Here is a 72089-nt window from a genome sequence, read left to right as displayed (position 1 = left end):
GAACATGTACAGCAAGTCAAACTTAGATATTTGTCATAAGAGAGTATGTACAACAAGTGAAACTCAAGGAACCATCATAAGATAACATGAGAAGGAAGTAAAATACAAATAGAATCAATCAAAACCTTGCATGTTAAGAGTCCTATTCTATTGAAATTTAACGAACCAAAAAAATGAACTGATGTTGCTACTTGCGTTTTTAACAATTTAATGTTCAGATCAGACAATGATCCTCAAACCATGATAATTGTTTTATGTATGTTAAACCATAATCCAACTTTTTTTTTTTGAGAAATCAAAGAATATAAACCATAATAACCATACAAGGTCTATCCAAGTCCCATGAAAAAATATAAGTTCTGATGAGGCATAAAACACCCCACCTATCAGAGGTTGCCACATGGCCGACCTGACCTCAGTCCGAGAATCGAATTGAGCTGAGCAGGAAACCGAGCCAACCCCATCTCCGATAAGTCACCTGAGAGAGCCAGACTCGCACAAGCTAGCTGGTGGCTGAGGCCGAGCTCACACAGGTCAGCCATGAACCCCTGGCCGAGCTGACTGCCGAGACCAACCTCTCGGGCCGACCTCCTAGGCCGAGGTGACTGCCAAGGCCGACCGACTACGCCCACCTTCCAGGCCGAGCCCTCCTACACGGAAGCTACCATAGCGCCCCACCGGGGATCGTGGGGCCACATCAGCGCATCTCGAGAATCACGAGATAAGAATCGAGTCACGATCCCAATGTGATATGAAGTCACACTCTACATGGACTCTTACCTTAATAAGAGCCCGACCCCGAAAATAGCTCTCCACTCCGCTCTACGCAAGAGAGCCTTCCAAAAGAAGGACTCCTACCATACTAGGACTCTCCCAACCGCCTCATCTCATCCTCACTCTATAAATACACAGGTATGGAGCACCACTCCTCATCTTGCTTTTCACTACGCAGTTACGCTGTTGCATTGGTGATCTAACTTTAACATCGGAGAGTCCTAGGCCGGAGCCACACCGGCTCTCTTGTGCTCATCACTTGGTCCTTGCAGGCTCATCCGTGGGCGAACCAAGCATCGGAGATTTTCACACGCAACAGATTTGGCGCTGTCTGTGGGAACGACATCAGCAGGCCATCATCGTTTCTACCAACTTCAAGAGTAACAATAATGGTGCACACGAGATCAGGGCAGCATGGCTCGACTTCCTGTACGGATGAGCCACAGCCCGTTGGGCAGACGAGGCAATCACCACCCCCCGAAGCCTCGCGGCAGGGGATAAACAGAAGACCCCCTCGGGCAGGGGGTGCGCAACCCATCACGGGCACCATGATCAGTCCCATTCCCCCACCAGAGGGTGGGAATGGAGGAGGTGTGCTAGCCACAGCTGCGGCTGACCGGGTACAGGCCGAGCCAAACTTGGGCGGGCTGAGCCTACCAGCGCCGCCACCCTTACTGGAGAGTTTGGACCCTGAAGCCCCGGTAAATAATTGATAAGTTATGGGCTTGCAGTTGCAGATGCTCCACACGAACAAGATGCTGCGTACCTTCATGAACCAGATGGCCCGAGGCCGGCTGATGGGCCAACCACTGGTCGCGACCCCTCCAGCCCCGGTCCGCGCAGAGAGAAACTTATAGTAAAATGGTGGCCGGTGTAGGGCCGAGCCTAGCCGAGCCGCGTCCTCACACCCGTCTAGTCAGAAGACTCCTCCTTCGCGCCCTAGCAAACGCGCTCAACGGGATGAGCAAGAGCATTGCTGAAGCCCGGGAACAGGGCAGGAAATCGAACCAGCCAGCTCGGTAGCGAGGAGGTCGATATTTTCTGGATGGCTCGGAGAGGACGGACAGCCGAGGAGAGTCTGAGAACAAGGGAGAGAGCCGAATGAAAGGCGCGCTGCGAGACAAGGAGAAGGATCTCGTCATACCCCCCGGCGTTAAAGCTTGCCTCCCCGAGAAGAACAATAGGGGAGCCCCCGTGGGTCCAACTTCCAGGAGGAAAGAAGAACAAGGAAGGATGGTGCAGACCGAGCTGACCAGAATGGTAGACCACAACGGGATGACCGAGCCTACCGACCTCGGGTTGAGGAGCCAAATGGTCGACCTAGGCCGAGCGAGCAAAACAATTTGTACCGGGTGGATGAGCCGATTGGCCAAGCACCTGAAACTAAGCTGGAGAGGCGGCTACGAGACTTGGTGGAGCAAGTGGAGGGGTTGAAGAAACAAGCGACCCCGGACGCCTATTCGTTGGTTGGGCGTCACCTGTATCCTCCTGAGATTATGACCGAGCCGCTATCGATCGGGTTCAAACCTCCCCCGTTCGATCGATATGACAGGACGATCGACCCGACGGATCACATCAACTACTTTAATGCGATGATGACCATGTACGGGGGAACCAAGATCATTTTTTGTCGAGCCTTCCCTACATCCCTCAAGGGCGCAGCGACCTCATGGTTCTCCTGGTTGCCGCGGAACTCCATAACAAGCTTCGTTCAACTCTATCGAGCCTTCGTCACGCGCCTCCAGAGTAGCATGAAACACAAGAAGACAACGGTCAACCTCCTCAGCGTGAAGCAGAGGCCCGACGAGTCGATCCGAGCTTTCGTCTCCCGCTTCAACAAGGAATCATTAGACATCAAGGATTTGGACGAGGCCACAGCCCATACGGCTATGAGCAACGGGCTCGCCGACATGCACCTCATCAAGGACTTGGCCCAGAAGCCAACCGAAAACTTGGCTGAGCTCTTGGAGAGGTGTAATGAATTTATAAATATGGTCGAGGTCCTCCAGGCCCGGAAGGGAAACGAAAGTCGAGCCGATAAGAAAAGGCCGACAATCGATGATCGCAAGGAAGACAAACGACCCCAGACGGATCATCGAGCCGAGAGATCGGATCTAGCTCGGAGCCCCGATTACACCCCGCTGAATACCTCACGCAAGGAGATTTTGATGCAAATACAAGACGGTGGGTACATCTACCGGCCCCGACCTATGCAAGCGGGGTCATCTCAAAATCCTAACAAATATTGTCAATTCCACAAAGACACCGGCCACGACACCGAGGATTGTTATCAGCTAAAAAGAGAAATCGAAGAGTTGATAAAAGCGGGCCACTTGAAGCGATATGTCAAGGGAGGTCGTGAAGAGCGTGGGGGTCGATGACCTGAAGAGCGCGATCAAAGAAGAACCGAGCCAAGGCCCGAAAATAGGTGAATCGAGTGAGATGAAGATAAAGCCCGAGCTGAGAAGAAAGAGGATGGGTCCGGGCCTAGCAGTGACAAGGGAACTCCCATAAACACCATCCTCGGAGGGCCCGGACAAGAAACTACTCGAAAAGCTAAGGCAAACGCACGGTTTGTCAGAATCGCCCTGATGCCCACCAAGAAGCTCCAGCCAGCGGCGACGATTTCCTTTACTGAAGCCGACCTCGAAGGTATAAGTTTGCCTCATGACGATGCTTTAGTGGTGCAGGTAGAAATTACAAAGAGACCCGTCCATCGAGTATTGGTTGATACCAGCGCATCCGTGGACCTTATGTCGCTAGACACGTATCGGTAATTTAGCTTCGGCGTCGAAGCGCTCAAGCCGGAGGGCACCTCACTTCATGGGTTCTCGGGAGCTGCCGCGACCATTAAGGGTTCAATCGACCTGCTGGTCACGATCGGACAAGCTCTATGCCAAGCGACAATCCAGGTCAAATTTATGGTAGTACGATTGGTAGTGGCTTTCAACCCAATACTAGGCCGCCCTTCACTGACCGCTCTCCAAGCCATCATCTCCCCGATGCACATGAAGATGAAGTTAGAAGAAGAGAAGTTAGACTGGGCGACTTTGTTGAGGGTTTGAGTTAGGACTTAGGGTTTGGGTAAGGCATATTACCAAAATATCCTTATAAACTAATTTACAACCGGATATTAAATTAACCAGATATTATCCGATTCGAAATGGAAGTTTCTGAATCCGAATCCAATTATCTTTCGAACGGATTCGGAATTTATTCCGAAATCAAACTTCCGGATTTACAAACCCCTAAACGGATTTGAATACGAATCAGATACGAATTTTTTACCATCCATTTTCAACCCTACATAGAATATGGCAACTGTTCTATCAATCTCACTAACAGATGAAGAAAGAAACAAAATAGACTTTACCCAAATGTCTTATCAATCATCATACTCCTTTTCTGTTTCCACACCTTATAGGAAAAATATGCGAGAGAGATATATATATATATATATATTTTTTTGGTAAACAAGAGTTTATTGATATAAATCTGTATTACACAGGTAGGGCAAGTTAGGGTTTAAATTTTTCAATCCTGAGGGCTGGGCCAGGGTTGACGCCTCGGGCTAAGCCTAGCCCGGCCTGGCCCTACCCTATGTTAGGTTATGCTTTACAATTTTTGTATAGTATCTAATTATCTATTAGTTTTTCCAAAAGAAAAAAACTGGTTTTTGACAAATGCCCCTTGAAAATACTCATTTGTCCAAATGCCTCCTACAATGTTTTTAATTCGAAATTCTCCTCTACTTTCAAAACATTGTAGCACTTTGGTCTGTACTGTTAATTTGGGATGTTAGATGTTAGTTTTAAGGAATCTAATGATCAAAATGCCCTTCTGATAATAACCCACCAAAATTAAAGAATAAAATAACCAAAATACCCTCATCTTCTCCAAATCGATTAGGATTGAAACTGAAAATGTTTTCCCCCAATTGATTAGAGTTTGAACCCATCTGGAAAACAAGAGATCAGAATTGATAATGATAATTCATGGACTGTTTTTTAACCTATTAAATCTGATGATAATGATGATGATACTAAATATGAATTTTAATGTTTATCCGTTGCAAACAGACAAGAAACCAGAGTTACATAGATAGGAAATTGGAGTTGGTCATTCAAAAGGGATAGTAGGGTTATTGTCCTTTTCATTCTGGGCCCTCTTCCTCTTGTCAATCTATTGTCATGTCTACTCACGAAAACAATTATTGAACAGTCGGGACCTACTCTTTATCGTTTGCTGGATTGGCCCATATGAGAAGCAGTTGCCATGTTTACGGATTCAACAGGAAACTCTCTTCCTCAATAATTCGCTGTGAACAAGTGTGAAGCATCCCTTGGGCCATGTGCCCTGTCCTGGTACAACTGATGCAAGCACTAAAAGACGCACACACGTACATACAAGGTCAAGAAAAGAAGGACAGCAAGGAGGGGAGAGAGGGGAGAGAGGGGAGAGAGAGGAGAAAGCTTTTCTCTTTACGGAGTTCAAATGGGAGACTGAGTATGGTAGGGTATGGAAGATTGAAAGGCCTTTCTTTTTCCGTTGAACACTTCTTATTAACTATTAAAGGGTTTGCGCTGGGCTTTCTATAAGTTGTTCCATTCTGCGAGTCAAAAGAGCTTCTTAGAACAGGAAAAAGACCTCAGGCTCAGTAGGTCACTAGGTCCTCAATGGTTCTTTTTGAATCGTTATCGTCTACGGTTTCCTGATCGGTGCGGTTCCCTAGTGCCTCTTACAAGAGGGGGGTGGGACCCACCCGAGGCACCTGACCGAACACTCTGCCCGGGTGGGGTCCACCCTCCTCTTGTGAGAGGCACTAGGGAACCACACCGGTCAGGGAACCGCATACAATAAAAATTCCCCCCATGTGATTGATTCTAGGATTTTTCCAGATGAGTTCAAACCCTAATCAATTTAGGGAAAAATTTTCAGTTTCAACCCTAATCGATTTGGGGAAGATGAGGGTATTTTGGTCATTTTATTATTTAATTTTGGTGGGAGATAGGTATTTTGGTAATTAGGTTCCTTAAAACTAACATCTAACGTCCCAAATTAACGGCAAGGACCAAAGTGCTACAATGTTTTGAAAGTAGGGGGAGTTTGCAATTAGAAAAATTGTAGGGGCATTGGATAAATGGACATTTTCAAGGGGGGCATTTGTCAAAAAAGAAAAATTACACTGCCACCCCCTGATGTTTGTACTAAATATAGAGCAACCCCCTGTATTTCTAAATTATACAACTGCACCCCCTGAGTTTCAGGTACTTGTTACACTCAACCCCATCCGTTAGAGCATTTCCGTTAGTTGTTGATGCGTTGGCCATTGATGCCTTAAAATGATAAATATACCCCTAATGGGGTGTGAGCTTACCTTTTTGCCCTTAAGGAAGCCCAAACTTCACACCCCCTTCCCTTCCCCCTTCCCCTCCCCTGCTACTCGAACTTACCTGCGACAGAGAGGCCATAGCAAGAAGGCACAACGACTAAGGGGGTCGCATTTGGGCGCAATGGCGATAGGAGGCAGACCAGGGAGTCACGTTTGCGTGCAACGGCGGCAGGGAGTCATTGCAGTGAGATGAGGAGAAAAAAAAAAGAGAGGAAAATACAGAGGAAAAAAAGGGTTTCTCGTTTTCGGTTTTTGGGTTTAAGAGAAAAACAAGGGAGAGAGGAGGAGAAAAAGATAGACAGAGGGAAGGGAAAAGGGGATTTTCTTGATTCGATTTCTGCTGGTTCAGGGTATTTTCTCAAATCTCTTGGGTTCCAAGAGCAAAGATTCTTTGAGGCAGCATGGTCTCTTCATTCATCAGGGAAGTTGGGAAATAGATGAGTCAATTGAAGAAGCAGCCTTGCTAGAGACAATGGAGGAAGCCGGTGTAAAAGGCAAAGTTCAGGTCAGTGTAATTTTAATCCTTTGTAGTTAGTTGCCTTGATTTGTAGAGATATTAATATTTGAGTTACTTGGTGCAATCTGTAACTAATTTCTCTTACAGAGTAAAATTGGTGAATGGTGTTTCAGGAGCAAAAGGTATAAGAGCCTTGGTTTTGCCATCGCATTCTTGGATCGTATGAAGTTTATTTTTATGGTTATTGTTTGTTGTATAAGGGCGCTGCCCCTTCCATTATTGTTTCACCGTGAACATGGTTAACTACTGTGTACAGCAGCCATGGCCGACAGAATAGAAGGCCAATGAATGTTGCCTGGTTTGGAACAAGGAATACCACTGTGTTGGCATGAAGACAGTTAAAGAAATTTAAAAATAAAAAATAAAAAATTAAAGGCAGGCTCGTTAACATGGTGCAAAGTTTGGTGCCTTCTGGAAGTGGGGTTTTACCCTCTCCGTTGTATTAAAAAAGAGAAAAAACTAAGGCAGTCAAGTCCACCATCAATTGGCAGCCAAGGCTGCAATTATCATAAAGCACAAATTTAGGCCTATCATTATCGTAAAGCACTCACAAAGGCATGCAACCGATGGCAACAAAGGCCGCCTGTACTATGGCACTGAAAGGAACACATGTGGTTGCCAAGATGGGCTCCTTGTTAGATTAATTTGATCCAAATAAGAACAAACTCCCAAAAGTCAGGATCTCTTCATAGGGCATTCAAGAACACAATCAAATAAATAATAGAAAACAGGGATAGAACCACCAACCTTGTTTCGCATCCATAGTAAAGATGATCGTAGCGGAAAATAAAGACCAATTCAAAGATCTAGGTGTTTCCCCTCTATTCCCAAAGTAACTGGCTTGATGAGAATACCGAATGCACAGGGATGATGAACACTGAATATCTCCCTCTCTTTTTAGAATGCACTCCTCAATAGCAATTGAGAATAATTAGTTGTTATGGGTAGAGGAGGGACCTAGCTCTTTTTATATAGTAATTCCTATAGGGTCTGACTCATCACAGTCCCAATAGGAATTTATCTGCCCACACTAAAGCCAATCCACATAGGATTCCTAATATATAACCCAATGACCTCCTTAATTAGACCAATACTATAATTAGCCTGAGTTTTAGGTTATTTAATATTAGTCCATATTAGGGAATAATAATTCTATTCTAAATTGAATTCTAACACTTCTTCCTCCTTTGGTGATCTAATAATAAAAAATAAGAAAAAAAACACCGTCCACTCAGAGGTAACTTTGACTCCCCCGATCTTCTCTTCTTCGGATTTCCTCTTTTCGGACCTGCTCTGTTGATGTCCCATCCTAGCGTCGAGGGTTCCCACCGTGTTCATGTGCTCTTCAATCCGGGCTAACAATTCGGTGAGATTGCTGGGGTTGTTCTTGCAGAGTTCTCAGTTGAGGTCTTTGTCCGATATTCCTGCCAGCAACGCCGTGTATTCGACCAAGGGGTACAGATCTTCAATTTCTAATTTTACCCGGTTGAAGCGGTTCAAGTACTCCTTGACGGTCTCACCACTCTTTTGCTTCACCGTTGTCAGATTGATGGGGGTTTTCTTGTGGCTTCGGCTACTGGTAAAGGCGGCGGCGAAGGCGACACTGAGATCCTGGAATACTTTTATCGACTTTGGCTCTAAGCGTGTGAACCAAGTTCGGGCTGCTTCCCTTAGCGTGGTTGGGAAGGCTCGACACATTATGGGGTCAGGGGCCCCACAGTAGGCCATGAGCTAGTTGAATCCCCCGAGGTGTTGTAGAGGATCGATGCTGCCGTTGTAGTATTCAAGAACAAGCATCTTGAACTACTTAGGGAATGGATAGTTCGCAATCTCGTTAGACAGTGTCGTTTTACTGGAGAAAGCTAGTTTCTCGGCCTCAGTTTGCATCTGTGACATCTTTTGAATCTGCGCCTGGAGGTCTTTAACTACTCGACCTAGATCTCCATCCTTGGATCCTTCCTTGGGGGATTTTTCCTCCCAATGTTTGGAGTGCGCCTCGTCTAGACCTTCCTTCTCCTTTTGCTTCCGGTTTCGGGGATTACAGTCTGAGTCTGTGGAGGCGGCATTGCTCTGCTTTCTACCCCGGTTCTTTCGGACATCTCAGGGCAGGTCCTCCTGGCTTCGTCGTGCAGGAGGGGGGTTTTGGAGGTGAGTCTGGGTCAGCATCTCGAGCTGGTCCTGGAGTGTATGGAACTGTTCCTAGGTGACCAGAGCCTGTGGGTCGGCAGCCAACCCATGCTCCTTTTCATGCCTAGGGTTTGTCCGTTGTGTGCCCCGACTTGAGGGTCTCCGGCAGCGGCTATGTGCGACTGGAGCATGTGGTCGGTTTCCTACCTGGCCAAGGTTGTTCTAATCACGAGGTTGGGACACCTGTGTGCCTTCCTCATTATTAGGATTGCTTCGATTGAAGATGGATCTCCTAGTATTCCTAGTATTCACCATCTTCGTAGATGCTCACTTTCTCTCTGTGTTCCCATAGACGGCGCCAATCTGACGCGGTGGAAAACTCGCCCTAATGGTGTGGTGTCCTGCAAGAGGAAGAAACTTAAGAGACCACCCGGAGAAGACTCCGGGGAGGGAATCTTCGATGCTCAAATTAGTCCAAAGCAACAATCGAAGAGAAAGGGAACTGAGGGAAAGTGAGTTGATCGTACCTGGGTCCCCCACCAACTTTTATAGTGGGGGCGTTCTTCGAGGTGGCTGTACTTTCGTAGTTCATTGCTACTTGGAGTCTTCCAAAGACGTATCAGAGTGGAACAGTTATTCTCCCCTTCCCGAGCAATCTCCAATAGACATGGGTTATCCGTTAGTTGTGAAGCCCGCTAACGTAGGGGTTATAGGTTCCCCTAAATTGTACGACAAGTTAATAACGTTGTCGTCTTCATCAAGTTTATCGGTTGATAGGGTTTGGCTCCACGTGTCTTCATTCTATTGGTCAAGACGTTTTTACTCCTATCACACACCTTATAGGAAAAATGAGAGAGAGACTTATATCAATCATCATCCATCATATTCACCTTTTCTATTTCCACGCCTTATAGGAAAAATGAGAGATCAATCATCACGCCTTATAGGAAAAATGAGAGATCAATCATCATCCATCATATTCACCTTTTCTATTTCCACACCTTATAGGAAAAATGAGGGAGAGACTTATATCAATCATCATCCATCATATTCACCTCTTCTATTTCCACACCTTATTGGAAAAATGAGAGAGAGAGAGAGGCCCTCCCTCCCATCACCCATGCCTCCCTCTATAAAAGGAGTCTTAAAGCTCTTCCCACTACACTCAAGAACAACATAAACCAAAGTCTTCATTTTCTAAGCCTACCCTCTGACCCATGGCTTCCTCTGCTAAATCCCTTTCTTTCCTCTTCCTTCTCGTCCTCGTCTCTTCTCTCCAAATTCATGCTAGGGAGAGCCAATTCTTTAGCAAGGCCACTCGTGACAACAACAGCAGCAACAACAGCAATAATCCTGCTGCCAAAGAGACTGAAGTCATCCTTGAGAATGAAGAAGCTTCATATACCCAAGAGGAGAAGCAACAAGGCATGACCAATGAGAATGAGATGAAGCAAGAAGGCATGAGCGACAACAGGTTCTTGGAGAATGGCAAGTACTTCTATGGCAAGAACAACAAGAAGAAGAATCAAAATGGGTATGCCTCATACAGAGAAGTACTTGAGTCAACTATGGGCAGGGGAGGCTACAATGGTGTTAACAAGAACACTAATGAGTTCACCAATTCCAAGGGTAGGGGAGGCTACAATGGTGTCAACAAGAATGCTAATGAGTTCACCAATTCCAAGGGTAGGGGAGGCTACAATGGTGTTAATGAGAACACTAATGAGTTCTCCAATACCATGGGTAGGGGAGGCTACAATGGTGTTAATAAGAAGAAAGATGAGGAGTATGTCCCATAAACTGTGGTCCATGCATGAGCATGTACAGTACTACTGCAAAGGATAATTGGACAGATCTTTAGTGTGTTTTTTTCGTGTTTTTTTTAAAAATCTAATGTGGGTATTATCACTGTCCAATTATAAATTATGGTTTGTATTTGTCTTTTGAAATGTAAAAAGTATATTATGTGAATAGAAATGAACTATCTCTTTTTCTGTTGTAGTCATTGTGGTGGCAATGTTTTAAGCTTTTTGGAAATTAAAAGCAAAGAGGATCTATGAATTTGCATTTGCAGATGGAAAATGAGATTTAATAGTGTATTACAAACCCGGGTATCTTGAGCTTCAATTTTCTGATCACGGCAAGAGATTTTAAGAAACAAAATCGAAGTTAATTTCTTAAACCTTGCATATATAATTTCCATGATACCTCTTTATTATTATGTTATATATTGGAGACTAATTATATGGATCATGGGCTAAAGTAGACAGCAATCAAGATGTCACATCTTTGATGACAAATTTACCATCTCCAGCTCGATGTCATGGAATCTGATGTAGCCAAATTTCAGTCCAAATCACCAAAATTATATTATGGTTCTTGTAGAAAAAACTTAAACCTAAAACGATGTAGAAAAAAATGGAAACTGTAAACAACAATCACACATCGCACACAAGGATTTTTATGTTTCTTCAAGATTACTTTAGTCCAAGGTGAGATGAAATCTGCTTCATTATCAATGGAGAATAGGATTACAGTCCCCCATCCTTACAACTCGATTTGCTTCGCTTTGTCTAGCTAGATTCTGAGGGTCAGGATTAATTTTTCTTTTCTTATTTTTGTTCCTTTCTTTTTAATTTGTCTCTCATTCTGTAATTTTGATTTCGATTACGATTCTTTCCGTATCTGAATTTGGAAGAAAAAAAATTCAGTTTCAAATCCTAAAATTTGGGGAAGATGAGGACAATTTGGTCACTTTAATCTTTAATTTTGGTGGGTTTTTATCATAAAGGTATTTTGATCATTAGATTCCGTGAATATATTATCGTCTAATGTCCCTGACTAACGGAGTGGACTAGATTGTTACAAAGAATTAAAGTAAGAATGCATTAATTGAAATTAGTACAGTTTCAGGGGTGCCATGTAATTATCACTTGCGGAAAACTAAAACACTTTCTTTCTGAGGTTTTAAGTTGGGGAATTTGGGAAAATGGGGGGACCCAACGAGAGAGTGAGTCGCTGAGAAGACTTGTTCTATACGGACGGCTCTCCAAAGTCTCAACACCATGGACTCTTCTTTACGTCCATTTGCTTCATTGGTGGTGCATGTTTGCTTCAATAATACCCTGTTACTGTGTTTTAGTTAATGTTATAGTTCACTGTTTTTTCCTTGTGAATAATCATGAATTAATTGTCTAATAACAACACTTATCCTTGGATTTAGTGGCTTCTCGTCCATTAAGGTCTTACTCTTTGTTCTTGTATTCACATATGCAGCTTTATTTTGTCCTTTTAACTTGTACAGAGAGTGAAGGTGACAATTTGAGAATAGGTACAGCAGATTTATTTCATCTTCTTTCCCTTGTTTTGTAATCTCAACTTCTCGGAACTTAATTAGCATTTTATCACCCCCAACTTAAAACGCTATACTATTAAGGTTCTCAGATGACTCCGCAAGATTAATATAGTTTTGTAATAGGTTCCATGGGATAGGGATTAAGTTAGTTACTTGGGCTAAACATATCATATAGTCTTTTGTTGCAATACCATATTTCCTCTAGGGTGATATATCTTCTTTCCTAGTTTTCCTCGATCCTTGAACGATTCCAAAGAGCTCCGCTTCCATGTCATCATGAGTTGCCTTGCTACCTGCATTGACGTCGATTCGTATTTGATTTATTTGTTTGGTTCTTATAATTAGTTCCTAGTTCCAACGCTAATAAGACACAAATTGAAACCAAATCATTACTAATCAATGCCGATTTATTCATTAAAATCAGTTTCAAAGCTGCCTCGATCTGGATCCAAACCCAATGGTGCAGAAGGGCCACTGTCTTGAGTTATGTTTCCGAGGGTGTCAATGAATCTCTAGCTTAGAGATCCATTTCGACTTTAAATAGCTGTGCAACATGCTCGGCGAGGGAATGAACAGAAACTGTTGGATGAACAAGGACTCAAGTAGCCTATTAGGAAATCCTTAAGCATCTGGGGCTTCTGTTCGATGGGAAATGGCTTCCTTCATCTTGACTCGGTCCCTGGACTTGAATGGAAGAAAGCCATGGCTTTGGAAAACCAGAACAAACCACTAAAAGCTAACAAAACGTTATGATGTTTCTAGAACATGATAAAAGGCTGGGCACGCTGCTAGAGTGCCTAGCATCTGTCACCCTCTCCTCCCCCTTTGGAAAAGAACCCCCCTTGGCCTCCTATCTCCACCCTGTGATTGATTTATGCCACGAGCTTACTGAAAGTTTATGGTGGTATACCCATCCCTCTCTCAATTATTTAATACCTTCCAAGGTCTCAATAAGAAAATCCCTGAAGAAAAAATATATTGGTTATTAAAGAGAAGAGCATAAAGCATCGATTAATTCACTTCGGGGCTTCACCCAAAAACAAAAAATTCACTTCAAGAGATTCAGAAGCTCTTCTTCTGCAACAACAGAAAGCACATAGGAAGAGCAAACCCAAAGAGCTTCGAGAAATTAAGGTTGCAAGGTTTTTGAGGTGAGAGTGAGACGATGTAATGCAAAATGGAGTACTGGAAAGATGAAAAAGGCAGTAATTTGAAATGGAAGTGGTAACATGACAAGAGAAGGGTGGAGTTGATGGCTGCTTCGGTAAATTTGTTAAGAACACTAATAGGTTCAACACCATTTTTTCAAGCGGTGCACCATATTTTCCTTTCTGAATAATCTGCAACTTGTTTACTAATCAAAGGAGAGTTTATCTTCATTCTTCACCCACAGTGAAGAGAATCATAACCCTCCCTTCTATTCTAGAAGTCCAACATTTACCCCATTAGAGTCTCATCCATGGATTCAGATCCTCTACTGCCGAGCTTCCTAGCAGGACCCTACTGCCCAGACACAGCAAGGCAAGAAATGACCACCTTATCCCTGCCCGAGCGCCTTACCCGAGTGGGGGTAAGGCGGTCATTTACCACCTTGCTGTGTCTTGGCAGTATGGTCCTGCCGGGCAACTCGACAGTAGAGGATCCAAATTGCTCATGCATCTGCATTGAAGTGATGGAGAACTCAGTCCAATATATATATATCAAGTCGCTTGAATTATAAAAACTTGCAAACCATGATTTCTACCTCGACCATGAGAGACAATACATAGGTTACAAAGATATGTAATAAACACAGAAACCTAGAAACCTATGCACAGAAGATATCAATTTTCATGTTTCTCCTAGTTCAAGTTCTTATCTCAACTTGAAGACTCCAGTTCTGACACGAGACAACCATCAATCTTTTCTTTTGCTCAATTAAAGCTTGAATACACTCTTTGACGTATTCTTGTTTGATGTCTTCAAAGTAGTGTGAGATTGTAATAGCCTTTTCACAATAACACACCACTTCATCTAAGTTGGTTAAGCTATTTAAATTGCACCTGGATTGAAACTCTGGTTCAACCTGAGTTGCAACCCACCGATGTGACTCGATAAGTTTTAACTGAATCAAAGAAAAGAAGGCAGGTACTTTTAAGTTTTATGCGCCCCTGCCTACATGGCTAGAGTATCATCCGTTCACTCTGGTAAAATTAAGGACCAGGTCTGTCAATAATTCAATTAATCATTCCAACAGAAAGGCCTAAAATACGATAAGCCAGTATCTTCATGTTCTCATCTTCCCTGTCAACATTTGTATGCAACCACTTCTGGAGTAACAGGATAGCAGTAAGATCATAAGTTTGACAGCCAGGACGAAAGAGAAAAACCTGCCGATTCAAAGACGAGATAGCATGGAAAAATTCTTGCTTCCGACATCTGCTGACACTTTTGGGTGGGCTAGAAGACATGGATAGCATATAAATATTCTTGCTACATGAATTCAAATCCTTAACGCTCATGGGTCTTCACCAGGCAGCTGAGTCAACCAAGCAGTCTGGAAATAATTACACACAAACAAACTTCATTAACGTAAGCTAATGCCGTCTCTTTCGATCATCTTCGTCTTCATCGTCAGAATCACCACTTTCACGAAAACGGGGATTCTTCTCCTGTGGAATGAAACAAAGTAGGATTGCAAGAATGAAGGTAAGACTTAAGCTTTGTTATGCTGAAATGCAAGTACTAGCACTATGGTCTTTTTTCTCTTTTTTTTTGGGGTGGGCGCGGGGGTGGGGGGGTTGAAAGTTGTAATTTGATTCAAAAATAGAAGAAAACAAAGCTAGTACATAACAGGCATTCTTAGGTTGTCTAGCATTCTATCAGGTCTGATTCCTCGTTCAAGCAGGGCAGGCAAAAAATAAAGAGTTCTAAATGTACCATTGCTTGGGCTCCACCTTGCTAAGGTGTGCCGTGTGTGTCTGAGTTTATTTATCTACTCATATAATTAAACCTATATGCTTCAAAGGATGAAATAGTCTAGCACCATGGTCATTACCGGTCTGGACTCGTCATCAGTTCTCTGGGACTCATAGTCAGAGGTTCTCTTTGAGTTCTCTGGTGCACGGCGATCGTCTTCCCTGTGCCTCTTGCGATGGTAATCTGTTCATTATCGTTTGCTCGTCAATCACATAGACATATAATCTCCCACCAAAAGGACATATATGTGATTATGGGGAAATTCAGCAATACAATAACACCAAAATGAAGGATCAGATATTAGAGAAAATTTAGCATGCTAAGAGATCACAATAAGCATGTCAGGAAAGCTCGTTAAGCACACATACCTCGACTTTGTCTGTGAGAACCCCCATGCCCATAGCCTCCACCAATTCTACCATCTGCAGGAACCAGAAGTTAGTACTTGCTGAAACAGAAACTTTGGCATACCTCAGAAGATCCTTAGCCAATTTCTAGGCAGTGCCTGTTGTTCAGAAGGGCATCATAATACAATCTCTCATTATCATTAAAAATTAGTGAATAATCCAATATTGACTATGAGCAAGAAAATCCTTCAGGTAGGACTCATAAGACGGTGAGATTCTGACCCACTACTCTGCACCCAACCAAACACACAACTTAAAGAAAAAATGATAAGACATGTCTCTGAAACAGTAAACAAAGGAGGGAAGGGTACAGAGCAATCATATGAAAGAATAATAATTGTCCACACTAATCAACTCTAATATACCTACTGCTTGGTTACAACCTAAGTATGCAGTATGATAAAATTCTTTGAATGCCAACTAACTAGTCTTGAAGTGCCTGACTTCTGACATAAGCAGCCAGCATTAGTCTCCCCCTTGGAATACTGAGCTAAAGTACCAGCGGAAAAGGAGTGGCTGTGTCATGCCGTCATGGAACTAAGAAAATAAATTTGCTTCTACTAGAGTCTCACAAGAACAAATCTCCATGTTAGCCTCTCCATTGACATGAGAGACCCCTAAATATATTCTCAGGTAAAGAAGTCCATCCTATGTGAAAAGCTTCGACTCCACTGCCTTCAAAAGACAACGCAGCACACTACAACTCTATGTAATCAGCTTCTAAAATCCTTCCATGACACAGTACCTTCGTTAACATACTGCATGCAGGGTATGTAGAAAGATGACATAATTTGACAATACATGCATAGGTCAATTGGATTCTCAATTTCTCTATTAATATTTACTGCTTATTTTATGGCATTATCTAGCTGTGAAGCCACCTTTACATTTTTCTGAATAACGAAAGAGATATTGTATAGATTAACCAAAAAGAGAGCAACCTGAACACTCAGGAGCTATACAAGAAGCCTCACGAGCACATAAGCCCATTACAAAAATGCACCCCAAAAAATCTTTACAATATCAATAAGATCCAATCCATCTAGCACTATCCATTTATAAAATCAGACCACTTGTTCCGGATAGTGAAATTGTTAACCCCCTTAAATTCCGTGGCTACGAAAACCCAGTTCAAAGCCATCCATCTAGCTTTAGCTGCAATCTTCTCTGCTGATTGCTTCTTAGCCGCAAAAGTTCTGGCATTCCTCTCCTTCCATATACACCAGAAAATAGAAAATGGGAGCAGATGCCTTTGCTCTTTTCTGAGTATTTAGCAGCATCATAAAGTTTATAATATCTTGGTGGGATTAACCATATTGGTCAATTACAACTCGGAGATTTCGGTCAGTTTTGACCAAGATTTAGTTCCATGGTACCATTCTAATACTGCAATCCATGAATCATCTCACTTAGGCCTGTAAACGGATCGGATTCGGCTCGGATACAGATCGGATGTGATCGGATCCGGATATTCCCTGGCCAAATATGGATACCTCTAAACGGATTCGGATGCGGATCGAATTCGGATTTTTGACCATCTATTTACATCTTTGCCTTGTGTAACCCGGACCTTTCTCCACCTAGCGGATACAATTCACTCTCAATCCATATCTCTTAGATCATGATTCTCTTTTCCTCATATTCTAGAACCTGTTGAATCTTCAAAAACCCTCAAGATCATTATTTACTTAATTTTTTATTATTATGTATTCGGATTTTTTTCCAGACGGATTTTTATCGGATTATTCGGATTGTTTGCCGGATATCTCTAAACGAATATGGATATCCCTAAACGGATACGGATGCCGATCGAATTCTGATTTCGGTTATCCATTTACAGCCCTATTCTCACTTCACTCCTTCCCAAAATCAATTATTGCAAAGAAATAGCTCTCAATATGTTATTCCTTGTAGCTTTGTAGGATATAGAACTTCTGTGCAACTTGCACGTCCATAAGATAACACTGGTTCTCCCTAATGCTTCAAGGAATACCCCCTACTAGGCCCTGGTTTTACAATGAGCTTCCAAGAAACCTGTGCTTAGTAGAAATAGAAGCACAAATCAGTTATTTCTGGGTAACATCAGCTTAGCCATGTTGGCAACAACGTGGATATGGCTATGGGCATGGGTTCTGCGCTGGGCCTTCACATAAAAAACTCTGTATTCTTATTTTCTTATTTGTAAGCTTAGATTGCTGGAAATTTGTGTTGTAGGCTTAATTCAATCCAGCGCAGTTACAACTCTTCTGCAAACAGCAGCAGTTAAACAGTATTTTACCTACCTGACTACTTAGTTTGCCTTGTGACGGCATTACTTTCACTCTATGGAGGCTTCTAGTGATGTGGATTTAGTTCTACATGAAATCAGTCCAAGAGCTTTGTTGCATGGCCGTACATCATCATTGCACATACTCAAATTCATAGATTATTATTTGTCCTACAGCCATTTTATAAAATTTTCCCTTCAGTTTCATCAGTAGTCTCCTGACGCTCACACCATTCCTGAAAAAATATCTATACTTCGTACAACCAATTATAACTAGCAGGGCCTTAAGTATTGGTATTGAAACTGCAGCATCAACTTCTAAATTCTCTACCCCAATAATATAGTTAATATAAGCAGCAAGTAGTATTGCAGTGCCTGACTGCCTGATGCAGAATTCCAGCAAGAAGTGATGATGGACCTGTTGATTTGGGTTGGTTCATTTGTTTGGGTAAACTGAACCTATATTTCAAGTTTGGTTTAAGTTGGGCTTAATTAGGGTGCCTAATGAGTTATATGGGCCATTTGCTAACATTTTTGAGTTTACTATTGTAATGGGACAACTCTATAAGCCCAAATATTAGGGATTTAAGTCTTATACGGGATTAAGTAGCCCCCGGTCCTGATGGTTTCAGCATGGGTTTTTCCTTTCCTGCTGGGATATCATCGGCTCTGACCTCACCCATGCCATCTGCAGCTTCTTCTTTTCCCCCAACTAAATCCAAAGCATCAACCAAACATTCCTTTGCCTCATCCCCAAGAAAGAAGGAGCCTCTGCCATAGCTGATTTCCGCCTCATCTCCCTCTGCAATCTCTATAAGTTTGTTGCCAAAATCCTCGCCAACTGCCTCCAACTTGTTGTCGACTCCCTCGTCAGTTCAAACCAATCCGCCTTCATTGCTGGCTGCAGCATAGCGAACATCATCCCCTGCCAAGAGATTGTCCGTGGGTTCGACCACAAATCTCATTCCCATGCCATCCTTTTGAAAATCGACAAAGCTTTCGACTCCATCCGGTGGACCTTCATCTCCCAAACTCTCCTCAAAATGTTTTTCTCTCCCATCTTTGTCAACTGGATTCTTTCGTGCATCTCCTCTCCTCGCTTCTCTGTTATTGTAAATGGCAGCCCTGTTGGGTTTTTCTCCTATTCTATTGGCATCCGCCAAGGTTGCCCCCTTTCCTCCTCCCTTTTTAGCTTGGCCCTCAAAGTTTTCTCCCATAGTATCTAATCCAAAACTGACCAACATCTCATTTCTCCCATCCCCAAGTGTAAGGCCTCCAACCTAACCCACCTTGCTTTTGCCGACGACCTTATGATCTTCTCTAAGGCCGATCCCCAGTCCATCGTATGCATTATGTCTTCCCTTCATCTCTTCCAAGAGCTCTCGGGTCTGCACATCCACCTCCTTAAGTCCCACATCTTCCTTGTTGGGGTTCCTAAACCCGTCAAACCCCACCTCGTCCTTCTCACTGGCTTTTCCCCTTGTTCCCTCCTTGTTAAATACCTCGACCTCCCCCTCATCACAACCAGATTATCTGCCCACCACTGCACCCCCATCCTAGACCTTTTGCACAAAAGGCTCCATTTGTGGAAAGCAAAGCTCCTATCCTATACAGGTCACCTTGTGTTCACCAGATCAGTTCTGCAGTCATTATACATTTACTGGTGTGGTGTGTTTGGTCAGCTCAAAGCCACCATTAGAACAGCAGAGCAGCAGAGTTCATTATGTGCTCCTTTCTTTGGAAAGGAACTGACTCATCTAGATTTCTTCACCCCATCAAATGGTCCGCTATTCGCCTCCCTAAATCGGAAGGGGGGTTTAAGCTGAGAAGAATCTCTAACCTTGTTGGCACCTTAAAGCTCATTTGGAAATTAGCCTCAAAGAAGAATAGCATCTGGATTTCTGGTTTATGTGGGACCCTTTGCAGAGATAGTATTTGGTCTGTTACTACTTCCTCTGATGCTTCCTGGGTTTGGTGTAGGATCCTTCAGATCAGACACTTGGCTATTGAAGCCATCTCCTCCAGGATTGATGATGGTCCCTACCTCCCTCTGGCATGACAAGTGGCACCCTTATGGTGTCCTCTCCACTGTAGTGAGCTCCAGGCTCATTTACTCTTCTGGCCTTGGCAGAGATTCATTGGTTGCCTCCATCAATACCCAAGGATCATGGTCTTCCCCCCCCCCCCTTAACTAACTTATGGAGCTCTCTCCCTCCCATTCCCCCTGGTCACCGTAGTAGAGGCGATACAGTTCTTTGGCTCCCCTCTTCCTCAGGTCTTTTCAGCTCCCAGTTAGCTTGGTGATGCAGGTTCATCATAGATATTGGCTTATTTCTTTAGAAATAGGCCTAGGTTGGGTTATATACATGTTAGGCCTTTGTTCCCAAGGGTTTTCCATGTATTAGGCCACTTTAATGAGCCTAAACTAGGGGTACATAGGTTGCATACGGGATTAGCCCAATACTTAGTTTATTTTTATGTTTTCTAATTGAACCGGTTCAAATTGGTTGCATCCAATTGGTTCAATTTAAGTGATCATGTGACTTGGTTGAGTGGTCATGTGATGTAAGTTGGGCTAGACTAGGACTCTATAATTCCAACTATGTTTTGAATCTATTTCCTTTAGTATTTTAGTTTCCTAGTCAATTTAAATTACCTAATAGGTTAGGGATAGGATTAGGCCATTCCTTTTTAGTGTCTAAGTCTATTTTTGAGTCTTCTATATAAGTTTGTAAGGGAGGCCAGCATTGTACACGAATTTGATTAATAAAAATTAGCTTTATGCTTGCTGCCTTTGTTGCTGCCTTTGCTCCATCGTGAGTGTGCCTTATGAGTAATATCAAGGTTGCCTTATGAGTAATATCAAGGTTGAAGGGATTGGTGGATCTCCAATCGACTCCTCGCATTGTGAAGATCGGGAGGGCTGCTACTTATCTCCTTGCATCGTGAAGATCGGGAGACCCCATTGTTCATCTTCAAAGCTACTACCATTGAAGACCTGCAACAAGTAAGAAATTCTGCAACTATTCTTCTTCCTTCTAGGTCACATACAAGGTGATTTTCGTGAGAATTCTGCCCAGCCAAATCTAACCATTAGAATCTGCTAAAAATTTGATCAAGTCTTCCTCAAACCCTAAGAGAGACTCGATTCAAATTTCAGCACCATCCACCCAGCCGATTGTCTGAAATTATAGTTTTACCCCTCTCTCCTACTTCTACTAGGAAACCTCCATAACTTCGAATCTGTCCATCAGTTTCAAACCAAACTTTCAACATACATCCCTTACATCATTGTTGACACTCGATCCAAGTTTCAGCCCCAAACTCCCACTCTAACCCCTTCATCTCCTTGCTCCATTAAAACCCAAATCCAAACCCTAAAATTCAATTCTGCCCAAAATTGCAGAATTTCAAAACTCATCCAAACCCTAACCTTTTTATACCATATTGACCCCCTAGACCTGCCCATTAATACCCTATAAACCCCATTCCCAAATTCCCATCCTAAACCCTAATTTTCCCCCTAAAACAGCCCCTAATCAGCCCCAAACAGCAGGCTTGACCAGACCTTGCTTTTATCTGGCTCCTAGTAGGATTATCTCCTATTCTAGGACTACACTACTTGGGATTTGATCAGACTCAGAGGTCTGCTTTCCCCCTGGCACAAGATCGTCTGGTTCAAAGACCATATCCCCCGTCAAAGCTTCACAGCATGGAGAGCCCTCTCCAACGGCCTCCCCACTCAGTCCTTTCTCATCCACCGGCAGATCCAGGTTGCCCCCTCATGCTGTCTATGTTGAAATAGTTTTGAAGACGCAGACCACTTGTTCTTCTCTTGCCCATTCGCTGCTACCATTTGGAAGAGAGCTGTTCATAGCTGCTGGCTAACAAGAAGAGCTCTTCCCCTTCAGAGAGAGTGGATTTGGATTGTTATGACTTTTGGTGGAAACTCCATTTGTGACACAGTCGGTAAAGCTTGCTTTTTGTGCCTCCATCTCTCAAATTTGGATGGAACATAATATTAGAAGACGGACTTCCAACTCTCGCTCTTTGGATAAGATTTGGAATGCCATCTCCTTCGACGTCAAATCCAAGATTGTTTCCCTGCCCCATCTTCCAGTTAGGGATTCCCCAAGGAACAGGCTCATTGTTGCCTCATGGGGTCTCCCCCCCTCTTTATTGTTAGGGCTTGTATATTCTCTCCTTTTTTCTTCGCAATATAATGTTTATTCATAAAAAAAAAAAGTAGTTAGTTTATATTCTGTGAATTGATGTATTGTGGAATATGACCAATGGATGATGGTTGTTTTTAGTTATTGTGTTCTACATGTTGAATGGGGGAGTTGACCAAGGTTTGATGCTGTTCTGTTGCGTGTTGTGAAGATATAGTTTTGTTTCTAATTGTGAAACCTAGTTTCTAAATTGGTTCATCTGTTCATATCCATACCAACCATTGGATAAGAATCAAACTTTGAGGGATTGGAGTACTAGTGGAGACCTAGTTTTGGCAGTAATTTTGAGTTATCAAAGATCTTCTAAAGCTGGTTTGATTTCCAATGATTCTGCTTGTGGATGGGATTATTGTCAATTATAACGACAGTTGTCATAGTGCCAACACCAGGTGATGCAGTTGCCTTAGCTTGGCTGGACCAGAATGAACCTCTTTGGAGAGCTAAACCAAGACACACCCGGCCCAACCCATTTTTTTGGTCCAAAGGGGGCTGATAGTTGACATAAGATGTAATCTTTTAAGTTTATTTTATTTTATTTGGATGGGTAGATTATGTAGGAAATATTTGGCAGTTTCTTATTTTGGGTTAGTTTCCATTACTATGTTAAGCCTTTTCTTTATATTGACAATGTAATACGATAAAAGATAGATGGAATAAAAATACTTCGTTTACCTTGTGGATTCGTGTGTCTACTATCTGTGCTGTTGGTTTTCTTCTTCCTCGTTCTCCCAGTTGAATCTATCTCAAAACCTTCTCTCCAAGTGTGTTCTTTTCAATTCCTCTTCTTCCATTCTTCTCTTATATTTCATATCAATCCTTCTTTATTTTGCATATATTCTCTATCCTGTTGAGCCTTAAAGACGTCATCTGCTGCCCTCCCTGTTTCTGGGCAGTATTGGCAATCCAAAGACTTGAATCGAACACTGTTAGTTATTCTCATTCCTGCCTAAGATTCTGTGCACTGGTTCTACTCCTAGGGGTGACTTAATCAGCCCAACTTAGTTCCCTAAGAGTGCTGCAGTCCTGAGAACCAAACCCTTAACAGAACCGAGTTCAGTTCTACCGCCAATGGTAATTTCCGAGACCTCTATTCTGCTGTTTGATCCCCTATTTGGTATATTATCACTTGCATACAAGAGGATAGTTGGTTGCAACTCCCCTCCTGAAATTTCAGGTCTGTTGGTGTCTGATCAGAGTTCTCTTACCTAAACAGAAGTCATCTTACCGCTGGTTCTCCTGTACCTATCGTGGCTGGAAGGTTGAAGACAACCTTTAGGTAGTTTTGTTTTTTATTCATCATTAAACCCTTATTCCTAAAGTATGCTTTGGTTTCCTATTAAATCAGAGTCTGTCCCACACTTATAAATGGTTCCAACTCTATCCCCCTACAAAAAATATAAATGACTTTCGTGTCCTAACCCTTATATGCCACCCTCTATTGTAAATTTCAGTATAATTGCAGAACTGCCATTATTTCTTGCATTTGAGTTGCCTAGTACTTAGGTGGGCCCATAGCAAACCCAAATAGGGTTTCTAAACCCCGGGATTGCACCACCACCCAAGGCACATGCCACATTCCAGATGTGTTTCCTTCATCTTCTGAGCATGGCACCTTCAATTAAGGTGACAGGTTGCCATGGCCATCAAGGCCCGCCTTGTCACCAAGGGATCAAATTGAAAACTATGGTTATGATAGAGTGAATAACATTTTATTTAGTGAACAATAAAATAATGTGAACCTTCCATGGAATTACTCCAGGATTTTCATGTGTACCTGGCATATAGCACGATGTGAATTGTAGACTAAACCAAAAGATTGAATAGAAAAAACACCACAAAGGATTTTTCCCGGGAGAGTGGAGAGGAAGATGAGTTTTACGTGTCCTCCACAAAAGCAATAATGAGACATTCTGCTTCCATCAATAGCAATAAGTGAAAGGTAGGCTACTATCAAAGTACTTATAGCATTTAAAAGAAGGGTGCATCTTATTGTAACCAAAGTTATGAACTGAGAAGTTGTAACTTTCTTTTTATTGCCCCTCGCCTTATTCCAGAAAGTTCTTTACACCAAGAGTAAGAAAAGATTTTCAAAATAATTTGAAAGTAATTTACCATTATGTTATTCTCAGCAGACATCATTGTCTTGCATGCTTTTCTAGTATAGATGTGAAAGGATAGGATTTTACCCTCATTGAAGAAGTGTGTTATACTAAAAAGGTAAAAAAGTAAGGCTACAACTTCTTTTTCATCAACTTTGTTTACAACAAGTTTTCCCTTAGAAAAGAATAAGCCAATATGAATGCACAAAAAAAGCAATTTAAAGATTCTGTTGCTTCTGAACTTACAATGAGATGGCATAACTGGCGGAAAAGAGCCCAGAGACCCTGTACCATAATCTACTAGCTGCCTTTGTGCTTCCAGCTCTTTCTGAACCAATTTTCCATAACCACCTCTACGTGTAATTTGTCAAGGAACCAGAAGGAACAAAATCTATCATAATAACTAGTTGCTGAATTTAAAATTTAGTCATCTTCAGAAACACCATGATTAACTGATTCATGAAAACACAAGTCACCAAAGAAAGCTAGAAGAAAACCAGCCAATGTAGATGAAGAAAAGTAGGCAGGACAGGAGGAAACAGAAAAAGAAGTCCTTGACATTAAGACTTCAATTTCCACACCAAACAGCACGACTTATCACTTGCTCATAAACAAAACAGATACTTCATATGACATAATATTAATGATTGGAAAAATGAGCAAGGGTTCCCTTCAAGGCCCATGAAGCTAACCTTGTTTACACAAACCTAAATATCTGCTCCTTGGAAGCTCAATTTATGTTCAAATTTTGTGCCCATGCTGTTTGCCTCAGCATTTAGTCATTTGGTAACCCAAACATATCTGGCCATGTGGTGATATAAAGCTTTGGAAATAATTGAAAAATCAACACTAGAAAGTGTGGCTTAATGGATGCAAATACAAGGGGAATAACTTTATCAAAAAAAAAATTTGTAGGGGAATAATTCAATATGGTGGCCATATGATTGATGTGGGGATGCAGAGGAAGGCCTACTTATCCAGTAGTCCGATTGGAGAGATAAGCCCTTCGTGTGGCCTAATTGCCTAAACAGGTGGACTGTGACCAAAAGCTTGCCTTCATGGGGCTGTCTGATATATTCCTAATATACATAATCTTGATCAAATATAATTAGATAGGATCAATCAAACCCACGCAAGCCTAGCCAGACAAATAAATTTGCAACCGTAGTAGAAAAGAACATCCCTAAAGACCATTCTAGCTGTCCAACACTCCCCTAAGGAGGGAGGAGGAGGGCCAATGCGCCCCCGGGGGAGGGGGAGGGGGAGGGGAAAGAGGGAGAGGAAAGAGTCCAGATCCTACAACGCATGTTGCAGGGATAACAAGGCCATGTCCAATCAATCTTTTGCCACATCATGTGATTGAAGTGAGGGAAAATTGAGCCAATGACAAAGAAACTCCTGTTTCCCAACTCTCTATGCCCTTTTTCATGGAAATACCAAAAAAAAATTAGAAAAAAAATTAATAATCAAACAATGTTTAAAATGGAATGATCCAACTGCAGCATTTCATAAAGTTGGTGAGTTGCAGATGGCTGAGGGTGTTTACTTTGCTTGACCTCTGCTGGAGGATGAAAGAAACCTCAATAACCTAAACTTCTAACTTAACTGTGTCACAGTTGTTAGTGTGCAAAATCCTTCTGAAAATGAAAAGAACAGGGCCTTGCTGAAGCCCTGGCCCATTAATAAACCCATGGAAATAAGATGCCTCCATGTCCAGAATTGCTGGTCTAGTCAATGTGAGCAACAAGGCAATGGTTATCCAATCAATGAGCAGTACCAAAATGAATATCAGGACTGCAATTTAGCGAAGTATCTTTAGAATTTGAACTTGATTCTTCCTGGTTGGGTCTTTGGGAGATCAAAACAGTCTCTTTTGATAATCAAAAGTAAGCAGAAGTTGGATTTGTCTTGTTCAAGAACAACACAGACAATGTAGAGGCTACTGCTGTTAAAGCCTATCTTGCTGGGTCTTCAAACTTTCAAAGATTCATCTGTTTTAGAGGTTGAAGGGTCGTTGTTTATGTTCTCAACAATGAAATGAAGATTCTAGGTTGTCACTAGAGCTGCCTTTGGTGATGGAAGATATACTCATCTTCAAGGTAGGATTGAGGTTGCCAGGTTCATCTTCATTATAGCTCATCCAAAAGGGCTTCTTCCTTTTTTCCCTTGTTTAGTGTGCTTAGTTATTCTTGTTTTGATAATTTTTATCTCTGGTAATAAGAAAATGGGAATGGGATGTGGGAGCCTGTTATTGTGTTGGTTTCCCCTCACTTCAATTCGATAACATGGTGAACGATTATTGGACATGGAGGATTATCCCTGCATAACGCATTCAGATGATCCAGACTCGGAAAAATAGAGAGTGGACTCGAACCATGAATTTTATAAGCATAATCAATAATTCGTTACATATCTTCACCACTTGTATCTATAAGCTGAAAGACCTAATTCTGAAGTAAACTAAGATAATGACTCAAAACTATTCTCTAATATACGAAATCTGACACCAATAAAACTATCTCAATATAGTTCCTTAAACTGCCTAAAGCCAAACCCAAGCAATTCAAACATTGATGAAAGCAGCATAAATGAAACTTCCATTAGTAGTAGACTTACTATAAGAAGTAAAAATGTAAAATTAAGGACGTAGTAAAAATATTAGATCGTGAAAGGATTTAAAACATCTTAAGGGAAAAGGAATGCTGCTTGGTTGCGTGCCCCTATGCCAGGACACAGGGTTGGCAAAATGACCACCCCGGCCCCCACCATGTTGGATGTCTGGGCACATGCTCCCATTGGCCCCTGCACCATGTGACCAAGCAGCGTTTTCTCTCCCAAATCTTAAATAGTAAAAGATTTGTCAAAATAAAAAATTAAAAAAAAAAATCTGAAGGTAATAAGTTTTTTTTTTTGGTGAATAAGAATTTCATTACTAAAGAAAAAGAACAACAACCCTCAAATAGGAGGGAAAGAGGACAAACATAGATCAAGACCAAAAGACTCAAACAGGAGAGCCCGCGGCAAGGAGGGAGATAGAGGAGAGACCCCAGGAGACAACAATGAGCCTGTTCCTTGGGGTGTCCTTACAAGAGGAGGGGGCCACCGAACTGAGTTTGGAAGTAATTTCAAAGGAAATGGAGTTCCAAATCTGGCTAGTGGTGCGAGATTTGGTAGTCCATTTCCGAAGATTACGCTCCTTCCAAATATGATTGATCGTGGCACAAAAAGCCATCCTACCAACTGCATCACAGAGAGAAGAGCCTCCAAAAGTCATATCCACCCATAGCCATTCTCTATCGAAAGGAAGAATCCTACGGGGTCTTGGCCAGCATTTTGCAAGAATGCCTTTCCAAATAGCGCGGGAGAGGGGGCAATCAAAGAAGAGATGGTTTGAGTCTTCGACCCCATTCCAACAAAGGCTGCAAGAAGGAGAAACTGAAATGTGCCGATGCCGGAGAAAAGACTGCGTTAGAAGGCAGTTGGAGAAGACTCGCCAAACTGTAAAGCAGTGCCGGGGGATATGGTGTTTGAACCAGACAAGCTTTCTCCATGGGGCAAGAGGATGACGCGTCCGAATGAGATCCCAAGCAGCTTTGGAGCTGAAAGAACCTGAAGTGTTTGGTAACCACAAAACACAATCACCCCGCTGAGAGGGTCTTCTCTGAATGGAAGACAGGAGGTTCCAAATGGAGACAATCACAGGATTGAGGGAGGGAGGGGGGATCCAGCCATTTCCATCAATAATCTCAGCCACCAAAGCATTTCTAGATAACCCGAAGCCATAGATAGTTCTGGAGTTGACTTGGTGGAGGAGAATGCCCATGGGGTGCCAATCATCTACCACAAGGAAGTGTCATTTCCATCAGCAAGTTTGTCGATGCAAGTTTCAATTTCTCCTTTCTCTCGCACATCCACCTTTGCTATTGCAGGGCTTATTGGGCTGCATTGCAGTTGCAATGAAGATTGGTAACACCAATATGCACCTAGAACTACACCGTTGTTAGACCAATGAATTCCTTTTGTCCATCATAAATTGGAATGCTCTACAAGTCTTTATTTTTTCTTCTCTAACTGGAAGTCTACGTTTACCCCCTCCCCCCACCCCAAAAAAAAAAAAAAAAAAAATTCAATCACGTCTTAAATCTGGCAGATGAAGAAACCGCAGAAAGTACCAAGGATAACGGAATGCACAATGCAAATACAAGCGTACTTACCCATAGCTAAAATCAAGACCAAAAGACAAAAAAGGTCAAACTTCTTCCCATTTCTCACATTTCCCAAGGATAAACTTAGAGCTAACCAGAAATTTCACACCAAATAATTACTCAGGATGTTTAGATCATGGCAGTTTGAAGTATAATTTATAAATTTCAAAAGGATATCAGGATCATAGTCGGTACGATACTCATCCCGCACCTGTGCCAAAAGAGAAAATCCAAGTAAACATAAATAGTTTGCAGGAAATGGCAGCCAAAGCCAATAGCAACAAACCTGCCCACCACTTCGACCACGACCCCATTGCCTTCCTTCTTGGAACCCCCAATCGAAATCCACACGAATAAGGCGATCATCAAGAATTGTCCCACTTATGTACTTTACAGCATCCTCAGTATCATCTCTAGAGTAATATCTGATCGGCATACAGTTAGTTCAAACAATCAAACAAGGTATCACTTTTCAGGATTCATGAGTTTGCTCCAGTAAAAATTGTGGAAATGAAATCACAAACAGTCATTGCTCAACCAAATGGCCTTTTATGAAATGTCAAAAACCAAGTTTCAGTAACTAGAAAATTGTCAAAAAGAGAGAAAGCAAAACAACTACCTACTAGAGTCTAGAGTAGTAATGCATGATTCAAGAATTAAAAGCACAAAATTCAATATTTATTTTCCTATTACAAGCCTAAATATAAGCACAAAATTCACTATTTATTGTCCTATTACAAGCCTAAAATATAACAAAAATTTTGAAATTTGGTGAACACATAATATACACAAGCTCTTATATGTCAAACAAGCCAGCTCCAGTGTTCATGGTGTGCTAGCATATCAATCAAATTACAAGACCAAGCACTTCAACAGAGTTTATTGAGATAAAATTAACAAACTAGATCAATAAACTATTACCATGGGACTATAAGGACCAGAACACAAACTAACGTTACCTTGACCATATCAGCCTCCTCTTTTCTGCAGCTCCCTTAATGTAGAACTGAATTTGAGTAATCAAAACAGTACCAAAACAGGATCTTTTCTCAGAGAATAAAAATCCACATTAGGTGAATAATTAATAGAAGCAAATCAACATGGTCAGATGATCACCAAATTCCAATCGAGTTTAGTAAACAAGGTATAGATCAATTGCTGAAATTCTGAAACTGATCCAAGGGTTAGATCTGAGAATATGAGTCAGTCCTACTAACACTAGGACAAAGGTAAACCAGTAATTTCACAGATGAGATTGAAATTCTGATAACAGGAAATTCATGATCAACTGAGAATGATCAGATGAGATAAAAATTGACAATAACAGATCAGTAGAAACAATGGATCGAGCAGCAATTAGATAGGTAGTATTATATCTGAGAACACAAAAGCAAAACTGGAAATTTGTAATAAAACCTGCTCCACAGGTCAGATCTGATGGAGATTCTAATCGAGTCTTTCTAGAACAATAAAGAACAGATTCCCAAAATCTGAAGGTATTCTAATGGCTGGATTCTTCTATCTCAAATTCATTAAAAAAAAAAGACTTGTATATGAATTCCTATTTAGAGTAGGAAGTGCGAGAATTTCAGAAACAGTACTTTACTTGATAATGGAGAAGAAGGTTAAGGAAGAAGAAGATAGCAATAAGAAAACACCTGGGCTTCTTACCGCAAGGTGGTTGGAAGGATCAAACACCAACCAGCCTTGATCAAACACAAGGATCTTCACCAATGGAGAAGATGCGCAGCAAAGACAGAGCTTCTCATTAATCAAAATCCGTGTACAATGCTGGCCTCCCTTACAAACTTATATAGAAGACTAAAAATAGACTACTACACAAAAAAAGGAAAGGCCTAACCCAGTCCTTGGTAACCCTAACTAACTAGGAAACTGACTCAAAACAGTACAGGGCTTATAGAATCTTAATCCAGCCTAACTGAAACACTTAATAACAATTAAAATAAAGACTAAAGTCACTTAACCAACTAATCCCGTATGCCCGGCCTCTACCCATAGTATAGACCTATTAAAGTGGCCCATTACAGAGAAAACTCATTGGACTAAAGCATAGATTTAAAACTTGACGAAATTTCAGTAATTTCGAAGGCCCCGAGACAAAATAGCATACGAAACATGAGATTGTCATTGTTTTGACCAAAATTTTGCAGAAATTTCTTAAATAATTAATCAATATTATATTCCTTCATACATTGTTGCATAATTTACTTGTCAATTATGTCTTATAGTACTAAAACAATGTGTAGAATAGGCAATATTACATAAGGTAATCCTCTTCAATACTTTAGGAGCCCACTCAATCTACTCCTCTCGCATCCCTAAATTTGCCCCTCTTTCCTTTATCAGCTCCCATGGCTCGGGGTCCCCCACCACCCCCCTCCCTCGCCTCCCACTCGAACATGATCATTTCCCCTAGCACAAACTTGTTTGGTTTAAAGGTCATATACCCCACCATAGTTTCAATGTCTGGAGATCCCTTCACAATTGCCTCCCTACCCAACCCTTTCTCCTTCACCGCCACATCCCTGTCTCCCCTTCCTGTATCCTTTGTTGGGAATGTATAGAGGACGTCGACTACCTATTTTTCTCTTACCCTTCCACATCCATTATTTGGAAGAAAGCTCTAGATTTCATTTGGCCCCGTAGTAGAAGACCTTTACCCTTCGCCCGAGAGTGGGCTTAGGTTGGATATGACTCTTTCAAGCAACTCTGTTTGTGACTCCATTGGCAAGCTGGTGTTCGGGGCTGCTATCACGCACATCTGGATGGAGAGGAATCTTCGAAGACGGGCTTCCAATTCCCATTCTTTCGACCCAATTTGGAAAGCCATCTTCTCTGATGTCAGCTCCAGGCTACACTTGCTCCGCCATGGTTCTCTCTTAGATTCTCCCAGGAACAGGCATATTACTACTTCCTGGGGCTTAGATGTTTCTCTTTTTCAGCCTCTTAGCTTGCCCCTCTAGGGCTTGTAAAGCTGGAGGTTTTGTAGTTCTCCCCCCCCCCTCTTTCCCTGTGTATTCTCTCCCCCCCCCCCTCCTCTCTCTCTCTCTCTCTCTCTCTCTCTCTCTCTCTCTCCCCTTTTTTGGAGTTTTTTGGTAATGAATTATTTATTCACCAAAAAAAAAATATTGCATAAGGTATACAACAGGGTTCAACGTTTACTGCCAACCAAGGGTGCAAATCCAAAACATCACTTTGTGTGATTTTTTTTTTTTTTTTAGCAATTTGAAGATTTACATGTGTTTATTTAGCCTAAAACAAGGTTTCCCTAAAGTTTCGGAGCCTACTATGGCCATTTGCCCACTGAAACATCAAAATGAAATATGCTGAGAAAATGCAAGGTTTCGGCGAAATTTTGCCGAAATTTTGGTGTTTCGGTGGTTTCAACCTGACCTAAAAACCTCGAAACAAGACAAGTTTTAAAACCTTGGACTAAAGGTCCAACACATATATAACCCCATCCAAAGCTTATTTCTAGTAAATTAAGCATATTTAGGTGACTTAACTGCATCATCCTTTTCAAACAATCACTGCTTTTCAATTTCCCACAATCCACGTCTTTAGACGTGATGTGCCAATTCAGCAGTTGCCACCCTACGCAAATTTGATGAATACGAACCATAAGCGATATTTTAATCCGTCAATTTTTGTACATATTAGTTCTTCTCTCTTCTGGATTGACAAAAGCTGCATAGAAATCTTGCAGATTGAGAAAACAGATTTTAATCCATCAATTTTTGTACATTTTTGTACTGTCTGGTGCTTTGTACTATCTTCCAAGTAAAAAAGATGAAATTTTGCACCTCCAGAAGATTTCTATGCAGCTTTTTCAATTCGTTAGTTGCCAATACTTGTACTTCAGAAAGGAATTTCTGTTAAATTAAAAGGCTAGACAATACTTTCGATCAGTGTCACTCTACCACCAAAAAGAAACAACTTCCTCCAAGTGGAAACCATTTGACCCTTTCTATGACGGGATCAAATCTCAAACTGAAAGGGAACCCCCCCCCCCCACCAAGCAAGTTCCCCATGTTCCTAGACAGTTACTCCTTGTGAACTGATGAAAACACTTCCAATAAGGCTAACTAACCCAAGTCAAGGACCCACCTGAAAAAAAAAATGACAATTTCCCTTAAGAATTAAAATATTTGAACCCTCAGAACAAGGATGAGAGAATATAATTGTGTAATCAATATACTAAAGATGAGGCACCACCCTAAAACTACCAAGAATCCCAAGCCCTTCTCCCCTGAAAAGGAAAACATTTATATACATCACTTTCCTGTAAATGTTACAAATATACTTGATCAGTTGACCAAATACCTCATTTTCTATGCCTTTTCTTTTCAGTTATATACTGCTGAAACTGTTCCAATCCTGAGCTCAAACATTTAATCTCCATATAAAGGTTCTGGGTAAGGATTAACATACTCATTCCTATGCTATCATCCCTTACCAGAGTTTATAAAACTAAAAAATAATTTGCTCCACAATGAATTTTTTTCCGCAGCAGAAAAGTGGGTAACAGACTAACAGGTAAATTGTCAGTAGATGTTGTACTCTTCCTCTTTAATACCGCAACATGTTTTCTCTCCATTTTTTTTATTTTTATTTTTAGTAAGAAGCTAAAAATTCAACATGAATTCACAAATCAAATTACACTGAGGTGTCAAGCTAGTATTTTCTTTTCATTATCCAATTGGTTTTTTGTCACAAGTAACTAAATCTTTCATTAAATAATGTCGATATATGTAGCTAGAAGTCAACTCATTGACTTATAGAAGAGGTAAGAAAGTTGAGTTTTATGTTGTAGATGTAAGTGATAGGAAGAGAAAGAGGGATATATGTAGCTAGAAGTCAACTCATTGACTTATAGAAGAGGTAAGAAAGTTGAGTTTTATGTTGTAGATGTAAGTGATAGGAAGAGAGGAAGTTGAAGGAGAAAGAGGGAAGAAGGAGAAGAACAAGAAGACAAGAGAGAAGAGTTCGGTTGTAATTGTTGTGTGTGAGATGATTCTCTCCACACCTATATTACTTAACTAACAACCCTAAACATATTACATCCAACCCCTCTAGGGAGGTAAAAGGTAAAAAGGAGAAATTACAATATAAGGGAACTAGATAAAGTCCAGTTCCTAAAGTACCCCTAGAACATAAATTCTAGTAACTCTAACACTCCCCCTCAAGCTGGAGAATAAATGTCATGCATTCCCAGCTTGCATAGGAGAGTACCAAACTGAAGAGAGGCAAGTGCCTTGGTGAAAATGTCTGCTAGTTGATCACCAGTCCTCACAAAAGGAGTGCAAATACAGGCAGAGTCTATCTTCTCCTTGATGAAGTGTCGGTCCATTTCAACGTGTTTTGTCCTGTCAGGTTGCACTAGATTGTGAGCAATACTGATAGCTGCTTTGTTATCACAGTAGAGCCTCATAGGACCTTCAGTGCCAAACCCCAATTCTTGAATCAATCGTTTCAACCAAATGAGTTCACACACTCCATGAGCCATAGCTCTAAATTCTGCCTCTACACTAGATCGGGCCACAACAGGTTGTTTTTTGCTCCTCCATGTGACTAAATTTCCTCCCACAAATGTACAATAACCAGAGGTAGATCTCCTGTCTGTGATGGATCCAGCCCAGTCAGCATCAGTGAAACCTTCCACTCTCAAGTGATTGTGCCTGGCATACAACAGTCCTTTCCCACAAAAAGACTTCAAATATCTGAGGATGCGATACACAGCATCCAAGTGACCACTCTTGGGGGTATGCATAAATTGGCTTACCACTCCCATTGCATAAGAGATATATGGGCAAGTCATAGAGAGGTAGATAAGCTTCCCCACTGGTCTCTGGTACTTTCCCGCATCAACAAGAGAAGGACCACAATCTTCTCCTAGTTTGTGATTCTGCTCAATAGGAGAATTTACCGGTTTGCATCCTAACATCCCTGTCTCTGTTAACAAATCAAAAACAAACTTCCGTTGACATATGTTGATTCCTCTCTTGGTCCTCGATACTTCAATCCCTAAGAAGTATCTCAAGGGACCCAGATCTTTGATTTCAAACTGTTGAGCCAAGTAGTTATTCAGTTTATCTATCTCAGTTGTATCATCTCCAGTGACCACAATATCATCAAAACAGACAATGAGGGCTGTGATAGTACCATTGCTCCGCTTGGTAAAGAGGGTATGGTCAACTTGGCTCTGGGAATATCCATTCTTCAGAATGGCCTGCCAGAAGCGCTCAAACCATGCCTTTGGTGCATAGTTCAAAATCTCGTGAAATTTCGGCGATATTTCGCCAAATTTCGTATATTTCGAGCTGTCCGAGATACGATACCAATCCGAAATGGAAAAATACCATATTTCGACGATATCTCGTGAGATATCGACGAAATATCGTGGACTCACGATATATCGCGAGATATTGAAAAAGTCACGTGCAATATTTCGGAAATTTCGGTCATCTCGTTTCGGAAATTTCGGAAATCTCGGTAATTTCGGTAATCTCGTTTCAAAATTTTCGAAAATCTCGGTCATTTTGGCATTTTACACCCACAGAAAAATACCATATTTCGAGGACGAAATTTCGGTATCTCGGAAATTTCGGTCAGACCGAAACACCAAAACGAAACGACATTTAGTACCATGCTTTGGTGACTGTTTAAGGCCATTTAGTGCCTTCTTGAGGAGGCACACTTTCCCTTCGACTAAAGGCAATTTGAAGCCTGGTGGGGTTTGCATGTACACTTCCTCTTCCAAGTCGCCATGAAGAAAGGCATTCTTCACATCCAACTGATATAATGGCCAATCCTTATTGGCAGCCACTGATAAAAGAACTCTTATAGAGTTGTGCTTAGCCACAAGAGCGAATGTCTCCTGATAGTCAATTCCATAGACTTGACTATACCCCTTGGCCACCAACCTTGCTTTATATCTCTCAACAGTACCATCAGATTTATACTTGATTATGTAGACCCATCTGCAACTGGGCCACGTCCCCTAGGTAGATCCACCAATTGCCAAGTACCATTCTTCTCAAGTGTCATGATCTCCTCAAACATAGTTTGTCTCCACTTTGGGTCAGACATAGCATCAATAACATTCTTAGGAATAGAAGCAGTAGAGAGAGCAGCAATAACGGCAAGACTGTAGGAGAAAGAGCATCATAAGAGACAAACTGGGACATAGGATTAGTACAAGCTCTTTTCCCTTTTCTAGCAACAATAGGAAGGTCTAAATCAGATGGAGTAGAAGAGATGTCACCTAATGGAGAATGAATCTCAGGATGCGGATCTGGATCCAAAGAGGACTCTTGGTAGGTCTTCTTTCCTTCATTATGCAAGCCTTCACCTCTCTTGTATTTAATGTGGTAATCCTTCTCCTCACCAGAACCACTGTCAACAACCAAATCTGTATTCACATCCACATCTACAGCCTTGTGCTTTCCAATGTCAAGCATAAAGGGAAAGATAGGTAGAGGATAATGAAAGAAATCAGCAGCCTGTTCACTTCCATAATTCTCCCCCTGAAGAGGATGCTGAGATGGTGCAAAGAAAGGGACAGACTCAAGGAAAGTGACATCGTTGGAGGTGAGACACTTGTGAGATGGGTGATAGCACTTGTAACCTTTGGTGATAGAAGAGTACCCAAGAAAGAGACACTTGAGAGCTTTGGGATCAAGTTTAGTACAATGTGATTTGTTAACATGCACATAACAAACACAACCAAAGACTTTAGGAGGAAGAGAGAAAGCAGAAACCTGTGGAGATAAGATTTCTAAGGGAGATTTGAAATCAAGAAGTTTGATAGGCATGTGATTAATGAGAAAGGAAGCAGTGAGAAGAGTTGTAGACCAGAAGGTCTTGGGAACATGCATGCCAAACAAGAGGCTACGGGTGACCTCCAATGAGTGGCGATTTTTCCTCTCAGCAACCCCATTTTGTTGGGGGGTATCAACACACGCGAGCTGATGGATAATGCCATTATTAGTAAAGGCGGCTTGGAGGCCACCAAACATGTATTCTCCTCCTTTATCAGACCGAACAATTTTGATACGAGTATTAAACTGAGTAAGAACCATCCGATAAAAATTCTGAAATGCATCACAAACATCACTTTTATGTTTCATAAGAACAATCCAAGTAGCACGAGAAAAATCATCAACAAATGACACAAAGTAACGATAGCCAAATAGGGAGGTAGTAGGAGAAGGTCCCCAAACATTAGTATGCACAATATGGAAAGGAACAGCAGTTCTATTACCATGATATGGATAAGAAGAACGACAATGTTTGGCAAACATACATGGTTCACATTGAAAAACATGAGAAGAAGCAATAAAAGAAAATAAGTGATGCAACTGTTTCCTCATTACAACAAAAGATGGATGGCCAAGACGGCAATGCCATAACATAACAGACTCCACAGAACTACTATCATTACGTCCACACACATAGGACTGAGCTGTGGGGAAAAAAGGGTCAAAACTATCCTGTGTGCCAGGAGGACGACCGCGGAGAGACCAACACCTATCCTTGGTGTGTCCAGTCCTCCCACAATGATCACATTTAAACCTGTCTCTACCAACTCCACTGGCACCAACTGTCTCCACTACTCTACCTGCCTCACGGTTACGCCCTTGGCCTCTACCACCTCCACAGGTGGCTCAGAAATAACTTGAATTGAGAGCTAACTTCTCAAGAGATGATGTTGGTGTTGGTTCCTTAGCAACACGCCGAGTCTCCTCACTCTGTAAGTGACTACAGACCTCACTAAGAGATGGAAAAGGGGACCGGCCTAAAATCTGGAGCCTAATTGGCTCATAGTCAAGGTTCAGACCAGCAAGTAAAGTGAAGACACGCTCCTTTTCAAGAGTCCGATACACCTTTGCTTCATCCTCTGGGTTGGACAATTGAAGATCCCTGTAGTGGTCATACTCCTCTAAAAGACTAAGAAAAGCATTGTAGTACTTAGAAATAGTCCTTTCACCCTGCCTCATTTAGTTAATTTTTTGGTGAAGCTGGCAGACCTTGGCAAAGTCACCCACTCTATCCAAAGTCTGGAAGACACTATCCTAGAATGCCTTGGCAGTTTCTTTCCTTATAAACCTTCTCCCAATCTCTGGCTTCATAGAGAAGATTAACCATGTCATAACTGTAGAATTTTCGGTCTCCCATTTTTTATAGGTAGGTGAACCAGGCTCTAGGGCTTTAATAGCACCTATAATGTACCCAAGTTTCCCTTTGCTCCTAAGGGAAAGCTTCACAGAGTGTGACCAATCCAAGTAATTAGTGCCATCAAGCTTCACAAAGGAAATTTGTAGATGGGTGTTCTCATAAACCAACTGAGGAGCTGCTAGAGTGGACTGTGAATTAGCCGAGCCAAGCCCGGAGACATCAGAATCAACCATAATGTAAGGAAAATGGCACTTGACCATACACTTAAGTATCCAAATAAGATGGGGAGTACGCACTCAACCCAAATATGCAGTCCCACACAAAGAAAATATCCAGCAGGGAAGAAAAAACAGCATAGACTAAGGTCCACCTTAGCTCTTTCCAAGAAACAATAACAACTCAAGCAAACTCAAAACATACTGCCAAGACTGTCCATAGTATGGTTTTAATCAAGAGAGCCATATATTGCAGACCAAATGTAAGAGGAAAGGGGAAAAAGGAATCGGCTTTACCCTATTAGGTTTCACGAAACTGAGCCAAACTCAAGGAACTTCTTCAAGCAGCTAAAAAGGAACAGCAGGGGCATAACCAGCACCCTTGGGCGATTCTAATGGTCCATCCATAAGTCCAAACACATGCCGAAGGAGAGAGAACTTGGACCTTTTCCAGCACCCTTCGTTTGAGAGTCGTATTTCCCTTTTCCTGCTCTGATACCAAGTTGAGTTTTATGTTGTAGATGTAAGTGATAGGAAGAGGAGAAGTTCAAGGAGAAGAACAAGAAGACAGGAGAGAAGAGTTCAGTTGTAATTGTTGTGTGTGAGATGATTCTCTCCACACCTATATTACTCAACTAACAACCCTAAACATATTACATCCAACCCCTCTAGGGAGGTAAAAGGTAAAAAGGAGAAATTACAATATAGGGGAACTAGATAAAGTCCAGTTCCTACAGTACCCCTAGAACATAAATTCTAGTAACTCTAACAAAGAATGCCACACTTAGGTCATATTTCACTCAAATATCATCAATTAGATTGATTAATCTCCCTGAAATGTCCACATTGCTAGACAAACACAAAATTCCATGAGCATATTCATTTGCAATACCAAAGGGACCAACATATATGGCCTAGGATATCACATAATTGCAACAGATTCTCATATAGCACTGAATTTCTATCTACAAAAATCATGAACTATCACTGTGATGACAATAAAAAAGAGAGAGAGAGAGAGAGAGAGAACTCTGATGGTACAATTGGAATATAATCCATCTAAGCATTTTTATTTCAAGAGAATTTAAGCATTACATTGAAAAACAGAGCCTTACAGGACAAAGCAAAAGCCACAAGGGGTTTTGGTGTTCTTATCCAACCCCATGATGATTTTTTTAATCTCGCCAGCTCGCGAGAACAGTTCATAAACTTGCTCTTCTGTAGTGTAGAAAGACATATTCCCAACATAAGCAGTTGTCGAAGTTTGAAGTGCATGTTCAAAATCTTCCTGAGAACCCTGAAATCTTCTATCCCGATATGCTGAAAGCTTGTTAGGATCCTAAAATTGAAACCATATAAATTAGAAGGGTGGTAATAACAAACAAAGAGACTTTATAAGGCAGTACAGGAGTAGAGGAAGAAGTAATTCCATTAGAAAGTAGAAACAGACTGGAGCCAGACCGTTTGGGCCTGGGGATCAACAGTCTGGTTTCCAGGTATCCAGTCCAAATGGTCCAGTTTTCTATGTGGCAAGCAATTCAAAAAATTACATTATACACTCTCTCTGGATCAGGCTACCCAGTCTGAAAAGTTCAACAATCTGACCGGACTTTTTCAGCCAAGTCAAATCTTTATTTTCTCTTTTTTACCCACGAACAGTGATGAACTGTGACCGATCCAATCATCAACTGTCCAAACAGTCCAAACATGATCAAATCATTTGGCCTCACATTTACAAGAACACTAAGAGGAATACCCATATATTACCCTCCAAGTATCATGGTCAACTGATGGCTGGATTGAGAGTTATGAGTAAAATCTGAAATTAGAAAGTAGAACCTGAAATTAGAAACTAACAGAGATACAACGATCTGACCAGCGGATGAAGTCAATTTCTGGTTGATAGGACTTCCAATGGTAGAAGAAAACTCCCAGATAACTTAGTAATCTGCTGAACAGATTAAGAGTTACAACCATAGTTATCACGGCGGCTAGGCGACCCAAGGCGGTGGAGAGGGTAAAAAATCAAGGCGACACCAAGTAGGTGACCAAGGCACCCAAGTCGGCCAAAGCGCCTGGACGCTTAGGCGACGCCTTGACAACTACGGTTACAACTTACAAGGAGAAAGTTGCAGCAGGAGACTTCAGAATTTTCGCAGGGAATGAATAGAGAAGGGACAGGTCTGGTTCAGCTTCAGTTCAATCCTCTTGTGAGTGGTAGCAGCCAATTGTCTCTGTAGAGCATCTAACTACAGCAGCAATCATCGAACAGGATGATGCGTATTTGTAGAAAACCAATAATGAGATAAGCTAAGCTGAAACAAACAAACATTAACACCTAAAGAAACCAGAATCACAGTGAACCTAAAACACAGCAGAAACTTAAAGTGAACAGAACTTGAAAATTAGGAACTCGATGAAGATGAAACTAGTATATTCTAGAGGACCTATGCGGGTGGTTCAGTGGTAGAAATATCAAAGAGAACTAACGGTCAGATGGACAGAAACTTGTATGGATAATTGGAAAGAAAGCAGAAAGTATATAACTCATAATCAGTTGGCTGGAAACCATTCTAAGCCAATTCCAATGGCTAACTTGTGAGATATGAATAAGACCCCAAATTAGAAGGTTTATGGCTGCAGACCAATCCAGCCAGCAACAGGGGCTCAAACTTGGATCGAATGGAGTGTTTGGTGATATGGTTCTGCTCTCTAAATCTCAACAGGTTCTGATGGAGGGTTGTGAAGTTATGGAACTCAGGAGTTGCAGCAACAAATCAGATTGCAAGAAGCAGCAGGAGTCTTCACTCGATGGTAACAGCAAGCAGCAGCCTTTGAAATTAATTGGGGATGGAATCTGGTCTTCAGGATGTGTTCTCAGAGAGTTGATGCAGTCTCAAATATCAGCAGCACAAGGGGAGATCAATTGGGAAAAGAAGAAAAGATAGGAGAAGGAGGGTAGGGGGATGGGCTTTCTCAACCCTGGGTCTCTCACCCACAGCTATCCCAGCTGTTGAAACAAGTATTCTTCAAAATATGCTCCTTCCTTACAATAGGGGGCCTATTAATAGATAGATCGCAGAGACTATGAAGGTGTACATGGAGGATATGGTTTTGGAGATAGGAATGAGCAGGGATCTCAATTTTAGATTTTGCTATGGCATATGATTTATCCATTGTAAACACTTACTTTGAAAAGAGAGGAGTATTTAGTTACCTTCAAAAGTGGACATTAAGTAGCCAAATAGATTTCCTCCTAACTAGAAGGTCCGATATATTGTTACGTAAGCAATGTAAGGTTACACCAGGGGAGAGCCTAACCACACAACATAGAATAGTGGTCATGGATATGTGCCTCACTACACAGAATCGTAAAAAAGGTGAGCTTATTTGCCCTAGGATAAGGTGGCGGAGCTTAAAAGGAGATCTTTTAAATCATTTACTAATGAAGTGGTCAAATAAGGAAAGTGGGACTTTAAGGAAGACACTAATACGATGTGGAATGAGATGACTACTTGTATTAAGAAGGTTGCTAAAGATGTCCTAGGCGAATCATAAGGAAAACATCATTCCTCTAGAGAGACTTGGTGGTGGGATGATGAGCTTCAAACAGCCATTAAGACTAAGAAGACATGAAAAAGACTAAGGACGTAGACGATCTACAAAGGTATAAATCTTTCAGAAATGAATCTAAGAAGATTGTGGGAAAAGCAAGGGCAAAGAAATATGAAGATCTTTATCACCATGTGAGCACAAAGGAAGGGGAAAAAACTATTTATAAGATAGCTAAGTGAGGGAGTAGAGATCTCTACCATGTTAGTTGTATTAAAAGTGAAGATGGTAAAGCACTAATAGAGGATGAGGACATTAAGAAGAGATGAAAAGGTTATTTCTACAAACTACTAAATGAAGACACTTCGAGTAAATAGTGTTCCGAAAGACTGCATTATCCATCAAGACACCACATGTCGTAGATATATACGAAGAATCAAGGTGTCTGAAATAAAAGAATCTTTAAGGAGGATGAAAGTAGGCAAGGCACAAGGCCTAGAAATCACAATAGAAGTGTGGCCAAGCTTAGGAATTTGTGGTTTATCTTTGGATAACCAGGTTGTTTAATAAGATTATAAGCACAAGGAAAATGCTAAATGAATGGAGGAGAAGCATCGTATTTCCGATTTACAAAAATAAATGTGATATTCAGAGCTGCAACAACTATGGAAGCATAAAACTAATGAGTTATACTATGAAATTATGGGAGAGGGTTATTGAAACCCGCTCGAGACAATAAACTATTAATACGGAGAACCAATTTGGTTTTATGCCTGGAAGATCCACGACGGAAGGTATTAACCTAATTAGGAGACTTATTGAAAGATTTAGAGATTGCAAGAAGGATCTCCATATGGTCTTTATTGACCTAGAAAAAACTTATGACAAAGTCCCTAGAGAGTTAATCTGGCAAGTACTAGAGAAGAGAAGTCTTTCCAGTAAATATATGGACATAATTAAAGATATATATGATGGTGTGGTGGCAAGTAGAAGAACTATGGGAGTATGGGGACCAAGGTAGTGATTTCCCAATTACAATTGGGTTACATCAAGGACCAGCTTTAAACCCATATTTGTTTACACTTATCATGGATGATTTAACCAAAGACATTCAAGACGAGGTTCCTTGGTGTATGCTTTTTGCTAATGATATTGTTTTGGTGGATGAGACAAAAACAGGGATTAATCAACCTTGGAATCAAAAGGTTTTAAGATAAGTACAACGAAGACATAATATATTGTGCAACTTTGGTTACACTAAGAGGGATAATGAAGTGATGAAAATTGATGAGAGGGAGATTCCTCAAAGTGATTATTTTAGGTATCTTGGCTCAATCATAAATACAGAACGTGATGTAGGGGATGATGTTTCACAGAGAATTAAAATAGGATGGATGAAGTGGAGAGGCGCGTCCGGTGTGTTGTGTGATCAGCGTCCTTTAAAATTCAAAAGGAAAATTTTATAGTACAGTCATACAACCGGCTATGATGTATGGTGAGGAATGTTGGGCAGTTAAGAAGCATCATATAGATAAACTCAGTGTAGAGGAGATGAGGATGTTGAGATGGATGAGTGGCAAAACTAGGAACGATAAAGTAAGGAATGATCATATTAGAGCTGGTTTGGGAGTAGCTTCGATACACGATAAGCTACGAGAAAGTCGTTTGAGATGGCATGACCATGTTTAGCTGAGGCCTTTGGATGCTCCAGTATGGAGGAGTGATTTGATTCAAATTGAAGGAACTAAAAGAGCCAGGGGCAAACCTAAAATGACCTTAGGAGAAGTGGTGAGGAAAGACATGCATAGTTAAGGCCTTGTATCAAGTATGACCTCGAATAGAACTGATTGGAGGGCAAGGATCCATGTAGCCAACCCCATTTAGTTGTGATAAGGCTGAATTGTTGTTCTTGTCGGAGTCAAATGCTTTCAAGCCGGAGAGAGCTGATGTAGACCAAGAAAGGTTACAGCACAACTATTCACGTTGGAACAAGCCCAAATCCAAGTCTAATGGGTTAAATAAGTAGCCTAATAGGTTATATGGGTCATGGTCTAGGAATTTTTATGTTTTCTATTGTAATGGGCCTATTTTGAAAGCCCATATACGAAGGATAAGAGATCCATACGAATTTAACTAGTTAGTTGTATCTAGTCCTCTAAAGTTGTGAAGTCTTGAGGATCTCAAAGTTAGTTTCATTGTTAGTTGTGAAAGACATAGAAAAAGCAATGTTCATTTTAAATCTAGGAAAGAATCCTAATGTAAGTCCTTGGAAATTTACAGGCCATTAAGTCTAGGACGAAGTACCAATGAAGGTCTAGAACCCTCTAAACCTCTCTATAAAAGGAGTTGCATGTAAGCATTTGAGATCAGAATTTGAATGAAATTGATTTTACACAATTCTTTTGTGAGAAACAGAGCTGCAGTGAGATTTTATTCCTGGTGAGAGGCTGGGGTGGCTGGTGAGATACTAGCCTAGGCTTGGGGTGAACTCTTCAACTCACATCTTTCTTCTTCTATCTTATTTCCTCTATTTTGTCCATGTGATATCAAGTAAGTTTGAAGTTGTTCAATTATCTATCATATATTTAAAAGTTAGTTGAAGATATTCCCTGTTGTGCATCATCTCTTATTCAAATCTGAAGTTTCTCTTAAATCTGGTCACTTTTGGATGCTGAGATCATGTTATCTTGGACTAATTCTGAAACTTATTATTAGGTTAGACTAATCTCCATTACTGGTTCAAATTCGTTTCAATCCTCTTGTGAGTAGTAGCAGTCAAGTGTCCCTGTAGAGCATCTAACTACAGTAGCAATCATCGAACAAGATGGTGTGTTTCTGTAGAAAACCAAAGAGCTAAATAGAAGGTAGAGAGAAGAGAGAAGAGAGACGAAGAGGGGGATATGACCAAGCCCTCTCACCTATGGCCTTGGTCAGTATCTCACTAACCCAAAAGGCATCTCACCTCACAACTGTATCTCACACCAAACAAAGGCAAAAGCCAATATTTTTTCACTATCAAAATCGTCAAAATGGCTTGGAGCCTTACACATGCTTATATGGATGTAGCCTACTTCTAGAAAATAAAAACAAACTAAAATAGAAACTAGTAGCAACTAATAGGAACCTTCCCATTGTAGAGGGGTTTCATTTATAAGTAAGCAACCTTAGAAATAGAAAGTTACTAACCTGAAAAATACATACAACTAAAATAGAAACTAATCCCTATTTTCGTGTAGACTTCAAGTCCCTCCTATTTGCGCTTATAGAATGGGCATGTTATAATAGAAAACTCAAAATTACTTAGTCCATGACTCATATAACCCATTGGGGGCTTGAATTTGGGACTAACTTATTGAACCACGGTCTCAATTTTACTCAAAAGACTGAACCAAACCCAAATCCAAAAATTCTTTTTCTTCCATGGGCTGTGATCTGCATCATACTGTCACAGATACAAATTCACTAAAACGATCTTCACAAGGTATCTGACAGTTGAGAATGATACCAACAGAATTTTGTCAAACCAAAGCTAAATAAAAGAAACATATACAACTAAAGTTGCATAGAAGTACAAAATTCAGCGTAATAATTTTGGTTACAATGGTAGTCAACAAATATTAGCTTCTTACTTCAACTCAGCACATCACTACGACAACAGAAACAACCTGGTACAATTTAGAAGAAAAGGCTCAGCAAGTACCCAACCTCAAAGGTAGTTGTCAGGTGTGTGAACCTTAGGTAAGCATGCAAAGCCCACCAAATCAAGTGTTTGCAACTTTGGATAGAACTTTTCAAAGTTCAAACACATTTTCCCTTGGAAACATCCAAATCAAGATCAACCGAAGCATGTCGCAAAAAGGGTCCTCAATATGCTACTTACGCAGAGACAAAAAGGTACGTGGTTGTAAAAAAATATATATTATTTGTTCGTACCTTAAACAAAGAAGCCATTATTCCTTGATTACCACTAACGCATCCAATTGAAGTGGCCGGGAAGAAGAATCAGCTCCGCAGAATGTCTATCTGCACTGAAAACAAACTTGTCATAAAGAGATTATGGTATACATAGGTCACTCTGGAATAGCGATATTCAACCCGAAGAGGTTTGGGGGAAAGGAAGAAAGGTTGCGTACCTCAAATTTAAGGTTTCAGTTTCTTCTTTAGATCTCCCATCACTGCGAAGGTGTAACTCTGTAAAACGAGTTCCGGCAGTAAGGGTTTTCGAAAATTCCGCTTCCTATACTGTCCGATGGTTCAAAATCCCAAGTTACACTCGAACCCGACCGGCTAATCCAACCATGAAACCCAAGTTGGTTCAACCGGTTAGGAATTTATAAAAAACGATGAACATTTTCATTAGGATGAGGATAGAATTCTCTCCCCAAATGCATTTAATGGTTTTCTTCATGGAAAAAAATCCTCCGTAATGCCCTAATCTGGCGGTGCACTGCAGTGTGGGCCTGATCACCTAAGAGCTCGACACATGGAAGATGCGACATCCAACGGTGTTGGGCTTGAGAAGAAAGAAAAGAAGAAAAAAAACTACCTTGCATCGAGCTCGCACCATTGGATGAAGCTTCTTCCATGTGTTGAGCTCTTAGGACCGCACTGCAGTGCACCGCCAGATGCCTGCATTGCAAAGGATTTTAATCCTTTCTTCACCCTATGGTAGCAACCATGGGCCTTGGATGGGTGCTAAGGAATAGTGAAGGGTATTTCAATCTTCAACAAATAAGGATAGGACTTCACACCCCCCCCCCCCCAAAAAAAAAGAGTACTAATAACCCTAAATTCGTCGATGTTTCCTTCATCCATGGTAAAGGAAAACTTTCTCCTTAAATGATGACAAAGGTGCTTTTGAGTTCAAACTTCAAGAAAGGTTGAGTCGGAGAGCGTTTGAGAGTGAAAGCACAAACAAGATTAAATATAATCTCTAAATTTAGAGTGATTTTACCGGTTTTAGAATGGTTATAATACATAGTGCAAGTTTGACCCAACAAGCTTGAACCCATTCAAACTTGCCCGAAAATTTTCAAGCTTAATGTCACAGCCCGTCCACCAAAAACCCACGGGCCATGCTTATTAGCCCATGGACCTTGACCATTGGGCTAAGGAGTATCTATAATCTAGAACTCTCCACACTTGTATAGGGAGTCTAGACATTCTAGAGAATCCTCTAGAAGCCAATAAGATTGAGGATTTTAAAGATGACTTGTATATAGCGAAAGAATATCGAGCTTTTTAAAATCCTCCATTAAGGAGATGGGAAGATTCTAATCACCTTGGTTAGAAATCTCCTAGCCATTGGGTAGGGACACTTGTACAAATCTTAAGCATTCTTTGTAACTTGTTGGGGGTATGATATCTTGTATTATGTCGCTTGGTTTGTGGGTTGATTCTGAAGGTCTATTAATTAAGAGGTCGTAGGCCTTGAGGCCCGGAAGTATTGGCTCACTTGCGTGTTAATCTACTATTCTAGTAGAAATTCAACGAACTAGCGGGTCCATGCGGGGGTTCGGGGTGGCAACCCCCAAGGAAATTTTTTTGAGGACTAGATGGGTATTTCGGTAAAGTTCTTGTATAGGGTTTCGCTATAATTATATAGTGAGGATTCTTTCTCTGTAATGCAATCGGAGAGAGGTGTGAGGACGAGCAATTATAAACCTATTCTCCATTTGTAGTGAAATAGATCTCATCTTATCATGGACGTAGGCATCTTGTCGAACCACATAGATCTTAATGTTCGTTGTATGATTGTTGTTTGCGATTTCCATTCTTTTCTGCATTGTTGTAGAATTCGTTTTCAACAGTAACCTTGGGTGCCTATAACTAGGGGTGGCCTCATTGAGCCAAAGTACCAAGCAAGCAAGCATCCGAACATCGCATCTAAGCATCCTAGTGCAATTTAACTTACATTCTCTCAAACTCTCTGAAGTGCTCTCTTGTTCTCTTCCCCGGTCTCTCAAGGAGTGTTTGAAAGCTGATTTAGTGCTAGTGAGAGTACTAGGTGCCGGCACGGTTGGCTTAGCAAGCTTAAGGTTGTGACACTAAGCTGGGTTGTTAACCTATCTTGGGCTAAGGTTGAGAGAGGCCTAGGCTGTCCGCTTGGATGAGCAAGCTGACCCTAGCCCCTATATATGTAAAAGTCATGATTAAGTATCATAATTGTTTACCAAAAAAAATTAAGTATCACAATTTACATTTACCATACATCATTGATTTAATGAGTTAAAAATAAATAAATCTTGTTATAACTAAAGTTGCTGAAAAATAAATCGTAACCTTTACATTTTTGGCCCTTTAAGTATCACACACTTCTTCTTTCTATGAGAGTAAACATATCATTTAACATATGTATTCAAAATACAAATAACTCTTGAAAATGACTTAATAGTAATTCATTTTTGAAATTATTTTGAAATCCCCTTGTTTACCCATAACTTAAAGAACATTTGGGAATAAGACAAGGAGCAATAAAAAGAAAGGTTACAATTATTGCTTCACCGCTTTGATTACGACAAGATGCACCTATTAAAAATGGATATTTAAGTTAAAAATATCTCTCTCTTTTTTTCAAATTTTGTGTAAAAATAACATAAAAAGTACACAAAATTAGCCAAGCCCCACCCACCTTGAGCCTTGAAGAGTCAAGCCTAGTTGAGCCTTGGGGACCCTGAACAACGATGGGAGTTCAAAAATCCGGCCCAACCTGTCCTGATTGCATCCCTAAGATGCAACAATAGGCTCTAGATTTTTTTGTACCCCAAATATTATCTGGGACTCGGGGAGACCCCTAGAACTAAATTAATGAAAAGTGAAAATAAAAAACGAGTACAAGGGGGGACATAGCCACCTTATCCCAACCCAAAGGAGCAAAACCTCTTAATCATTCAACCTAGAAACCCCTAACCCTTACATCACAAAAAACACAAAGAAAAACCAAACAAGACCTACTTTCTGAGAACTGGTAAACCAGCATTGTCTTCCCTAAAACTACGTTGAAGTTCCCTCGGGGGCTCATCCCCAAATTGGAAAACATTGTTGGAGGCAGTTTCGCAGGCAAAGTTGGCAAGCCAATATACCGATCTGCTACTTTCCCTAAAGGCGAAACCAATTGAAGGCCGAGTTGAATTACATAATATCAAGATTTCTTTAAACCAATACCATCTCTTCCAAAGATTACACTTTTTCTGGTTGGCCACTCTTACTGTGGTAGCAGAATCAGAGTAACCACAAAGTCCGTAAAGCCCAGGTCAGAACACATTTGCAAACCATCCCGCAAGGCTCTTAACTCAGCCACCGAATTTGTTCATTCCCCATTGAAGTTAGAGAATGTCGCCAGAACGATACCATCATTATTTCTAACAATCCCTCCTCCACCACCTAAGCTTGGGTTACCTTTACTTGCACCATCCACAATTAGTTTCATAGAGACAAAAGGCTGACACCAATAAATAGGAATGAGGGTTTCAGTTTAATAGGAGGAGCCTTTAGGCCAAAACACTATAAAATTAATACATCTTTGATGTAGCCGATCGCATGCCTAAACTTTGAAGGATATGGAATACCTCTCACCCCCTATCTACGAGGTTGAAACTACTCTCGCCTTTGGCAATCAAATACCAATGCCCATGGTGAAGGAATTCCTCCTTAAAGTCCCTCAACATTTGATCCAGCAATGTTTTTAAGTTTAAAATTATCTAATCAAATAAAAATTTATTTATTTCATAATTTTTAAGTTAGAATTATCTAATTAAATAATTATTTCTTTTATTTCTTAACTTGTAAAGTAATTTTCTTCAAAATGCACTCTCAAACAACTAGGTTCGAGGGTTGACTTATCACTTTGATAGCGGGAATTCAAGGTTTGAGATTGTCACCCTTAAGAGAAGGTTTTGGTTACTAATGTCAAGTCACATACATACTTGGAGTAGGGGTGTCAAAAAAGCCCGCTCGGCTCGAACCAGCCCAGAGCCCGGCCCGGACCTGACCCTGATTTTTCAACCCGAAGGACGGGTCAGGGTTTAAAAATTGCTTGACCCTGGCAGGGTCGAGTCAGGATCGGGTTTATGCCTCGGGTTGAGCCCGGTCCGGCCCGGCCCGACCCTGTATTGTTTATAAGCATATATGTATTTTTTTATATATACAATATATACTTATATAGATATTTATATTATACTTTTTCTTTATCCTAACACTAAAAAAATAAAAAATAATAAAAAAAGCACTCAAAACCCTAAAAACGATTCACATTTCATTCACTCCCATCTCTTTTCCTTCACGCCATTTCTGCAAATCTTCTCCAAACGAAACAGCCTAAAGCCATTCTCTTTCCCTTCTCTTTCTCTTTTCCTTTGGCCTTCCATCTTCCCTCTTTTCAATGTTTTGCTTTTGATTTTGACAATGGCGTAGTGCTCATTGTCTAGGAACACATTTTGGTGACTTTTGGAGAAGAACATTTTGGTGAAATACGCCATGGCGAATATGACCAAGGATCTCTCCACCAGTGGAAACCTCATCTCCAACCTGAAGAAATTGTCCTCTGTTCGTACTACTGGGAGAACTATGATTTTCGCATATGGGTTCATGTTCACCTTCGTTGCTTTCACAGTTTTCATCGCCTTCAACCCTTCTGCAACTTCTTCCCCTTAGTTCACCAACATCTTCGGTAGTTCTGGTTCTGATTCCCCCTATAGATCTCACTTCTCTTCCCTTTTATCCTACTTCGTCCCTAAGTACTAGATTGATCATCTTCCGACGACCTGGAAATGATTCAGATTAAAAGATGCAAGGGTTTCAATCAACCTATGAGGTACCAGATTAGGATTATTGAATACTTTTTTGTGTGGCTTTTAGTAACCCGATCTTCGGGTTAGTGTGATGGTTACACAGTCATGAGATTGATACACAGTCATGAGATTGATGATGCTTCCCCTGTTTTTTTTCAGCTTAATGTGACATAAGGTTTCAAGAGAGGTGGATTGGAGTGGGTCTTAACCTTGGGTATCTTCGGCATGAACTACTCAAACTCTATAGTCAGAATTTTGAATTTTTTATATTTGTATAAGGTGTTATATTGGTTAAGGCTTTAATGATCTTGAGTATTGTGAGCTCCTTGCCCTGTTTCTTTGTCTTGGCTTTTTGATCGGTCATGGTGTTTGAATGTAACGTGATTATAAGCTGTTCTTTTTTACTGTTTCAAATTAAGTTTAAATGTTTTACTTGCAATGCTGACAAATCCTAGAAAATTACAATCTGATCAACTTTGACATAATAAAAATTACAGTCATAAGAAAAACCATTTCCAAAATAAATAAAGTCAAGGTCAGGGTCAATCAGGGCCAACCCGACCCTGCCCGACCATATCAGGGTCGGATCGGGTCGAGCCTGGTTAACGAAAATCCTGGCAGGGTCGGGTCAGGGTTGAGGGTTTCTTGACCATGCCGGGGTTGGGTCAGGGTCAGGGTTTAGGTTAAGGCCCTCTAGGGTCAGGGTCAGGGTTTAGGCAGGCCCGACGCAACCCGACCCATTGACACCCCTAACTTGGAGAAGTCCACATAAGTTGCTAGCCTTTTCAATGCTTTTATAGGATGAAATTTGCATCCTCTCATTAATGAATGATCCTAGCAAAATTAGGGTACGAAGAAGTGTTTTGCTAGCCTGATAACAACAACTATCAGGAAGCCAAAAAGTCCTATTTGAAAATCACACATAAGACCTTAGGCATCGAACACCCCATACAATATTTTTTTTATTTTTTTTGTGGGGGGAGGGGGGTAAGGAAACAAATAAACTTTATGTCACAACATTTTTGCATGGAGATGATACCCAAAGATCATCTGTGTTTGTAGATGTCTCTCCCCAACCAAAGATTTAGGAATTGGGATTGGATCTGCCATGTGCTTGATGCCAATCCTACTTGACTTGGAAACATCCCCCCCCCCCCTTTCCATTTAAAACTCATTTGAAATAAGCAATGCTATAATTGTTGTTTTCCACTCAAAGCCAATGATCCCAAGTCCAAGCCCTAAATCCTTGCTTCCAAGGAAGGAAAAAGGCATAAATAGGATGTCTTCATGACACTGGACCTGGGTGCACATAGAGTTGATTTCCAATGCATGGTTTTAGAAATTGGATCAGAATCAGTAGTCCTTGATTCCTTCTAAATTCGATTCATGCAAGCTATCTTGGAATTAACAATGAATTGCTCTTTGATCTTCATTTTTAGCTATTTTCTTTCTTTTAGTTAGTAAATAGTTGAAAATCAATGAAATTTACATCTTTTAGCAAGACCCATAAGACTTTAAATAGAAAACATAAAAAATCATAGATCTAGGAAAATCTTTATTTTTTTTTTCTTGATTCAGTTTCTAGGGTTTTGGCCAATTTCAAATTGATACGAATCAAAATTTATGGATGCCAATCTGTATTCGATTATAATTTCTTAAACTTTGTTTTAACATGGTTGAGAAGCCCTGGACTATTAGATGTTCAGAAATTTATAAGTTTTTTTCCCCTTACAATGAAAGCTTGCAAATAATGGCAAGTTAAATTATTTATTTGAATGACAATTTATGCGACTATAAAAGCTACAATAATGGTCACAACTCCAGAAGGTTGAACACAACTTTTGCGAAAGGATTTTGTTACGTACTTGAATGAGTCCAGCTTTCTTCAAGGAGAGAAAATAGGGAATTAAGGATAGAATTCACACTTGCACGAATTGGGACAAAGGCTTAATAGTGATTGGTTGGTCTAATAAAGGAGACCATAACCTCTTTACTCAAGTACAGTAATGGAATAGGATTCAAAAGACTAATACATTCATCATACGTAGGCTATTTCAAGATTACAATGTAGTTGAGATAACTCCTACTAATTACACTTCTAATTACTAATCCAACTTCCCCTATTATCTAATAGAGTTTTAACTAAACCCATTACTCACATGCTATAACATACATACATACATACAACTGATAACTAATTCAGAAACTCTATCACATTTACCTATTGAGTATCCTTCAACCATGTAGAATTATAGACCCCAATTGCAGAAGAGATGTAACATTCCATCCCCTTGGGATTGTCCTTGTCCTGAAGGACAATGAAATTAAGGAAAATAAGGGCCCATCAAGATCCCATATCTTAATAGGGCAAACTCGAATCGTAGGGCATGACATCACCCTTTTTTCTAATACCTTTTTCATAGAAGTTCTATAACCCTTTATATATTTTGTGGCTTTAAAGATATGAACTTTGAAGGGAGTGGCACCTGTTCTATAATTCTTGGATTCATTTTCTTCTTCTTTTTTTGTTTTTGTCTGTTTCGGATGCACCATTGTTCTTCCTTTGGTCACCTTACCTTGCTTGAGGATACTTCCATTACAATGTCATTGGCTGACGTACACAATCCAAGTTTGTCAAACAACTTCAAAAAATTTTTCATAATTTGGGTATGCTTTCCCATGATTTTTTATTGCCCAACATGAAGTGAATTCCCAATGGCTTCCAATTTCTCGACCCTTTCTCTCATCCCTGTCTCTGATACCATTTATTACGTATCTAGATAAGCCCAACTTCCTTCAAAGAGAGAAAATAGGAAATTAAGAATAGAGTTCACATTTGCACGAATTGAGACAAAGACTTAAAAGTGATTGGTTGGTCTAATAAAATAGATCATGATCTATATACTCAAATTAAGTAATGGAATAAAATTTAAAAGGTTAATCCATTCATCATACGTAAACTATTTAAATATTACGATGCAGTTGAGATAATTTCTACTAATTAGTCATTTCTAATAAATAAGCCAACTCCCCCTATTATCTGATAGAGTTCTAACTAAACTCATTACATACTTACATTCATGTCGTACCATGTATACAACAACCGATAACTAATTCATAACCTCTACTATGTTTAAGATTACCCAATAAGTACCCTTCAACCACATAGATCGCCCCAATTGTAAGAGACGTAACAGATTTGATATTAGAGGTAATATATACTATGACCAAATAACTGCAATATAGGACCTATGACTATTCCATCTGTTTGGAATTATGAGGCTACAAAATATTTATTGCAACTAATTTTAGCCATCTAGGAACGAAAAAAAAATTATTGCCTTTCTCATAATTTTTTTAATCAAATGAAATTCTCTCTGTTATTGTACAAAAAAATACATATTTTTTGTAATAAATTAGGAAAAAGGCCGGGCACACTGCCCATGTACTGCAAGCTAGCACCCAACCGCCTACTATGTCAATCTTTTCCTTCTACCCTTTGAAATGACCCCCTGCTCCTCCTATATGATGCCTTATCCCGCGCCCCCATTGGTACCTCCCGCTAATTTGCCAGACATGAGCAGTGTGCCTATCCTTCTCCCATAAAATTAAGGAGAAGTTTTCTGATCCGCTAACCAGATAAATGATACTTTAGACCATGGAAACTGAATATCTTTCTCTCCCCCTCCCCCTATTCGACGAAGGATAAAAAATACCCTCCCCTATTTTATATAAAAAAAAGAAAATTAAATATTAACCAAGAAGAGACATTACAATGTTTATAAAACTAGAAACTGAAAGACCTGTCTTGATCCCACATGCCCTTTGAACTAGCAGATCAAACAAATGACACGCCCGATTATCCCCATCATTACAAAACTTAACAGAGTGAGTTTAATATTCAAATTGAGAAAAAATATAAGTAGAGTTCCAAGGCCATGGAGATTTGAGGGGGGCCTCATTTCATGCAAATCCTAAGAAACATTCCAAATTTGAGTATTAGTCTAGCCTAGGCTATGTGCAATCTTTAAACCATTGAGGAGGTCTTAAGCTTCAGCCTCAATAAAATTGTTTGTCAAAGTATTGTCCAACTCAACAAAAACATAAAGATTTTGAAATAAAATACCAAAAACTCATCCAGATTTGCTTAGACTTTAGAAAACTGCTAGAGAATCCTACACAAATTAAGATAGGGTCTGTTAGATGAGGAATATCAAAAGTAAAGCAAGAGGTAGAAACATTACTGCAATAGTTGTTTATGTAATCCTTCCTCATTCTTGAATGGGGATAAGTTCAAATCAGCAATACATCGATTGACATGGTCTAAAATCTGCTTCGGATTCGGGGCAGTATCTGAGAGAACAACTTGATTTGTATGCTTCCAAATGAAATAGGAAGTGTTTGAAACATTGTTGGCAAACCAGGTTTTGACCAGGAAATCTCGCCCAAGTTGAGTCACAAAAATGGAAAACCTGGTCATGAGTCGTGAAGACTTGCCTTTATTAAAAAAAAAAAAAAGACATGACTTGTTCCTAGTCATGCGGATTCATTGTGGATTTGGTTGTTTTAAACGAGTCATAGAAAAAATAGCAAGTCCAATAAAAAAATGAAAAACTAACGGGACTTGGGATTTGGAACATTATTTTGAAATTGGATTTACTAGTTTTTTAATGGTACTATGTCTAATATTCTGAATATTTGAAGCACTGGGATTTAAGCCTTTTGTCTTGTTTTCAAACAAAACTTTTTTTTTTAATGGGAAGCAGTTTTCTGTACGGGAGTCTGGTCTACGCTAGCACTCCCATGTGTCTATCTCTCTCCTCCTTAAAGCAAGGGGGTAGAGGTGTCTTTTCACATAGAAAGAAGAGAGATAGACTCATGGAAGTGCTGGTGTAGGCCACACTCCCGGACAGAGAACTTTTTCCCTTTAGTTTGATGTCGACACTTTGACCAAGGATTTATACACACTCATGTAAATGTATTATATCTTAAAATTTCTCCTATGCTTTAGTGGTTTTCAATTTTCAAACTTTCTCTCACTTGTGCCATGTGTCGACTAATGGGTAATAAATAAATATTATATTTCAAAACTTAAAGTAAATAGAAAAAACATGACTCATTCTTGACCAAGAGTGACTCGCTCAACTCACCAGGTTTTGAGGAGGGCGAGTTGGGTCACAAAACTTGGTTTTTCAACAATGGTTTGAAATAACAGTAAAGACCCGTGTATGGATAAGCTTGTTTGATGACAAGGAACCAAAGAGACCTAAGAGTAGAAGCCTAACTAAGGAGTAGTTGAGTCTTTCAGATTTTAAGCCTAAAGGACCTACAACCCAAATTCTTTTGGTAAAGTCACAGGCGAAAAGAACATGTCAAGTAGTTTCTAGGTGAATGCTGTAGAATGGGTAACACGTGTTCAAGTCAATCCATTTACCGAGGATATCTCTAACAGGTATCCCAATATGAAAGACCCTCCATAAGAAAACCTTGAATTTGGGAGGAATATTCAATCTCCAAAAGAAATTCCACCATTGAGATGACAGAGAGAGATTATGTAATCCAATGATGTGAGGTGGATTACTTTTGATCTTAAAGAGGTAACTGGTAGCTAGTTTGGTGGTAAACTATCCAGTACTAGATAATTGACACCACCATTGGTCAGGACCCTGAGATAAAGGAATATTGATGATTTCGCAGACTATAGATTAAGGGTGTCAATCTGGAACCACCGTATACCGAAACCGAAACCGCCCGTGTAAAACCGTACCAAACCGCACCGTCGCAAAAATGGTACAGTACGATATGATCGAACGGTATTGAACACGGTACGGTAACGGTTTTTACGGTCATACCGTCGGTATGTACCAAAACCGTACCGTTTTACCGTAACCGTACCGTTTTGGGGTGTAAACATGTAAAAATGAAACCGTACAATTTTTGTACCGTATATATACCATTTTCATATACATACCATTTATAAAAATCAAATTTATACCCTTTTTTTTACCGTACATATACCATTTTCATACCATACCAAAACCGTACCGTATATATACCGTTTTCATACTGTACCGAAACTATACCGTAGCGATACGATTGCGATATTGAAAATAGGGTTCTTACATGGTACGGTACGGTATCGGTATTGGGTACCTATTTTTGGTACCGTACCAAAACCGTACCGTTTTACAAGCCTACTATAGATGGAGGAATTGAGTAGAAAGAAGACTCACGTTCCAAGAAGAGGAGTCAGTGAATAAGTTAACCTTAGTCATAGGGTTCACAGTAGGTTGGGAGGCTATGAGAGATGAGATTAGACAAGAGAGAGCCCAAAGATCAGACCAAAAGAATGTGTCTTGGCTAGAGCCAATTTTACGAGAGACCCAAACACTTGAGATGTGGGAGAATGCTGGCAATGTTGTTTCAGGTCCATGAGCCCCTTTTTGCATGGTGTAGTGGTTAAACAAAGATCAATTATGAAAGTACTTTGCTCTTATAGACTGCCCATAAGAATTGATGATCGTTTAAAAGTCTCCAACCCAACTTCAACAATAGAGCTTTGTTCTTAGTAGTGGAATCTCTCAAACCAAGCCCACCCTGGTTTTTTGGTGAGCATACTGTATTCCAAGAAATCAGGTGAAGCTTTTTAGACCATTCTTTGTTGCCATTCCAAAATCTCAAACAAATATAATCAATACTGCGACAAATAGAAAAAGAGAATGCAAAGCAAGACATAAGATAAACTGGAATAACAGAGAGAATAGATTGAGTTAAGATCTTACGTCCCTCATAGGATAATAAAGTAACTTTCTAACAAGATAAACGAATTGGAATAACATAAAGAACAGATTGAGTTAAGACCTTACGTCCTTCATAGGATAATAAATTAACTTTCCAACTAGATAAACAATTCTTGATCCGATTAACAATGTGTTGCTGCAGCCCTACAGATTTAGACCTAGGATGAAAAAGCTTGGTTTAGATTGAGTTAAGATCTTACGTTCCTTTTTGTTTTCTCTCCTCCCATACTCCTAAATCTTCATGATCCAGCGAGCCCATTCCCAAAAATTAAATATAAAAACTCCTTGGTTTAAAAATCAGATAGGAATCAGCCAATTAAAACCATTATTGACCGATGTTTCTATAAAAACCCAAAAAAAAAAAAAAAAAATCATTATTGACCGATCCCGCAACCTTTTATGGATTGACACTCTTATCCTCGACCACAAAATATTCCATTGTTAATGTTCATTGCACCTTATGAAACACAAGCAGATAAATCAACCATTAGTCCACATGGAATAATTTCATCTCAGCTCACCTTGTTACACAAGCAGCTAGGCCAGTAGTACAAAAATCCTTCACTGCAATACAGAATCCCGCTAGGATGAGTAGCTCTAGAATCTTTAAAAACCTTTAGGATTTTTTTCAAATGCGCCCCCCTCCCTCAAATTGTCTATTTGTACAGATGCATTCTTGAAATTTTATTATTTCCAATTACACCCTTACTTTTCAAACATTGTAACACTTTAGTCCTATCCGTTAGTCTGATTCCTATCTGATTTTTAATTTTTTTTGGGTTTTTCAGTTTCAAACCCACTAAACGATTTGGGGAAGATGAGGGCAATTTGGTCACTCTACTCTTTAATTTTGGTAGGTTTTTATTGTAAAGATGATATTTTAGTCATTAGATTCATTGAAACTAACGTCTAGCGTCCCAGACTAACAGACTGGATTAAAGTGTTACAATGTTTCGAAAGTTGGGGTACAATTGAAAATAGTAAAGTTTAAAGTTTTTTCAATTTTCAATTTCAATCTGATTAACCGATGTGGGGAAGATCAAAGATGAGGGAAATTTGGTCACTTTATTCTTTAATTTTGGTGGGTTTTTATCATAAAGAGAGGTCTAGAAATTGTTTAAGGTTTTTTAGATTTTTTAGTTTCAAACCCACTAAACGATTTGGGGAAGATGAGGGCAATTTGGTCACTTTTCTCTTTAATTTTGATGGATTTTTATCATAAAGATGATATTTTAATCATTAGATTCCCTGAAACTAACGTCTAACATCCCAGACTAAGACTAACGGACTAGACTAAAGTGTCACAATGTTTGGAAAGTAGAGGAGCAATTGAAAATAGAAAAGTTTCAAGGGTGCATCTGTACAAATAGACAATTTGAAGGGGGCATTTGAAAAAAACCCCAGACCTTTATTGCAACTTAATATAATACACACATGGTACACGACCAGCCTCGCATCTATCAAGTTTGGGCTAGGCAATACGTTCTATCTAAAGAGTAATAATTTTTCGGGTTCTAAGGCTTCACGATACCCTAATGAAGTTTAGTGCTTCACTATTTAACACTTAGACATCAAGTGGGTTATAGTCAATGTGATAGAAGACCCCACATACATATCATAGTCAAATTTTAATCTAAAGTAAGCAAGGAAAGTTGCTCAAACTCTATTTCAAAATTTTAGTAAAATTACCAAAATACCACCTAATGGAAATAAATATAAAATACAAATAGCATGTTTTGTAATTTAAAATACTTCCTTTAATGGACTGCCATGTGACAAATAGTGAAACCCTATACTTCACTGAGCATAGTGACAGCGAAGAACAAAAAAAATATAACAAATAATAAAGAAAGTAAACCCGGAAAGAGAAGACACTTGCATTGTTCCAACCGCTAATTAAGGACAACATATAACCTAGCCAACACATAAACAGACAGAATTTACACAACCGCAATAATCAAATTAACTGAACTATGCTTAACCTGGTGGGGCAAAACAAAGAGCACAATTCAAGGTGCAATGGTGCACGAATTCATAAACGGATTATCCAGTGCCATTTGGTACAAATACCTTTCCATGGCCCATTTGGCTATAAGACAAGTGTCATTTAATGCATAGGGAGGCCACCGAATCGTTATCCCCTCCAATTCGCTGCCCCCTTCAATTCCTCACATGGAGATGGAAATGACCACTTTACTCACTGCCCAAGGTGGGATTCACTCCCTCCTATTAGAGGTATTGGAGGAATTGGAGGTGCACGTAAATTGGAGGTGGTAATTGGAGGCCACCATATACAGCAGCCACATAAAAACTGAAACACCTTAAACCAATCTCTCAACTTCTTATTTTGTAGATTTTCTTGGCTTCAGCTGTACAAATAATGAGGGAACTCATCCAAAACGCTGAAAGCTTATAATATTTATGAAAAAAATATAGCAACAACTGGACAGCAGAAACCAGGGGCCCTAAAAAATACTTGGGAATTTACGACCTTCACCAAATGCAACATCACACAAACACAACACTACATTGTTTCATAATTGAAGAAGCTTTCCCAGTCAAAAAAGTTTCACATTACCCATCTCCAAATCATGTTTTTGGACTGGGTGTAATTGGTACATATAAGGGTACATGTTCAGGACATTGTGCCAGTAAAATCCAAGAACCAAACCCCAAACATGTGCCACTCAACATGTGTCCAGAAATTGAAAAAATTAACAGCAAGAAATCATAGCCAAATAGAATCACAAAAATTGAAGATATTATTATTAACACTAGATGGTTTACTTTGGAAGGTTCAGCGACTGCTGTATGGGAGAATTGGAAACACCAAGTAAAGATCCTTTATACATTCAACCAACTACTCATGCTCTTAACGCTAGACCAATGTAAGATAATATTAGGGGATGAAAATGTAAAAAAACATCACTAGTTTCAGTAAGATTTTGTATACCAACTTCAAACTGTTCTTCCCAAGAAAACTTTACCTCAGTAACAGTTCATGCACAGGGAATGATAATTATTAAAAAAAAACATATTAAGGCCTCTTAAGCTTGAGGCTTCTCTGGATCACAAAATATTAATGACTAAAGATCATATTCATATCACTCTTCCACAACATTCACCAGTTCATACTCAACTAGAGACAGATTGTTGTCCTCTAGAACAACAAACTCAGCAGGTTCAGTGATCTCAACACGTCCCCATTTGTCAACCGCCAATCTCATTGACCCCTTAAACATATCAATCTTAGCATTACGCAGAATAACAGTTGTACCTGGCTTCATCATATCAACTGCACAGAATATAAAGCCGCCATCACCATGAGGTAATATGTAAAGACAGAGAAACATGATATACAGCAGAAATCAAAGTTTTCTTAGACCATGATTCTTGGATAAGATCAAAATGGCAATAATTAACTTCTAATTAACTACATTTTTCATAGTGCTTTAACAGCAACAAGCAAAGGAATTCCAATAAAGGACCAACTCTGACACAAGAAGTTGTGGTAAATAATCACCCAACAGAGCAAGGAAATGCTTCTCCCCCCACCTTTTTTTTCGGTGGAGGGGGACCTGTCAGATAAATTTTAACCACAGAGCTTACATATCCAATGTTATTAAGATGATAGGCACAGGAAAAGGCATATCTAACTGAAGAGAAACACATCACACACACACACACACACAGAGGCACATTGAAATAATTATTAATCCCATAAAAACAAAGATATCGAGAAAAAAAAAAACCTTTAACGATTAACACAGCATGACAAAAACAACACCCAACCATACATAGATGTAGCCAATTCCAGCAATGAGTACATAAGCAATACAATATGAAAGATAACAAAAACCACATCCCATGGCATATCATCAACGAGCAACATAAGAAAGCCTAAGCTCTACAACCAAACCAACATGAAAAATAGCAAGGCAGCGCCCATTTCTTCAACTAGAGCAAGCTGCAACAAATCTCATGCTTAGTTTTCTCAAAACAACCATCTCAACTACAAAGGACAAAGCATTCATTAAATAGTATCAGGTGCAACGATGTGATGTCTATACCCTATCCATATTTGCATGATTACCCCAATTTGTGCAACATTTAATCATTAGCGGCCCCTAAAAGTGTGTTGTAGGCTAAGATGTATACCAGAGTTTAAAGAAAACTACTGCTGTAGTATTCAAGTAATTGTAAAAGATGGCACAGAAACTGTTGTCCAAGCTGCAATCTCTGATTGGAATTGCATTTTGGCAGCTTTGCATACTGTTTCACAAGCCACTTATGGTTTAAAGATCAAAGAAAAAAATATATATGGTCCAAACTTTATAACCAGGACCAACTGAAATTCTGTATTTAATTGATCACAGAAAGTGGGAAGTATTTAGTGAAGAGGCCATTACAGTCAAATATTTTTTCCAGTTTCTAACTTCCATTATGAGGGCCTCTCGGAGCCTTCAACTAAGAACATATCATTTGGTCGTATGTACCAGTTGGGACTTGGGCAAGAAAGAAATCTTGGGACTTCAATCATTTTGAACAGAGCAAATTTTCCTAAACACCAAAGTGGTTGTAAACACTTCCAACAAAGGAGTTTCCAGAATACACTACATATATTCTTTCAAGAACTTCAGAACAAAACAGTAATCCTGGGATATTTGGCTTTTCAAAAGAAAATTCAAAACCAAATGAATCATAATATGAAGCTGAAATAAAACTAAGATTCAATGATTTTGTGTATAAGTTCAAAGAATGTTTTGGCATAAGTTCAGACATAAGCATAATTGTACAACAAACTCAGTCTTATCCCAACTAAATGGGGCCGGCTACAAGGTAATCCAAATTAAAAGGGAGAATTGAGGAGGCTCTTTTCCTTTGCTAAAAAGCCAGAATAAGATTCAGTAAAGTTAGATAAGTCATGTTTCACTGATTAAAACAAGTATTTGTGTGATTCAGAAGTAAATTGAAGTTACAATGGAGGAGTCAAAACACTATCAAGAAACCGTAAATTAGACAAACATTATTTTAGACAAATTTTGACAAGGTTGGGAGTAATCCTAGTAACAAATGGAAGTGCAACAACCACACAGATCTAGCATAGCTTTCGAATATCTTCTGATTGAGGCTATCATCTTCTAGGTACTGGAAAGAGGCTATTGAAATTAATGTCCATACCCAAACTGCATCACACCAAAAAGTCAACCCCAACTTTGGATTTCTCCACATTCCAGTAGTGCACAGCTTTCATAATTCACACCTACAAAGAGGCCAGCAGTAGTACAACTTAAGACAGCCTCACCACTAAGGGTGTAAATCATTCTGAAACCGGGTATTCGGATCGGTTTCGGATCCAGAGAGTGTTGGTGTGATCCAGAACCAAATGAGTTCTGAAAATTGATAATCAAACCGAACCTGCTCGGTTGGGTTCGATTCTGGTTCCTGTACTAGGTTCACATACTATAATATAATAGTATTATAAAAACAATAATGTTTTAATATATTATATACATAGTATAATATATTATACTATAATATTATATGAATAAATACTATACTATGACATATTAGTATTATAAAGTATAAATTTACTATAATATATTACTACCCTTGGTTTCGGATTGAATCGATGGTTCCTAAGCCGGAACCAAATTCAGTTTCTACATTTCAGATCCAGAGTGTAACCAAATTTTATTCTATTCGGTTTATTCAGTCCCGGTTTCAGTTTTCGTTCCAGTTCTAACTCGACAATCTTACCCAATTTGTCACTCTTACTCACCACTACAACTAGCATCAGCAAACAAAAGTCCTCCTGTTTCTTTCTACTCTACCAAATGGTTAAGTCACAAGTCATCGTTTTCTCATTAGCTCAAGACACATTCTTCTCTCTCTCTCTCTCTCTCTCTCTCTCAGTAGTATTTCCGCAACATGACCAAACCATCCAGCACAACTTTGCCTCCTCATCACTCGTAATGGCGGATTTCAGGGTGAGGCAAAAATCTTTTAACGAAGTTATTTTCCAAAATCGTAATCCCAACGGCCGCTTTCAGACGTGCACAATGAACTTTGAATTAGGATTCCACAGTTAGGGTAATTTAATGAAAACCTTCAAAAGAAGGGGACGCTATGATCAGTTTAAAGTAAATCAAACCATCGGAATTTAATAACAAGCAGTAAAGCAGACATCACATGCTTAATATTACAAATACAAAATGCAACTGAAAGTTCCATCAATTTTACACGAAGTGAGGTTTCAAATATTAATTGACAAACGGAATCGTCTGTTTCCATAAACCAAAACTACAAGCTTCCAAAACAATAAAAGAAAATTGACATCAGAGATCAAATAGCAGATAGAAGATTTTAAAAGTATATACCTTGCTCGTTGCGAGCAGTGAAGATAATGGTTCCGGTATCATCACCGACAACACACTCAGCGATGCGAGTGCCGCGAAGATGCTGAGAAGCCGCCCGTCCCTTCTGTAAAACTGTCTTCGAACTCACGACCTTCACCGTAAGGGTATGACCGCTCGTCCCAGGTTTCAGTTGATCTACCGTCGTAAAAACAGGTTTCCTTTTCGCAGTGGTTTCCTGAGCCGTTGCAGTCGTCCCTGTCGTGCCTGTCGTCACCATTGTTGATGATATTTAATCGCCAATCATCTTCTGCAAATAATATAACCCCCAAATCCTTAAAATAATGAAACCCTAGAAAGTTGAAAGAGCGTAAGACCAACGCTTTAAGATTCTGTACGTTCAGTCTTTTTTCATTCGTTCACTCGCACCCTTTTTAATTGTTTTCTTCTAGGGAATGAGAAAAAATAAATTTTGACTTTATACCGTCAAAAAACATATTTTTAAAAAATTGATTATATTGGTTTATTTTTTATTTTTAGGTGTAAACCGGAAGCTTATATTAATATAGTAACAGTATAAAGAAATTACAATCTGGAGTAATTCTTTCCGTTGGCGTCATTCTGCAATAGTGAGGAAAGCGCCTCTGGAAGCCAATCTATACAGAAAGAAACCTCTTGCACCGAGTGCACATAGCTCGCCAAGAAGTCAGCACAATAGTTAGTTTCACGTACTTGGTGAGAGAAAGAGCAACTATGGAATGAGTCACTCAAATCTCGTATGTCCTCAACCAACCATATGACATCCCAGGGGGTCTAGTATCGTCCGACAATCATCTGTATGGCCACTAAAGAGTCAAAGCGAACCTGAATCTATGGTAATCCCAACCGCCTAGCTTGCAACAGACCACACTTGATGGCCAGCAGCTCCAAATGCACAATATTACCATCCCGCACACCTCCAACAGAAGCAAATAAGGGTCTACCAAGATAATTGCGCCCAATAGACCCATAGCCCCCCCATATCTTGCCTCAACGAACCATCACAGTCGACAACAACCCAACCGATTGGTGGCGGGGACCAGGAGTACAGTAAGTAGTAATTCGTTGGTGGGAGAAAGGGACAATGATTCTCCATCTATCGAAAAAATCTCTATTTAGGCAATTATCCAGCACCGCCTTGGACCACTCTGAGAACCTCCTCTGTGTGTCTTGCTGGATGCGGAGAACCACAAACTCCGGGTTACCAGACCATTGTTGAAAGGCCCTCCTATTACGCTCTTGCCACAATCGATAAATGGTTGACTCCAAACTGAGCTTCTTAACACAACTAATCAGGGAGTTACCCAGGAAATGCTGAGTAAGCAAAGTTATCTCCTCGCTCCATAATCCCTAGGGGGCACAAACATATCCATTCAAACGAAGAATACTGCACCAAACTGTTGTGGAGAAGGAGCACCTGAAAAACAAATGATCCATCATCTCTGCTTATAAATTGCACAGGTAGCAAGTTGATTCGGTTGACAAGCCCCACAAAACAAGTTTACTTCGTGTAGTTAATCTTCCCAAGAACGCCAACCAAGTTATAAAGGAGAACCTTGGTTGCATTTGGGAGAACCAGACTGGGCTGCCCCATTCAACTTTGGTACCACTGTTGCAAACCAACTCCCAAGCTGAATGAAGAGAAAATTTACCAATCGAATTAGGTGTCCAAATCGCGGTATGATCCTGTAGGTGCCGATGGAGCTTGGTAGCGGTGATCTCTGCCCACCTTTCCTGAAGAGTGAGATCAGTGATTGAGTCCCTCCACCAGCGCTCATCAGAGATTAGAGTACTCACGCTGTCAAACTGATTGGCCCAAGAGCCTCAGCAACAAGTACACTCGAGTTGTCGATTGCACCACCTGGTAACCAGGGATCCGACCATAACAACGTCTTCTCTCCCGACTTTATAAGGTAGCGCGTGCATTTGGATGCAAAGATCCGAGTTTTCAGAATCTCACGAAGAGTAAGCGAGGATTGGGTTGGCGGCGGAAGCGACCAAATGGAGTGTCTCTTCAACCAGTGATGCTTCATAAAGGAAACCCAACAAGATTCTTCACCAGCAGCAACCGACCAGATGTGCCTCATTAAGGCAGCAATATTCCATTCCTTTAAGAGCCTCAAACCCAGACCACCCTCATGCTTCGGCCGGTAAGCCATTTTCCAAGCAACCTTGTACATACCAGAGTTTACGCTTCCCCCACCAAAGAAATCATGCCATCATTCCCTCCAAAGTCACGGTTGTTTGGTGAGGTAGACGAAAGACATTGAGCTAGTAGGCAATTGTACCCATTAACACTGATTGAATCAATATCGGCTTTCCAGCAAAAGACAAAGCTTTGGCCTTCCATGAGGTTAACCTTTTCTCAACCTTAGAAATCAGTTCATTGAAGTCCTGACCCTTTAGGCTCTTGGACGCTAATGGCACGCCAAGATATTTAATTGGAAGTCTACCAGTAGCAATACCCAGCTTCCCTTCAAAATACGACTACAATTCAACATCACAATTGCCGAAGAAGATAGAGGACTTACCCTGATTTATCGACAGACCAGAAATCTTAGAGAAATCAAGTAGGAGTCTATCCAAGGAGTTAGCATTAGACTTAGATGCCTTCCCAAACACGAACAGGTCATCCGCAAAACAAACAGAGGTGAGCTCCGCCTTGTTACAAAATTGATGATAATCAAAGGATCCAGATTTTGCTACAGCAACTAGAGAATATGAAAAGACTTGTAAGACAATGTTGAACAAAAAAGGAGACATAGGGCATCCCTGCCTCAATCCTCTGTTGGCTGAAAAGTAAGGGGATTGGGCCCCATTCAAAAAAACCACATAGCCCGGGTTTACAATACAATTAGAGATCCAATTTATAAAATTGGTAGGGAAGTTCAACCGGAGCAAGAGGGTGAAGAGGAAGCTCCACTGAATAGAGTCATAAGCTTTCCTCAAGTTAATCTTCGCAGCAAAACGGGCCATGCCCTTGTTGGAGTGGTAGCCATACAAAAGTTCTTGGCACAAAACGATATTATCAGCAATATGTCTACCCTCAATGAAAGCAGACTGGTTGCAACCAACCAATTTATGCATCACCAACTTGATCCGATTGGCCAGCAACTTAGCAATAAATCTATAAAGAAAAGAGCCTACCGCTATTGGCCGAAAATCACTGAAGGTATCCTGTACCTCACCTTTTGGAACAAGAGTTAACCTTGATAGCTTGACTTGTTCAGGCATGTTCAACTTCTGAAAGAAATCCAAAATAGCCCTACTCACATCCTCTCCAATGACAGGCCAGGCTTTCTTGAAAAAGTAAGCACCAAAACCGTCAGTGCCTGGCAAGCTGTCATCACAAGCAGCAAAGATAATAGACCGGATCTCCTCCAAAGTGAAATCTTTGGAAAGCAAAGAGCCATCAGCAGCATTCAAGAAATGGTCAAAAGGCAGATCAAATGGAGGACAAACTATTTGTGGTGAGCCCATAAAGGTATTCTCAAAATGGTTTGCCGCTTCCACACTAATTTGCTCTTCATCTGAGAGACGCACACCCGCTGCATTCAAAATGGTTGAGACTCGATTCCGGCTACGTCGGGCTTTAAGAGACCTATGAAAAAACTTTGAGTTATTGTCTCCCTGCTTAAGCCATAGGATTCTAGCCTTTTGATGTAGCTCCGATCCACGTGCACTCAAGAGACTTCAAAGTTGTTAAACACAAGCCCTCTCCCTTTGCACTACGCCATCATCAGTAGGGTCGACCGAGATCTGTCCTTGTAGCTGATCAATCTCAGTTCCAAGGGTAGAAATGTGCTAATCTAGCCGATGAAAAGTCCTCCTGCTCCAGTTCTTAAACTTCTCTTTAAGCTTCTGTAACCTCCCAACCAATGAGAATATGAGTGAATTCGTCACTAGCTGGCTCTAAACCTCACGAAAGATGTCCAGGAAATCAGCATGGTCTGCCCAATGATTAAAAAAGTTGAATTGTCTCCCTTTCTTCTTATAGGCTGTTTCCAAGGTGGTTACCATGGGGTTGTGATTGGATACCCCCGTGTTCTGAAACAAAGTAGGAGAAGTAGGAAAAGTAGCCTGCCATCTAGGGTCCACAAGGACCCTATCAATTTTTGAGGCAATACGATCCATCCCACAGCTCCGATTACTCCAAGTTAGATGACACCCCGACCATTTCAAATCAACCAGGTCTGCGGCATCCAAGCAATTTGCCATAGGCCTCACCATGGAAGCAGAAATAGGTCATCCTCCAACTTTCTTACTTCGGTCTCTAATGGAGTTGAAATCGCCGAGAAGTACCCAAGGGATAGTGATGGAGGCACGAATCTGAATAATTATAGACCAAAGCTTCTCATGATCTGGTGTGAAATTTGCCCCATATACAAAGGAAACACCAAAAACTTTTTGAGGCTGCTTCACGGTAATGATGGCATGAACCAACTGTGGCGTCAAAAGGGTTGGCTGGATGGACACAACGTCAGCATCCCAGAGAACCCAAATCCTGCCAGTGTCACTAATCTCAGAGTTATTTAAGCACACCCATCGATTGCTACACATCCGAAAACAATTATCAAAATTACACTTCTTTACCCAAGTCTCAAGTAATCCAAAGAAAGCTAGGTGATTTGTAGTGGACCAGTCTAGCACTGCACGTCTCTTTCCAGGCTCATTTAATTCCCTAGTGTTCCAAGCTCCAAACTTGATCATATAGAAATGGGAGAGGTGGAGCGACGCACAGGGTGACTCCGTCCCGGACTGCAATCATGCACACTAATGGGAATCAACTCATCCTCAAGTGAGGCATTAGTATTCGCAGGAGGTTCTTCAATCTGCAAAACTGCATATCGATTATTACTAACCAAGCCTGGAGTGGGCAAGGTTGCAGACTGCAGGATCTTAGAACTAGAAGCCAGGGTCTTTGACTTGGAGGAGGGGGGGAGACGTTGTTGCACTAGCACCCACACCAATAGCAAGAGTTGGATTCGTAGGGGAGGAGATTCCAATGTTGGCCACTTCCTTAACTGCATGCCCTTTACGCTTTCCACCATCAGGGGACAAAATCGTCTTCCCACGATCAACTCCACTAGACACTTCTTTGAAGTCGAATCATTCTTTGCCACATCAGCACCAATCACCTGAGCGGTCCCACCAGTTGCATTCCCATTCAAATTTGTAGTTATGGTGCCACTATCACCCTTGGCAGTTATAACAGAATTATCACCACCACCGACGACCGAGGAGGTGCCTTGCAGCGGCACCGCTAACTCAGATCCCTTTTGGGTGTTAGAGTCCATTTACAGACCATGCTTGTTGCTATTCCTCCATCTGTTAATGGAATGCCACTGTCCATCAACCTACATTGCATCTTGGGTCTTCTCCCACAGCACGACAACAGTCTTAGGGCAAGACATGTCTCCATGCCCATAAATTTTACGCATGCTGCAGAGAGGAGGGACCCAGTCATACTCTATAGATTGTTCCACAACCAAGCCATCGTCTTGAACAATTGGAATAGCACGAGGCAGACCATGAGCCGCCTTGATTGAGACATACACCCGAGCAAAAGAAAGTCGTTTGCAGTTGGATGTTCTACGGTCTGCACAGATCGGCCATCCAAGAACACTAGCAATCTTCCCCAAAGATCTTGGCCCCCATAGGTGTAAGTTCAGACCGTAAAACCTCACCCATAAAGGTAATTTAGTTTCTTCCCTCTTAGACAGGGAAACCTCTGGCGACCAGGGCCGCAAGACTAGCGGCCGCGTACCCATTGACCAAGGTCCCTCATCCAAGATCTGCCTACCCAAATCCGCTTCCTGGAAGTCAAAAACAAATATTCCACCTTCTAAGCCAAACATTTCCACCTCTCCCACGTGAGACCATTTCTCCTTTGTAAAGCGTTTCATAGATGAGAAAGAAGGCTTTGGACCAAAGACATACCCAACTAGGGCTGATTCCCATCTATCCTTCTCCTCTGCAACATCATCACAATTACAATGTGCAACCTTTTTGCTGTCAGTCACTGATGGTTCAAAGTAGGGGATATCATCCGATCCCTCCCTGATCTTCCCACCAGGAAACAAACTAACCCACGATCGCTGTTGATCGCTCCTTGGTGCATTACCACCACCATCAAAGGAGGAAGGAGTAGCATCGTGGGTCACCGGAGTCGACATGCCGGTGACCATTTACAAATCTGATCAGTCCTGAAGCAGTTCTCTCTCAAGCAACTCCTTGTTTAGGTTATCCTAGATTGGTTTATTTGATTTAAGCGTTCCCTAACCTCACTTCCGTGGACTCTCACTCATGTATTGGATGAATCGTAACCACCTGATCCAAATACTTTTTTTCCTATTTCTAATCAGGTAAATGTACGGTTAAAATCATCTAAGCAAACATGATGTATCATGGAATGCGCATTATAGTATTGTATTATCGATGGGTGAAAAGTCAAGTTTCACTTAATTATTTTTATAAATTTTTAAAAAAAAAGATAGATTTTGGTACAATTGTATTTAATTTATGGGAAAAAATAGATTTTGGTACAATCGTATTTAATTTACGGGATCGATTTGGTATTCCAATAGCAGATCAGGGGAAGAGGAATCATGTAGGGGACTACAAACATGATGTTTTAAGTATAACAACCTTGGTAGGCCCTAGAGTAGGGGTGTCAATTCAAGGCCCGACCCCGTAGAACCGACCGAGCCTGCCCGACCCAGCCTGGCACATTTAGTAACCGGTTGGTCTCGGTGTGGGGTCTTAGCCCGTCGAGCGCCCGACCGGACCGACCAAATGCTAGCCCGACCTAGCCCGACCTTGATGTGTAAAGATATCCCAGGAATTGGGTGATCTTCCATCCTCTCCTGCTACTCCTTCCACCTTCAACACAGAACCACCACCACATATATACTTAGTATTTTCTTATCTATGATTTAATTAACTCCTCCTAATCTAATCTTCCACAAAGAAACAATTTAGTTTAAATTTGATGACAGGAAATCTAATATAAGGTTTTTGATGATAATATACCTGATAAGCTGAAGCTCATGCACCAAAGACGAAGTCGGAGGGGAAGTCATGGCGGCTATATTTGGGTGAGTTTTGGCCTAAACCCACTTCTAATGAAGCTAATAGACAACTTAGCAGATGAAGAAGAATAAGAAGAAGAAATAGCCAAATTGACTACTCCTTTCCTGAACCCACCTCTACTATTATTTCACTCAAATCGCTCACTGTTGATGAGATGGGACCCATTGAAGGGTATAATGTTATATTAACATCAGTGTTGAGAAGTGTCAATTTAAAAAGATTGAATCCATTACATGACATTTGGTTTGAAACATCAATTAGCCCGACCGTTTAGAGTTAAATAGGTCATTAGCCCGATCGAGACCCGTTTAGCCTGAATAAGGTTGCCCCGATTAAAGACCAAACACTGTCCGACCGAAATGAAACCGTACCATGCCCGCCCAAGGCAAGCTCGAATGCCTAAACAGTCGGACACGGTGCAGCCTATAAAATTGGTGAGGCCCGTTCAGGCCCGACCGAGACCGACCGAGCCCGATTGGTTGACACCCCTACCCTAGAGTATCTTAATTTGTTATTTTATTGGTTGGTTTTCGGATGATTTTATCAAGAGATCCAATCAAAGCCATATATCATTGGGAATTTTTTTTTTTGAATTCTATCCATTGATGTGGAGATAAGATGAAATTATGTTATAAACACAGTCAAAATTATACTAAGCAATAAACACGTAGAATAGTAATTCAAATGTAATAATGGCCAAATGACGCCCTTTTTTCACCAAAGGTTAGGTTTTGGGCGTGAAATGATGGAACACAGTTATCTTATAAGTTTCGGCCAATTCTAATTAGGTTTGAGCACCCAAATCATCCCAAGGGAAAAGGTGAAAAACAATCATTTTTTTGTTTTGCAATCTTTGAAAATAGTGTCAGACTCAATTCATCATCGTATCAAGGGTCCTCTAGGGTGACAAAATCCAATGTCTACAGAATACCCCTCTTTTACTGAGGACATGAATAGACGAAAGTTAAAGACATGACTCTGTATTTTGTCACATCCAAGCTAAATACAACATACATCTTAAAGACGGTTGTAAGCGAGTCTACTTTAGTAACTACGATTAAATGGATTGGTACACATGACCTTTCCAAGTTAAAATACGGTAAAATGCGATGCATGGAATGTGAAAAATAAAATGTAATATGGGTATATGATGAGGTGGTGTGCGTTGTAAGCTGGACCAATGCTCTTGGGTCGACTAGACATATGCAGATACAGAATATTGGTGAATGCCACAAAATGTATCAGTACATAGGACTGGAGCAGGCCATACCAACATGCAAAATTGGAACATAGACTCTATTTGGGATAAAATGGGTAAACCGCACCAGCATGCAAAATTGGAATAAACTCGATCACGATGATAAGAGGTGAATTATACTAGTATCTAGAATTGAAAAATACTCAATGAGATAAGTGGATTGTAACAATATGTAGTACTAGAGCAAACCATACTAGTATGTAGAACTGGAACTGACTCGATGAGATCAGTTGATCACACCAGTATGTAGAATTGGAGTAGACCATATTAGCATGCAGAATTGGAATGGACTCGATGATATAAGTGGATAATCAACACGTGGAATTGGAGTAGACAATACCTATTAGATTATTTATATTTGATGTGTGTCCATCAAACCCAATTTAATTTGATTAAATTAATTATTATTATTTTATATCCAATGTGTTTGTTATGATTATTTCGATAATATGTAATCG

The 72089-nt window shown here is 40.5% G+C and overlaps 2 protein-coding genes and 2 long non-coding RNA genes across 5 annotated transcripts; 1 reads left to right on the top strand and 3 right to left on the bottom strand.

The window, feature by feature from the left end:
* The first annotated feature begins 14541 nt into the window (after positions 1-14541).
* On the top strand, positions 14542-27986 carry LOC122640715. Its single transcript, XR_006329731.1, has 3 exons — positions 14542-14668; positions 18008-18009; positions 27975-27986. It is a non-coding gene; the product is annotated as an uncharacterized LOC122640715 (long non-coding RNA).
* LOC122640714 (nuclear cap-binding protein subunit 2-like) lies at positions 14657-45424 on the bottom strand. 2 transcript variants are annotated; one of them, XM_043833956.1, is made up of 9 exons: positions 45231-45424; positions 38861-39084; positions 28619-28757; positions 28510-28543; positions 24374-24484; positions 15753-15755; positions 15492-15545; positions 15203-15306; positions 14657-14816 (listed from the first exon to the last, which is right to left on the bottom strand). In XM_043833956.1, the coding sequence occupies exons 1-9, from the start codon at positions 45246-45248 to the stop codon at positions 14742-14744; spliced, it is 762 nt and encodes a 253-aa protein (XP_043689891.1). In that variant the 5' UTR covers positions 45249-45424; the 3' UTR covers positions 14657-14741. The 2 variants fall into 2 exon arrangements, with proteins under 2 accessions (XP_043689891.1, XP_043689892.1); XM_043833957.1 differs by lacking the exon at positions 15753-15755.
* On the bottom strand, positions 33064-38751 carry LOC122640716. Its single transcript, XR_006329732.1, has 2 exons — positions 38516-38751; positions 33064-33127 (listed from the first exon to the last, which is right to left on the bottom strand). It is a non-coding gene; the product is annotated as an uncharacterized LOC122640716 (long non-coding RNA).
* A 14379-nt stretch (positions 45425-59803) lies between the features above and the next one.
* On the bottom strand, positions 59804-63548 carry LOC122639350 (uncharacterized protein At4g28440-like). The gene is made up of 2 exons (XM_043832176.1): positions 63267-63548; positions 59804-60181 (listed from the first exon to the last, which is right to left on the bottom strand). The coding sequence occupies exons 1-2, from the start codon at positions 63520-63522 to the stop codon at positions 59991-59993; spliced, it is 447 nt and encodes a 148-aa protein (XP_043688111.1). The 5' UTR covers positions 63523-63548; the 3' UTR covers positions 59804-59990.
* Positions 63549-72089: the final 8541 nt, after the last annotated feature.

This window comes from Telopea speciosissima, chromosome 9 (assembly GCF_018873765.1).
Source record: "Telopea speciosissima isolate NSW1024214 ecotype Mountain lineage chromosome 9, Tspe_v1, whole genome shotgun sequence".
Taxonomy (NCBI): Eukaryota; Viridiplantae; Streptophyta; class Magnoliopsida; order Proteales; family Proteaceae; genus Telopea; species Telopea speciosissima.
This window is presented reverse-complemented; position numbering and strand designations above follow the sequence as displayed.

What these genes read in the sequence shown, in the direction of transcription:
- LOC122640714 (XM_043833956.1), bottom strand. An exon ending in TGTGGCTTTTGCTTTGTCCT is followed by an intron (nt 28,758 to 38,860) that starts GTAAGGCTCTGT and finishes TATGCCGATCAG; the next exon opens with ATATTACTCTAGAGATGATA. An exon ending in CTGATGACGAGTCCAGACCG is followed by an intron (nt 14,817 to 15,202) that starts GTAATGACCATG and finishes TTCATTCCACAG; the next exon opens with GAGAAGAATCCCCGTTTTCG.
- LOC122639350 (XM_043832176.1), bottom strand. Translation starts at nt 63,522, where the DNA reads ATGGTGACGACAGGCACGACAGGGACGACTGCAACGGCTCAGGAAACC. An exon ending in CACTGCTCGCAACGAGCAAG is followed by an intron (nt 60,182 to 63,266) that starts GTATATACTTTT and finishes TATTCTGTGCAG; the next exon opens with TTGATATGATGAAGCCAGGT.